The 66,923-nt window shown below is 39.3% G+C and overlaps 2 protein-coding genes and 1 long non-coding RNA gene across 4 annotated transcripts; 2 read left to right on the top strand and 1 right to left on the bottom strand.

The window, feature by feature from the left end:
* Window positions 1-9,295: 9,295 nt before the first annotated feature.
* On the top strand, window positions 9,296-25,469 carry si:ch211-213d14.1 (uncharacterized protein C11orf53 homolog). The gene is made up of 5 exons (XM_048265680.1): window positions 9,296-9,413; window positions 16,022-16,122; window positions 21,734-21,770; window positions 22,748-23,046; window positions 23,732-25,469. Exons 1-5 carry the CDS (start codon window positions 9,404-9,406, stop codon window positions 24,134-24,136), a joined length of 852 nt encoding a protein of 283 aa, XP_048121637.1. The 5' UTR covers window positions 9,296-9,403; the 3' UTR covers window positions 24,137-25,469.
* Window positions 25,470-25,559: 90 nt separating this feature from the next.
* LOC125309031 lies at window positions 25,560-29,350 on the bottom strand. 2 transcript variants are annotated; one of them, XR_007196046.1, is made up of 3 exons: window positions 29,122-29,350; window positions 27,867-27,992; window positions 25,560-26,492 (listed from the first exon to the last, which is right to left on the bottom strand). It is a non-coding gene; the product is annotated as an uncharacterized LOC125309031 (long non-coding RNA). The 2 variants fall into 2 exon arrangements; XR_007196047.1 differs by having other exon boundaries at window positions 27,932-27,992.
* Window positions 26,358-30,264, top strand: linc.pou2af1 (lnc RNA pou2af1). The gene is made up of 5 exons (XM_048265681.1): window positions 26,358-26,441; window positions 28,403-28,500; window positions 28,697-28,751; window positions 29,389-29,585; window positions 29,731-30,264. Exons 1-5 carry the CDS (start codon window positions 26,435-26,437, stop codon window positions 30,046-30,048), a joined length of 675 nt encoding a protein of 224 aa, XP_048121638.1. The 5' UTR covers window positions 26,358-26,434; the 3' UTR covers window positions 30,049-30,264.
* The last annotated feature ends 36,659 nt before the right edge of the window (window positions 30,265-66,923 follow it).

Below are 66,923 nucleotides of genomic sequence, written 5' to 3'. Positions count from 1 at the left end.
AAAGGTCCAAGCAATCAAAGACTGCCCCCCTACCGCAGACCCGAAAACAGCTCAGGTCATTTCTTGGTATGGCTGGGTTCTATAACCGCTTTATCCCAAACTTCTCTTCTAGAGCTGCTCTGCTGACTGACATGGTGGGTTCCAGGTCCCCCAACCAGGTGCTGTGGACGGAGGAAGCAGAGGCTGCGTTTCAGGACATCAAAGAAGCTCTAAGCACAGATTCTGTCCTGTATGGGCCAGACTTTGATCAAGTCTTCGTGTTGCAGACGGATGCCTCAGACCGGGGAGTTGGTGCTGTCCTGCTGCAGGGTCCGCCAGAGGATCGCCGTCCAGTCGCCTTCATAAGTCGTAAGCTCTTCCCAAGGGAGTCTCGTTATTCCACCATAGAGAAAGAATGTCTTGCTGTTAAATGGGCACTTGATTCTCTGAGATACTACCTGCTAGGAAGAGAGTTCATCCTGGAAGCAGACCACAAGGCTCTTGAATGGATGGGACGCATGAAGGACACAAACTAGTGTTAATTTTGTCAGACGAGACTAGAGAAAAAATGTTCGTCAACAACCTTTTTTTCCATGACTAAGACGAGACGATGACAAGACTGCACTAATGTCCTGAAACACTGACTAAGACTATCTTAAGATGCATTATTGTTGACGAAAAAAGACGAGACTAAAATGTTTTGCATGAAATAAAAACTAAGATAAAATCTCTCTTCATTTTCGTCTAAAAAATGAGAAGCCAGAATAGCTGTTACGCTTTCAAAATATTCGAATGAGTTCATGGTTCATGCGCAGCAGCTTTCCTGTAGGCTAGTTCACGTGCTGTTGCTGCAACTAGACATTCTCTGCTGCAACCCTGTAATAAACTACATGGAACAAGAACACCGAGATTTCTGCCAGAGTTAGCAAGCTAACTACCTAGGCATTAGGCCACAATGCTACATACCCAGAAGTTGAAGCTTATCTCATACATATACAGATTAACATCCCCAGAATGTCCATAATAAAAAATTTTCAGCAAGTAATGTCAACTATTTTAACTAGTTACACTGATGATGCAAAGTTTGCTAGAAAGTAAGCTAATATGTAAAGTTCGCTAGCAAGTTAGCTAAGATAGAGAGTTTGTGTTTGTTTAAGGCATATTGCCATCTAGCGTGGCGGAGTAAACATTCATACTTGAGTCTAAAACAGTGTTTCTCAAACTTTTTCAGATGAAGGACCACTTAACTAATCAATAAAAAGAAACGCACGGACTACCTAGCTAAAAACAATTAAAAATAGACCTAGCAGTATATTAGCCTACACAATACTCACTGAACCACCTTGCTTATTGTCTTTGCACTTTGCTTAATTGTGTCAGAGGATTCATATGATTTAAACTGGCATATCTGACATAGACAGTGTTGTAGAACTGTTTGAATTTACATACAAGTTGGTTCAATATTGCAAACAACTCATCTATATTATATTTTACCAGGTCTGCTCGCGGGACCACTTGGGATAGCTTTATGGACCACCAGTGGCCCCCCGGACCACACTTTGTGAAACACTGGTCTACGAAGATCATGACAGTGGTCCAGTCAAATCTTTTACTGTCTATGGTCAATCCCAGCCGAGCTATAACTGTAGCTCGACTTACCTGTGCATGTAAACATACTGACTGACTGAAATAATTTGTTATAAAAAAAGACTGAAATGTTTTGACTAAAACTGACTAAGATAGCTTTAGTTTTCTTTTGACTAAAACTAGACTAAAATTACGTAGACTTTTAGTTGACTAAAAACTTGACTAACAAAAATGATATTTGAATGACTAAATATGACAAAGACTAAAAAAGGACATTTTGTCACAAGACTAAGACTAAGACTAAATTAAAAATAGGTGACAAAATTAACACTAACACAAACAGCAGAGTGACACGCTGGTACCTGGCGATGCAGCCTTTCCGGTTCTCCATCAATCATGTCCCGGGACGGGCCAATGTGACGGCAGACTACCTCTCACGCTGTCCCAGCCCGAGCTTAGAAGGGGGGGAGGATGTGACGGGTCAGCCCTGGCGCCACATTACGAGAATCCACGATAGCCTCGTGGCAGCGCCGCTTAACACGCTCTCAACTGGCAAGTGCCCACACACATTTAAACTGAAACCACATAAGCACATTTTAACCCGCTTACTTTGATTTCATTACTTTCTTTTAGTGCACCTTTCTTTTAGTAGTTTAATTTACGCATCTTACCGCTTTATTTAACTTCATACATATGAGTTTACATACACGTTAGTTTGCAATACCTATAGTATCTTTGAGTTTCTTTAAGTTCCGCTGGTTGATCTGTGGAGTCGGCGAGCTCTTCCACCCAGCATCCAGACGCCCAGACATAAAGATGTTCTCATGGCGAAGCCGCCAGATTAAAAGTCCTTGGGACACCTCCACCTGGGATGAAACGTCATGGGGGGAAGAGGAACTTATGTTTAGTTTAACAATTAAGTTCTTTTTCTGTTGAATATTATTTTTGATTATTTTGAGAGAAATATTGTTTACTTACTTAGTATTTATGTTGAACTGATCTTTGTCTTCGTCTGTGTGTCTTCAATGTGAATATTATGTATTGTCTGGATCCCTCTTGTGTTGGTTGGTCTGATCAGCCAGCTTTAAATGTTCCCCATGTCTCAGTATGGGAGGTCAGTTCTTTGTGTTCAGTTATGCTTATGTTGCTCTTTATTTTGATTTTGAGTTCTGTTTAGTTGATCTCATTTTGGCCAAGAACTCTTTAGTTAACTTATTTTTGTGTTGAGCATTTTTCTATGATTTTGAAATGCTGCTCAATATTTTTGTAGAAATAAATATTATTTGAAACTTTATTTCTGCGCCCTTGCCTAACTGCCTTGGTCCCCCTTACAATTATGATGACTTATTAATTGCGATAATGTAATGATATGGTAGCCTAATGATAACATGGCCGTGATTATAATAACAAATAGCGCAACTTAAATTTTCTAAATGAATGATTTGCAAACCCGGACAGCAAAATAGTGTCAAATCGACGTTAATTGTTGGTCAGATTGATCAGTTTCCGTCAGACGCCCAAAATTCAACATCGATGGCATGAGTGGTGGTTCAGTTGGTCTCTCAAAGTAGAGAAGGGTTCTATCTTGGAAGGGTTATCATGGTAAAGAAGAGCTAAAAGACTGTAGACTGACGGAAATGTAGGTTACAAAACGTCACGTCATGCACAAGCCAACTAAGCTACAGTATATATAACCTATACGATAGGCTACTGGAAGACACTACAGATAGTTAATGTAGCTGTAGGCCTACTGTTCCAAAATGTACCAGCAATGTAGGTAGGTAGTATAGTACAGCGGGTAACCATGAAAGTTGTGCACTTTTTGAAAGAAACATGAAACTTCTACCATAGTTAGGTTATACCATGAGGTTTATTTTCAGATTGGGAGGGAAGTCAAATTTGACCTCTGAGGCCCAGGAGAGGTCAAATCCAAGATGGTCGCCAATAATATTCAAAAGTGCCTCACGTTGGAACCAAACACAGTAGAAAAACACTTAAGGTGTCATTTCCCACTAACTTTTGGATGCCCATTCTGTATCTGATAACTTTGAAACCACCAGAGTTCAAGAAAATGCATTTATGTAAAGGTCAAGGTAAACAAAACATCAAAATATTCATTTTTTTATGTATCCCAATTAATTTCTTTGTTGTCCCTGTATTATTCAGTTATTAGTTGTTATTTCATGGGATGTGTGGCTAATTTCATTTCTTCACAGCACAGAATTATCCACAGGTGACCCCCCTAGACCATTTTCACAGACCTACACCTACAGTAAGACCAAGTTGTTCCAGGCTGGTCTTGTACAACTGAGCGATGTCTGTCAATTTGAAGAAAGGGGCACTGTTCTCATCACTCTTCATGTCTTCCAGATATGCCACTAACTGTGCAAAGGCTATGCTATGTAGACAATAATCTCTTCATATCAATCATCTCCATAATTTCGTTTAGATGCAGCCTGCCTGGCTCTGTTGTACAATGAAGACAGACAGTGGTGATGGTATTTGGCCTCAATGGAAAGGCACACTTCCTCACTGTCAATGTTGTAGCTTGATGCATTATGGAAACCTGAAGAACCTGCAGCAGGCTCATTGCAAAGGAAGCAAGTAGGTTCTGTGGACGGTGAATGGCTGGGGGCAGATCTTGTGTGTACAGTCGAGGCATTTTGTTGTTGTGCTGTAGTTACTTTCCCCCGACTTAGCTCATCAAATGCTTTTTTGTTGAGTTTTAGCTGACATCTCTTGTGCCAATTAGCCTTGTGTCTCTTTGTGTCTATACACACGCGATCTGCCCACAGCCATTCACTGTCCACAGAACCTACTTCCTCCTTTTGCAATGAGCCTGCTGCAGGTTATTCAGGTTTCCATAATTCCACAACTTGGTCTTACTGTAGGTGAACGGATTCACGCCACTAGACTGAAAGAACGACTGCTTTCTGAGCTTCCACATCTGAGGGCACATTCACGCGGAAGAGACACACTCCTGAGTTTTGAGAAGGACATTGGACCAGCTCTGATGATAGCCTGTCAAACTGACAGTGATGCCATGCACTTAATGCGAGCAGCACAAGTAGTGCGCAAAGAGATCCTTAATTCATCTTTCTTAATGAATTAAGGATCCTCCTTGTATGAGTGCCAGATTTAATAAGCTTTATACAAATAAAGCTTATTATTTCTCTTTTGACTGGTCATTCAAAGAAAACTGCCAGCAGAGGGCTGTGCCACCATCTCTCTTGGCCTTCATCAACATGGTACTTGATGGTACAAACATTGAGCATCAGTCCACCACAAAACCTGCCCTTACAATCTCCCAATTGATAGTCTTTAACAGTAAGAAGTAATTAATTAGTAGTAATTAAAGACAGCCTTATATTAACATGCTAGCTACAAATGTGTTCAAGCCCGGTTGACCGGCTTTTTAACTAGGCTACTCTGTTAACATTACCTATTTCAGATATGCCAGCTGACATATCTACAATATACTCTGTTCAATCATTAAACTAGCTTCAGCTCACATAAATGTTCCAGACTGTCTTCTAGTTTAGCTAGGATAATTATTTTGATGAATGTCCATGATGTTTACCTCAAAAGCTAACTACCAAGGACAACTTCTTGGCTATGGTTAAATTAATTTGCAACATGAATAATATTATGTAATTATGTAATAATATTGTTTGTTCATAGTCAATATGTTTACCTGTTAGAATATGTCGATTGAAGTGCTCTCTACATTGTGCGTACTGTGGCCTGTAGCAATCAATTCTCTAAAGCAGGGTTTTTTTAACCAGCGGTGGTATGGCAGGTGGTCTGTGAAAATGGTCTAGGGGGGTCACCTGTGGATAATTCTGTGCTGTGAAGAAATGAAATTAGCCACACATCTCATGAAATAACAACTAATAACTGAATAATACAGGGACAACAAAGAAATGAATTGGGGTACATAGGGTTAGGGATCGACCTATATGTTTTTTTCAGGGCCGATACCGATATCAATTATTACCAAAACAGGAGGCCGATAACCGATATGTAAAACCGATATTTCAGTTGTCAAAAAGGGGGGTAGATAGTAGCCTAGGCTATGGCGATATGCTGAAAATTTTCATTCAAAAGCATTTAATTATGCTAACTTTTCTTTCTTCTTTTGATACACAATTGTCTATCAACTTGCATCTCAAGTGTAAATCCTGTGTATCATGTTAATCCAAGAGCTGACTGATAGCAATTATTTCCATAGGCATACACAATGGGCTATGTGCTTGTAAGAGACCTGTCACAAAGAGGATGCTTTGCCATCGTGTGTGTGAGTGCACGAGAGAGGGATAGGGAGAGGAAGAGGTCCATGCGTGATGGCAAGTGTTATGGTTTAATAGTTTAACAAAACAGTTTTAAAATAGTTCTTAGGCTATTTAAGCATGCAATTTGTGTCCATATGTAGGCTATAAGCTACACTTCTGTGAGCCTAAAAGGCATCGCTCAGGGCGCGATTTAGTTCAGGTCTGATTAAATTACGGCTGACCCTGGGTGCCTGTAGTCTGTTCTGACAGTCCGTCAAAAAGCAGCAACTAGACTTTTTGACGTTCGCTATAGCATAATTTAGGACTACTATGTAGGCCTAAGGGATAACGTCCGCCGAGATGTCCCGTTATTCACAATTAATGGACGAGGCGGATGCAAAGAACTCCCGACGCGCAGCACACGAGTTTGTAGGCTAACTAGTAAACGGTAGGCTATGACTAACGTGCATCAATCGGGAATTCGCTAAATGAAGGAGGTGGGTGCTTTAGGCTACTTATTGATCCGGATCAAAGAGACAATTGCTTACAAAGTGGTGTTTTTGTAACTTCAGTGTAGTAGATGATTGTGATTCATTGCAACTTCAGCAATGTAAGGTAGGCCTACCTTCCTTACCTTCGAAAAATAGCTAAAGCCCAGTCTACAGTAAGCCTCAGCGAAAATTCTAAACTTTCTCCGTGTTCAGTCTTCGATCCTGATTGGCTGCAATCGTGCTAACTAACCAATCAGACGGTGTAGTGGGCGGGACAGTCCTCTCCACCACAGAGTAGCAAATGCAGGGAGTGAGAGACGCTTTACAGACAAAGTAGCGCGTTTCATTCTTTATCCATTTCAGTATCGGCTTATCGGTGGAAAAAATGACCGATACCAATTATTATAAAAATGCTAAATATCGGCCCGGCCGATCCCTACATAGGGTACATAAAAAATGAATATTTTGATGTTTTGTTTACCTTGACCTTTACATAAATGCATTTTCTTGAACTCTGGTGGTTTCAAAGTTATCAGATACAGAATGGGCACCCAAAGGTTAGTGGGGAATGACACCTTAAAGGAACCATATGTAAGATTGTGGCCAAAACTGATACTGCAATCACTTTCAAATTACTGTAGAGCGCTACTGTAGACCCCTGTCTCGAGGTTGCCAACCCGGAATGCTGAAACACTACTGACTTCGTGATTAGTAGATAGGTGGAGGGTGGCGCATCAGGCCAAAACACAACATGACATGACAAAACACAACATCAACATCAGTTGAGGGCTGCAACTTCACTTTTTAAATGATAATATCCTGGCAGGACTACTGCTATCAGTGATATACATATTTGAAATGAACATGATTTCTTAATGTCTAGTGACATATCAGGGCCATTTTATGATTAATTTAAATACATTTCTTACATACGGTTCCTTTAAGTGTTTTCTACTGTGTTTGGTTCCAACGTGAGGCACTTTTGAATATTGTTGGTGGCCATCTTGGATTTGACCTCTCCCGGGCCTCAGAGGTCAAATTTGACTTCCCTCCCAATCTAAAAATAAACCTTATGGTATAACCTAACTATGGTAGAAGTTTCATGTTTCTTTCAAAAAGTGCACAATTCCCCTTGATTTGAGGGCTTAACCACTGTACTAGTAGTATACAGGAATAAAATATTTCCAGCAACAGCCCTGTTTATTTTGTGTTGTTTCAGTTGTCCTACAGTGATAACTGGTATAAATTACATTAATGTCTAAGACAATCTGGGTAATTTAACTCTTTACACATAGGCTTCAGTAATTTTTGGTGCTGCTGTAGCCCATTGAATAATTTGAAATGACACTTTGAATTCAAGCAGAAACTCTTCTTTAATAATTGCTTGTTAGCCTACTTGAATATGGAGATCATATGCTCCATGCCTACCTCTAATCAGTCAGAGAGATAACCAATGAGGCCTACATCACTTTCAGTGCTCCATGACAGTTGAAAATATATGCATATTTAAAGGTAATGCAAAGATTTTGTATTTAATTAGGTGTGCCCGACCGATTTGAGGGCCGCTTGGGCCAAATATGCCAGGGCCGATTTTTGGTCCCAGTCCGCCCCTGTTTGCTACTAATACATTTCCATCCCTTTCTTCTTATTGTTAATAATAATAAACATAATTGAATATATGCCATCATTTTTCAGCTTATCAGTTTGTGAATTGGCTTTACTCTCCTTTCTGTTCATCAATTTTGTATTCTAAAGGTCATACCTTTGCTGGTAATACCTTTTCATAGCTTTCATACGTTTTCTTTCCTTGTTTCCAGGAAGTGTCAATCCCCTATGTGTCATTGTTGCTAATGCACAAAGACATAGTAACCTGCTCAATGTTATTGTTTATTCTGGAGCAGCAATGCCTGACAGTAAATGCTTTACATGCCTCATGAGTCATGTTAAAGACTTTGTAGTTGCAAGTTTGAGGCACAGAGACATACAGTATAGGCAACATTTAGTTGTGGCTGATTGCCATTCATACAAGTTAAGGCTATACATTTTTGAATAGTTTCTAAGCCTGTGTTTAAATACCTGAGATCGTTTTGATACTGTCACATCTAAGCTAATATTGACCTGGAAATAGCTTAGATGGACTAAATAAACAGATTACAGCACTGAGTTGCCTGTCAAGGCTGTATTTGTTTGTTCACCAGTGACTAAACTAAAATGACAGTCTCTAGTACACTATTGCCCGTCTAAGCAGCCTGTTCCCTCAACACACACACACACACACACACACACACAGAGAATACAAATAAAGCACAAACAATTTGAATTGTGCTGTGCAACTAGGACACCTACTCCTTCTTTGGACCACATGTGCAGTAGCACACAAATGCAGCATCAAAATGTGTTTGTATTTATTTAACCCTTAAAGGAGTACCGTCACACTGGTGTGACGGGAATGTTGATAAATGAACGTTCAAAAGAATATCTGGGTTCATTGAATTCAACATAGAATTTTAGAACCTTCAATTGTTGCGGAACTTAGAACGTTCAAAAACCTACACCTTTAAGGATTAAAAACATCTGTCTTTTTCTACTAGTTCCAGTTTTATTCAGTTTGACTTATAGTTTTACATTTTCCCTTGTGCTGTGTGTTCCACCTATTCAAATTCCTAGACTGTATTGCGGTAAATAAAATGATTTACATTCTGTATGAAGTAAATTATAGTGACCTGAGTGACGATTATTACTTCACTATCACATAATTCCTGCTAAAGTATCTGTCTCTGTTTTACCCATGGTGCCTTGCCCTCCCGTATCCACTGGTGATGTTGGGCACCCGGCTCTCCTTCCACTTATCTAGAACTTTGATGCAAATATTTCAGAAACGTCTTGCCATTCATTTGCATGTAACCAAATGATAAAGTTCACTTCAAAAACTGCTGTGCCTGTCCACAGGTGTAAAAGTACTGTGCAGAGGATTGCTTCCTGACAATGGTATGATGTACATTCCCCATATTGCTCATCCATACTTACGGTCAAAGGAAGCGTTTTTCCACAAGGCATCCTGAAACTGTTGGCACCATGGAAACTGGTAAGGAATAAAAGGCTATTCTGGTTCAAATGGCTCAGTGACATTATATAGTATGTCTTAATATGTGTGTGGTGATATAGTTTATGCTATTGTCATTATTACATTGCAACTTCTATGTGTGTATCTTGATTGTCTTTGGGCTTTGGGACTGACTGCACTGATAGTGGAGTACTGTTGGCAGTTGTGTGGAAGGAAACTGGTCATGACCAGTATACAGCACCAATGTGTAAACTTTGTGTAAACTTCTTAAAATATGTTTGTCGGTCACAGAGTGTTGTCTTAAGTGTGTTTTCTTGAAAACCCTTTTTTAAATTGATGGTCCTCTGTTTTGTGAAAGTCCAGCAGCTTTGAATGGAACAAATTGTCACATTAGAGTTTTGAGAACTGTAAAGGTTTTCCTTTATGAATCTAATACCATACATACTATTGCCAAAGGCTCTTTAAATATGGAATGTTTCCACCATCAATGAACATCTAGGATAAACATATTGCATCATCCACCATTAGGACTTGGATAATAGACTAAGTACTATAGAAAAACACTATGGACATTATCATGGTTGATTACCCTACTCTGTAGAGAAAATAAGACAAAACTCTACATTTACAACTGTTTTCATTTATATTTACATTTATGATGTCCGCCGCAAAAAGACCGCATCCCACAAGGATGACACAGAACTATTGTTTTTTGTTTTGATCTGTGAATATCTCGAAAACCGTAGGCCACACACACACACACACACACACACACACCATTACCCCCACACACACACTCACAAGCGAAAACTTGTGTGTGAGGGTCTGTGCTTGTGTGTGTGTGTGTGTGTGTGTGTCTTTGCTTGTACTAGCCTAGATGTACCGCAAATCGGTATAAAATATGACCGCCGCTCAGTCCTGCACATTCTCTCCGCAAAAATAAATCAATTTGTTTCCATCTCCTTCTCCATCCCCTACTCTTGCAACTTTTGTGTATGTAAATAAGTGTGCATGTGTGCGTTTGCTTTTGTGTATTTGTGTGCTATTCTGTGTGTGTTTTCGCTTGTGAGTGTGTGTGTGGGGGTAATGGTGTGTGTGTATGTGTGTGTGTGTGTCTGCCTCAGGGCTGCCAACTTTTCAAAAAACCTTGGAGTGAGATTTGGTGGGGCCAACCAAAATTTTGCTGCGGAAATTTTTGTTTGGCTCGTTCAGCATTATACCGTACAGTAAAAAAAAAGTACATTGGTTCTCAGGTGTAGGGACCAGGGTCCCAGAGTTAAATTAACATTGGTATCAAAGGGATCTAGCCTAATGCTAGGACCATGGGCGATGGAGGCATTCTGAAAGTGGGTGGGACATTTCAGTGGGGGGTATGGGGGTCCTCCCCCAGAATTTTTTTTTTGGACTAGATGCAATTTCCTGAATTCTGGTACATTTTACCAGGTTATTTAGATACTTCTATATAACAAAATAAAGCTAGCCTACGAAATTAATAAAAAGTAAATCATGCATAATAGGCTACTTGACTCACATAATAAGGTTTCCATTACAGCACTTCTTGGACGTTCAATGAACGCATGAAAGCGGATAAAGTAAATTAAATATCAAACTAAAGCGAAAATGTCATGCTTTTGAAGGCCTACCATTGTGCAGTCTAGCTGTGGTTAGTGACGTGATGCTGTTAATGGGGAGTTTTACATAAACCTATAGGTTATTATTTATTTGCATACAAACAGCACTGGTATTTAAATGACGGCAATAGTGGGGGGTCCAAACTAACAATTTTAAAAGTGGGTGGGTGTTTTGTAAGAATTTAAGAAATGTTTGTATATTTTAACTTTTAAATGCATCAATCTGGTGCACTTTTAAAAATAAATTCAGAGGTCAGACTTGCTTATTTTTATGGAAATATTTGTGCTGTAGCCTAAGCTATTTTGCACTTCAGAATTATACGTAACCATACACAGGTGGAATAGTTATGGTGATATTGCAATAAGTTCACAACCACAAAAACATATGGTCCATTTCACAGTTCAGAAATGTTCAGCAGTCCATGAAATTATGCAGAAGTGGTCACCTGTGTTTTTCAGCTAGTTCATTTCAGATAATATATTGGTCACTGTAATGGCCATAGCCTACAGGCTATTCCTTTTTCAGGATGTACCCATATCTGCATGATGTGAATGTTTGCATATGGCTTATGTCAGGCTTTATATCAATATTTGTGTCTCCTTATTTGATTTTCTTTATATTTTTGCATTAATGTCACTAGAAAGCATGGCAATATAAATATATTCATTTATCTGTGTAAGTGGGATTGGCTGGAACCTGACAATATAAGAACCATGATAGTGGGATAATCTACTGAGCAATTTACAAAAATGTATGTAGGCCTACTGACAAATAGTTTACATTAGAATACATTATAATTTCGCCCCAATGAGGCTATGTAGAAATGTGTTGCAATTTCAAAAACAGAGGCATGCTTTATATCCTCGTATTCGGTACAGTTTGCTGTTTATTGTGATATTAGGTTTGCCACATGTTGTGTGAAGGGTTAGTGAGATATTACAACCGAGAGTAATGGGTGTGCACTGTGTGCAAAATGCAAATATGATTAGCCTAAATTGCAGGTCGGTTCAATGATAATCTTCTCGCGAACCATTTATCACAGCAACTTGGCGCTAATATCATTGGAAAGCTTAGATTCCGCTCGTTCACATGATGTGTGATATCATGTATAGGTTTAGTTTAGTTGAACCTCATCTGCCAGGTATTTGACCTACCACGTTGACACTTCAGCGTGAAAAATACTCAAAGCATAGGCCTACCTGAAGCCGGGGGAATGCGCCTGGGATGGCTTTTGAAGTAGCATCGCAAATGAGAGAAAATTTAGAAAATTTCACAGACAGGGGGTGCTCTTGAACCCTCTCACCGTCTCTGAAAGCATAACCGTGGCTCAACAGGTAGATCTATAGGCTAAACTCATTTTTCAGGCATCTGACCGACCGGGTTGACACTTCAGTGTGAGAAATCGTGGGTGTGGCGTGTGAGTGTGTGAAACTAATCAAATGCGTGTGTCTCACGGCCAATGCGTGAGAGCCTGCTTGCCTGCATTTGTGTGTGTTTCTTGAATTTCCCCTTGAGGATCAATAAAGTATCTATCTATCTATCTATCTATCTATCTATCTGTTTCTTATGTGTCTGTGCATGTGTGTGTATGTATGTGTGTGTGTGTGTGTGTTCGCTTGTGAGTGGGTGTATGGGGGTTCTGGTGTGTGTGTGTGTGTGTGTGTGTGTGTGTGTTTGTGTGTGTGTGGGTTTGTGTGTGTTTGTGTTTGTGTCAGTGGTGCTTGCTGCTCTTTGGAATAGGGAAGTTTTGATAAAATGGTAAAATATTAAATTAATATTATTAAGATGCTATATTGTTCTTTGAGGGCAAAAAATGATCCCAAAACCCAGAATAGACCAAAGAGTATAGAGTATAGAGACAAGGAGCTGGGCTAGATGCAACATTTTATCAGTTCACTTTGGGGGGAGTTTAAATAGGCTATTTGGTAGCCTTCTGTGACTGTTCTGTACGTTCACCTGCCTTGCTGTTTTATTTTTAATCTCCCCTGGTGGGGAAGACGATCAAATGGCTTAGCATTAGCATAATGTAGCCAGACTAGTTATAGAGCGAGCTGTCAGGCTACAGCCTAAATACACAACTGAAACAAAAGCAAGTCACAAACTCTGTAACTCCACAATACAGTTTTATTTACCGTAGGATATGTACAAAGACATATAGAAACTGACTGTATCCTCACAAATATATGAGAATTTGAGCTTTGCATTGAGTGCTTGTGTGTGTACACTCTAAACCCAGATTTAGTTGTAATAAATATGTTAGGGGGTCACTACTAATGTTTGTGTGTTTTGTGAAAACTATGTCATAACTAAAAGAAATGAGTTGATTGTACTATTTAAGTGAAATATACAGTGCACTGATCATGTTAAGCAGAGACAACGATAAATGTTATGTTTTTGCAAGGCAGAGGAGGGGTCTAAAAAAATTCTGCCCATCAACCGTTCCTCCTGCTTCTCAGTCCAGATGAATGACTCCATTCCTCGTGCTGCTGTGACAAATAGGCTACTACATCAAATGGTGGGTGAACTTTCTGATGAACTTGTTGAAAAATTCAAATTCTGATGAAATAACCGAAAATTATGTTCAGTTTGACCAATAGTTAGCTAAATGTTTGTTTACGTGATTAACTTACATTAACCTGAGAAAAGTAAGGTAACATTAGCTCCGTTGTTAGCATGCTAGTAGTCTTTCGGACAGTTAGCTCATGGTAGCTACATCAAAGATTGTTAAGGCGGAGCAAGATATTTCATCAGGAGCCACTTCCGGGAACCCGGATCGCACGGGGGGGGGGGTCAAAATCCCCCTTTATGCAGAGCAGAGGCAGCGACTGCTCCATTGAAGTCTATGGGCATAGCTCAGAATTTCACCACATATGCTAAAGTCTTGGTTCTATAGAGTTAGGAATGTGAATTTCGGGCACATTTTCATGATCCTCAAACCCTTCTGAACATTTCAGGTACATTTTTAGCATTTTTGAGCAATCCAGTCTGGAGAAAATCAACCTTATATCAGGTGTGTGCCGGTTATTTCTGCCGCTGCTGTTGGCCGGTTGCAACTTACGCTCGTCAATACGTCATCGACACGCCTATTTATGCAGACAAGATTCGATCCCCATTTTGCGCCCATAGACATGAACTACGACGAAGTATCTTGCTCCGCCATAACAATCTTTGGCTACATTCCAATGGGTGTGTATGCCAGATTATAACAATATCACATATGTTTCAGACTTTATCATTGAAATAGGTGTTTCTGTCTGTAGACAGTTTTAGCTAACCATAGCAGCACATGTTGGTTAGCTTTTGGCTAATGTTAGCCGATGTCCATTCACTTATTTGTTGCATTCATAGGTGATATAAAACTTTTATTTCAACTGTGTAAATGAACATGGACTAAAAAATTGTTTTCTTATGTTCTTTTTTATAGGTTCTTCATCTTTTTTTTATAGGCTCTTCATCTACAGTGGATGTGGAATATTTATAAGTTTAAATGTTGTTTGTTCATGTTTTATCAATAATAAAAGGCATTCCTATACATTGTGACAAATTTCTTTTCAATTTTTAATAAAACAATTAAATTAATACAGTACCCTAATCTTAAAATAAAAAAACAATAGGACTATCTACAGAACTTAGTTCATATTTTAATGAATTTGTTAACATGCATTTTAACCTAGTTATTTTATACAACTGCAACTTCTGAAACAATAAGTTAAGTGAACTAAAGATTTTTAGTAAAGACTACTAATGTAAGCTTAATTTGTCTACAGCATCAACATAAGGTTGTTAGTTGACACAACTAAACATGTTTAGTTTTATGTTTTGTCAAAACTAGAATGGTTTAAGGCAATCGGTTTCCACACAATTTTCTAGTAATGACAACTAGTTCGGGTTTATGTACGTATGCGTGTGAAAAAAAAAACTCTGGCTAAACCTATATGACCGCCGCTTCGCTGCAAGGCTGTCATAATAATATAGACATATTCAGTATGAACCGTATAGACAAATATGTACAGTATGTACAGCTATGTGCAGTGTGGTCACAGTGTTGTAGTGCAGAAACAGTAACATTATAAGAGTAGTAAGAATAAGTGTATGTGCAGGGTGAATAGTATGAAGAGCAGTAATTCCTTAGCTGTCTTTAGCATTTCAGACATCTGTCGATACAATGTTGTGTATTCACAGCTTTACTCTGTATAACCTTAGCAATGGATAAATCCTTACTGATGAACCATTGAAGACAGCAAAACAGTCGATGAAGTAATTTGTTGCAATGGCCCTGCTTGGACATGACACTTTTTGAAGGAGAAACTAAATCCTACTAAGAGGACTCCTATGAGTGTCCATTCTAGTGATAGTCAATAGGCCAGTGTCGCTGCGGCACTTTGCCAGCTCCCTTGGGAATTAGGCAGTCTTTGAATTGTACAGATGTTTGGAAATAGACAAAATAGTTTACTGTTCAGCTCAGGCGTTTGAAGTTTGTGCTGGACACTGCACAGGCCACTCTTGTTGTTGGATTGATTGGTTGATTAATTGAGGAACCCTTTGAGAAATACATCAAGCATTCCTCTGTGTGAGTTGCAGGGAGAATCGCTGGACCAGATCAGTAAATGTACCTCAAAGATGAGCTGCTGCTGCTGGGTCAAGCTTAAGCCCTGTAAGCCTATTCACAGAGGTGGAGATCCGTAGATCGGCCCGTGTGGATATGGTCCTCGATTCTTTATGAGTGTTTCACAGAGTGGCACACGTTACTATGTCATTTACATACAAGATGATTCTCTGAAGGACAGTGTTATTACAGTACACTGGCCTTGTTATGCTGACGCCAAATGACGCATAACTGTCATTTGTGTATCATATCCACTGGTTCCATTCATAACTGACTCATAACTCATTTGTGTATCATATCCACCTTGGTTCCTTTCCTTCCTGGATTTGCTGTGTCGTATTGGTTTTCCTCAAACATTTCCAAACATGATTTGTCTTTTTAACTTTCCCAGAGTACTCCAGGCGAGTCTACCAGGGAGTAAGGGTGAAGCACACAGTCAAAGACCTGTTGGCTGAAAAACGTTCACGACAGACGACTGGACCACGCTACAATGTAAGCTTTCATTTACCCTTTTGTTCGCTCTCGTTTTCTCTTTGTCTTTCCTCCTCTTTCTGTGTTTTTCTCTTCTATAACCCCAGACTAACTGTTTGTTTGTCCATTATATCATGATTCCCTCTTTATTTACACGAGGGTTGATCTTTTTAATACAACAACAAAACAAACCATGGGCCAAAAACCGAATCACAAGCCGATGCTCTCTCTTCTTTAAACAATCCCCGCGGGTCCTTTTCTCTGGTCCAAACTATGAGTTGGTCTAAATCCCATCTGTAAATACTGACACATTCACAGATAGTGAGGGTGAAAGAGACCCATCAGTCTCCCTAACGTTCACAATGCAGCTGGCAACAATGGCCGCCATGGCTAGTGGTCATGAACTCTGCCGAGCTCGCCCAGGTAAACCAACCTTTTCTCGTCTGGCTGCGTGGCTATGCAAAGTTAGTGTCTCTCACACACCTGTGTCGCCGCCTTGTGCATGCGGCCCCAGAGACCACGAATCTGTTTATTGTTCAACCCTGGGCACGCCAAACTCACAGACATCTGCCTGTACAAAAGGCCAGAGGCTTTGCGTAGCCATGGACCAGACAATGCCCCTCTCAAGCCATGCATTCAGAGCTAGCCAGGGGCTTAAGAGGATGGTCACATACTACCCCAAGTAATGACTTAATAATGCCTGCACCCTACCCCATAGTAATTGCCACCATTTAAAAGTTTAGAGGCCATTGTTGGACTATTGTTGAAATGTCACATCTACAGGTGAACGTTTGCCAGTTAAAATAACTTGCGTGAGAGACACTAATGCAGTAAATTGTTTTAAATGTACTTTGAATTCTATTAGAAATTTACCCAAAATTGAGATTCTCAAGAAAATTCATGCAGTTCAGTTTTGCCTCAAACTTCTTCCAGCGACTGGATGAGCCACAGAGAGCTGAAGGAATGGAAGGACATAAATCACGCAGATACACATTGCCAGGGAACGCTGTTTGTAGAAACTTTTATTTGAGGAGCATTTGTGAGCTATGTTACATAAGCCATTGTGTTTATGATAAAAGGGACAAAAAGATACATTTTATGTGCAGTTGTCAGTCTGTGCAAACAGATGGTTTGTATAGGGTTGGTAATAGATGTGTACACATTACAACAAAAACTGTGTGTGTGTGTGTGTGTGTGTGTGTGTGTGTGTGTGTGTGTGTGTGTTTGGGGGGAAGGGATGCTATTGAGAAGATACAGGTTGAGAACAGAGCATACAAAGCTCGAGCCTTTTCACCTCACTCCCGTGGGGGGTTGCTACCTGTTCTTAAGGAAGGGCCAGCCATCTGCAGAGGCACACACACACACATTGGCCCCATTAACTCGGGTCAAGTCCAAACAAGGGCAGAATGGCACAGCCAGTGGCTTTTCATTATTGAAATTGTCTTTATTGGGCTTTTGCAAATTAATAAATCACTGTATTATTGTTAATAACAGTAATAATAATTCAATAAAGTAAGGGAAAGAGGAGAGCAGGACAATAATGTAAAATTGAACATGCCCTTTGGAGAAAATAATCAAGAAGTTCTAGTTTATCTTGAATCTAATCTTTAATACACAGAGATAACTGAGCATTATTATGCTATGGTATGGTATTGTTGGCTGATATAGTATATTTATATTATAAAACCAGATGCTAATATTTTAAAGTTTACAGTCTTGGCCAAAGGTTTTGGTAGTGAAACAAATTTTGTTTCACAAATTTTGCTGCTTCAGTTTGAGTTGTGTCGTCTCACATTGTTTCTAGATTAGTGTGCAGAGTGATCAGGTGCATATTATCAGTAATTAATTGCAAATAGCTTCATTAGCACACAGAAAAGTTAACTTTATCACACACAAAAAAAACAATTTTCACTGTATTTCAGCCCTGGCACAAATGACCAGCCAACAACATTTCCGTATAATTACAGTCATCAGTACAGGGGAAAGTGTGAATGAGGACTGAGGACTGTGAATGAGTGAAGAGCAGACTGAAGTGGTCATGCAAAATCATTGTTCTTCAGTATACATGTGAAACGAGAAAAAAAATAATAATCCGAAAATACTGAAGCGGCAAAGTTTGTGAAACACAAAACTTGCAAAACCTTTGACCACTACTGTACAACATGCAGTTATTACATGCCCACATTAGTATCCAAAATGTGAAATTAGGTTCTTTACCAAAATGAATGATGTGCCACACATACCACAGACAATGATATATGGCTCCAACTTGACGCGTTGCTTTTGTGGGATTCCCTTAATTAGAATTATCTGTGTGTGATGGCCTGTCTACCACAAACCACTGCACCACTGTTTAGAGGTCATCATAGCATGCAAATTGGCTGTGTAATGTAAATGTAGGAAATAAATAGGAATATTAAACACCTGCCTTTGAGATTCCTGTCATAGAAAAAGATAAAAACATTGCATGATTATGTTTACAGATGTGCATTCATCGCTTTGCCAATGGTTCTGAAGAACGTTATTAAAGATACTGTAGGACTTATGAATGGAAATACTAATTTTCTTCAATTTTCAGCTGCATGAACAACTCAATCTTTATATATATCGTTGACTTCTACTTAAGCCTTTAGATTGAACTATGTGTTGTTATAGCACCAGCAGGGCTGTTGGAGGCTAAACACAAATAAACACAGTTTATCCACCTCTCAAAAAGTTTCTTCACCAATTGCAACTTTTACCATTCAAATATCACACTGTATTATCCACATTCACAATATGTACACTCATCAACACTCAAGCATTTAATTTAATACCAGTTGCATTGTTTTCTAAACACATGCACAATTGCAAAATTTTCTAAATTTAATATGTATTACAAATAATGGAATAAAGAAATACATATGTGCCTCCACAATGTATATTTTAGGAGAATTGCAGACTTGAAATGGTTAGTCTTTTGTAAATCACTCTGTTTCAATAGTTGCAAATCCATCATTCAACATTTGTTGTCGGCCTGTTTGTTAATTGAGTTCTTTAAATAATGCTGTTTGAAAGATGATCCGTCAAAACACATGCATTAATTATTTATTTTATTTTCTACCATCATGTGTTTTTATCTGCCATTGTAGTTGCTTTCTTTCCTTTTGGATTTTTTTAAATCATAAATTACATGGCAAAACTATAACTGAACATTTCAGAAGCTACATACTGTTGTAGACTACTGTAGATGTTGTAGACTACTGTCTCTGTTTACAAGATAGGGTATAAGCACAGCATGTTATAGGCCATTTCAGACTGTTCCTGGGGGGTTTCTGGGTGAAAGCAAATACTGTGAAATGAAAATTAATCCGACTTTAGAGCAATGTTCAACAAAATGTCGCTCTTTTTTGTCTAGTCATCATTAGCTCAATGTTGTTTTCTGTGCCACCAGGAATAACTTAGAAGTACACCTGTTTGTTTATGCAGTTGAAACGGTCTATACAGGGGAAGTAAACAGTGTTGGGGAAGTTACTTTTAAAAAGTAGTGTTTGCTCGTTACTCGTTACTTCTCAAAAAAGTAACCCGTTACTTTACTTAGTGACCCTCTATGGAAAGTAACTTATTACGTTACTCTTTACTTTTACGTTACTTTTGTTGCTCGACTTTGGGCAGAACCCAATATCTGTTCCTAAATGTGTAGGCCTACATATGGTTCTACTATGGAGGACATAACAGGTATTTATTTTGTGTTCTTTATTATAAAAAATGCCACAAACAGAGCACTTGACAAGAAAACATTGGGCTTATACTGTAGGCTTCAAAACCACCACTAAAACCCTATGAAACAATATCAAATAACATAGCCTCGCTACATCTTGGGCATGTAGGCGAACACAAAATATATGAGGGCTTTTTTTATAGCTTTATACTCTTTCATTAAACAGGCGCTCCTCCTAAATTTGGTGAAAAGCTTGTGCTCGTATCAATAGGCTGGCAGTTGAGTTAACGGCAGTAGACAAAATCAGGGGACAGTGTAGGCTAGGCTTAGCCTGACGAGCCAGACCCATATTTGCTGCCGCTAGGGTGCGTCTAGATTTCTAGGCTAGGCTAGGCTACAACTAACACTCACATTCCTTCCCTTAGTTTCAATGAGTTCGAAGTACTAGGCTACCTCCATCCCTCAGAAGTTAGCGTTGGCTGCGTCTCGCTTGCTATGATTGCTCTTCATTGCCACCAGCCTCTGTCACGTACTGTGTGGAGCTATAATTGCACTTCATGCTACCAGCCTCTGTCACGTAGGCTGCTGTGTGGAGCTTGTGCCTATTGCGCAAGCGCGCAACTGAGAAAGCAGCGTCGCTGTCAAATCTGTCCCTGGGAAAAGTAACGTTGCGCCGATATGAAAAAGGAACTACGTTACGTTACCAAATTTTCAGTAGTAACGCGTTACAGTACTTTTTACTCAAAAAAGTAGTTACGTTACTGTAACTTGTTACTTTGTAACTCGTTACACACAACACTGGAAGTAAACCTATGTGCATATGACAGCCATCCTGTTGACAATCTGTAGCCCACGTCTAACTCAACCCAATGATCCCAGACAACAAGCCTCTCATGGAAAGTTAGCATGTGCCGTCATCCCATCCCCATGCCACCCCATGGCATGTCGTGCCGCAACACCCCCATCCCCCCACTCCCGAAGACGATGAGGTTGTGTGTTCTGAGCGTCTGAGCTCATTGGCCCTACTGAGCTGATTTCCCTACGCAGCCTTCAGAGGAGCACTGAGGCATGGTCAGGCTGGGCACACACACACACACACACACACACGCACACACGGGGAAGTTCTGCACTGCCCAAATGACATTCAAATCCCAGCCTCAGGATTTGCGTGCCTGCGAGCCACTCCAGTCCGCCTATCAGCTCTTTTATGTTTGGAATATGCAAACAGTGGTAGGCTTGTTGTCCTTCAGGACGTGCCCTGTCACCGTGCGTTGTCCCTCAGCTCCCTCTGCCCGGCCATATAATCATCTTTTTATGTACACATGCGAGAGGGACCGGTGTGTCCATCTACCATCGCAACGTTCCTATGAACCCCAAGCGATAATTGAATGTTTGACTTCTTATTACGCTCGCTCCAAACAAAGAGCTTCAGTCGACTCTCTCAGCTGTACTGGTGACACCACAACTGCCATTTCTGACTGAATCAGCTTGTTGCTCTGCAGTCTCCCAGTCTCAAAACACCTTCCATGATGTTTGGTGATCTCAGTATAAAGTTATGAAAATCGAGCTTTGTGCAACTTTGTTGCTTCTGTGCTTTTAATGTTGTGATTGCATTTGGTTGCCACTCATTTGAGTACTTTATGTGAGCATGTACTACTTTTCTCTATTAAGTCTGATTCTCTCAGTTTGCTGTAGGGGTTGGAGGTTTGTTTATACATTTTTAAACTACATATTATTATACTACATATGTGTCTGTCTGTCTGCTTGCTCCTTAACTGACTTGTCTGAGATATTCCTCCTCACTGAGCTCAACACTTTTTTAGTTAATTTGTAGATGGTAATAATTTCTTTGCGAAGAGATACACACTGGAATCCACACTTCAAGTCATGTCACTTCCTTATTGCTAATCTGTCCACTATACTGTGTTGTAGGGAGTGGCCTCTCAACAGACATTTGTTCCAATGCAAGGTAAATAACTTTCTTTTTATATCTGAATTTCATGACACATGACAAATCAAAGCATGCAATGTTTAACTAAATCTCATAAATCTGGATGAGAATTCAGAGGGTTAAACAAACCAAACTCATGCTTAAAGAATTTAATTTTTTATGACCAAATTTGCATGCTTCAATTTGGATATACTAATTTTCATAAAGCTATGGACTAAAGTACAACATTCTAGGAATTCCACAAAGCAGGAACTCTTGTGTCAAATAAAACATGCAAACCGACCAATTCTGGCACACGGATAAAGGTCAAAGTGCAATTTCTCATTGTAGTCTTAGAGTCTTAGAGTTCCAGAATCTGGACCAGTAATCCTGCTTTGTGGATTATATGTGCATCTATAATTGTTGTGGTAGTTACACAAATGTTGTGTTTCACAAACTTTACTGCTTCCGTTTGTGTGATGGTTCACATTGTTTCTAGATTATTGTGCAGAGTGATCAGGTGCACATTACCAGGAATTCATTGGAACTAGCTTCATTAGCACAAAAACCTGATTTTCACTGTATTTTGGCCTTGTACAAATAACTAACTTACTAACTAACTAACTAACTAGAATAATTTCAGCATAATATCATCATCAGTGCAGGGGAAAGTGTGAACATTCTGACTAAATTATAAGAGCAGACTAATTGCTATAAATGGAGGAGAGAAGTGCTTAAAATCATGTGTTTCCTTGTGCTAGCAATGGTTACCCAGAAAGACACATGTGCAGCTGAAATGCTTATAATTATTCTTCAATATACCTTCTCATTCAATATACCTTCAATAAACATTCTCAAAAAATACTGAATCGGCAAAGTTTGTGAAACATAAAATATGTGTCATTGCCAAAACATTTGCCCACGTACAGAGTTACCTAAACTTGGCAATGAAAAGCATTCTGCATAGAGCTATAGGCAGAGTGTAAGAAATAACAAATCACCCTTTTTGCTCCCAGGCCCCCATATGCTTCCTAGTTACTACAGCATGCGGAGATCTTTCATCTCGGACACCGAGTTCTGCCCGTCGGGCAAACAGTTCTCCACAGACATCTACTCCTCGTCGCTAGGGGGCAAACCTCTCTCCTGTGATGCCACACCTATGTCTGGCTACCCCTTCATTGACGGGTACTACCCGGAGTCATTTGGAGACTATCGCAATACTGCCCTGAACACTGGGGGGAGCTCTGTGTTCACCCAATCTGCACTGTCCTCACTGCTGCCCCCCTTTGGTACAGAACCCTCACAACTACTGATGGTGAGCCTCCCTTCTTTTTGATTATTCTTATGTTTATAATAATAATAATAATAATTTATATTTGCTGTGGAATTTTAAATTTGACCAGCATTGACATGTGCATCCATCATAATTGGTAGATGACACGATGGCCATAGCATCAATTTCTTAAGGTCAAATTCAATCCAGGGCTTACAAGGTTAATGCAAGTGGAGGCATACCAATATACACTTTGAGTTGAGTTTGTTGGATTACTTAAAACACTACTGAATTATTCAAATGAGCAAAAACAGGAATACATGACTACACTCCTCTAAACTGGACTCCTGTAAACTGCAATCTTTTCTTTAAAATACTTTCTTTATAATAATGTTCTAATCCAACTATGACATATTAAGACAGCTATGATGGCAAGTTGTGGTCTAATTACAGCATTTTTCCATAAAATATATTCTTCCTTCTAAAGTTGCCATCTTCATTTCCACTTGTTCTCTCTACTCATGGAAAGACTTATTAAGCTACTAGTCCAAAAGTTATAAATCCCTTTTTATGGGTCTTTACTGCCTTTAGAATGCAAAAACGTTTGAATACTCAAACGGGTATTAATTATTTGTTTGCATACCATCTCTGTCTATGGGCCACTGGATTTATTTGCATTGTGTTACTGCCAGAGCGGTGAAACATTACCCTCTATCATTTCCACCAGAGGGACTCCTGGGAGCAGGCCGGGCCTGAGGCTGTGACACAGGTGGACGGTTTGTCCGGTGAGGGTTTGCCACCAGAGACCATTCCCAGCTCATTAACCAGCACCGAGTCCGGGAGCTCCTCGCAGTGTCCATCTCCACCGCACGGCGCCAGCATGCCACCCCCCCAGCCGTACCCGCTGTACCCACCTCTGGACGAGGCCCACTACCCAGGCCTTTACCAGCCGTCGCCCACCTTCCCCTGTGCACCCTACATGACTGCATCCAGTGACCTTGGCACCAAAATGCCCTCCCTGCCAACGGAGGAGTCTGAGAATGCGCCAGCGGCACTCAGCGACAGCTCCCCGTGGGTGAAGAGTGATGTAAATAGCTCCTGGTCCCCGTATGAGCTCCGCAGGACCTTCTGAGGGACATGGAGGCTACCTGGACAAGCAAGACTACCAACCATCTGGCAGCAGTTGATCACATTTTTTTAATGCATCAGTCATAACAGGACATTACATGGCATCACATTTCATATATTATTGGATCATTTCTATTGTAAGTGGAGAGGTACTTTTCAAATTACCTTTACCTAGTCTTCACTAGTTACAAAATGAATAGGATATTTTTTTTTTTTTTAAATGAGCTGTATATAACATAGAATGAACAACTGATTCATTTCAGCACAATGTAAATGCTTGCTCTGCCTAGGACATTCACTGACTATCTTTAAAATAAGAGACATTTTTTTCTGGCAAGTCCAGCTTGATAATCAGTGATTGATAATAATAATAGTTATAGTAATAATAATAATAATAATAATAATAATAATAATAATAATAATAATGTGGTGATGACGATGATGATGACATATGGTACTTTTTTATAATCTATTTTTTATGGTATTTAACTGTGTGATGTCTAATTTGTTTGCACTAACTAACAGCATTTAATAAACATTTCAAGTGAAGTATCTTTTGGCAGATGCGCTTGTTGTTGAATCAGATTATGTGTAGGTTTATGAATAGACACTAGGTGACGCTGTTGTATCACACCTCTGTTGGTAATCGATTTATTCTGTTTTAAATCCTGCTGTCCCTTTAGCCGTACAGCCCTAGAATATTGTACTAATAGGCTATTGTCACTTTTATATGACATTAAGACCCATCACATTTTCACAAGGCATAGTTTAATAAATTCCTGCTGTCCCTCTGGGTAATTGTTGCGTGTCATCTGTGCGCTGCCTGGACGACGTTGGGGGCTTAAAACACCAAACGCATCTGTACCGCACCCTTGCTATTCTGTTTACAGCCCATCTTCCGAGGTATGCTGGCACGCGCCTACTGTACGAGTGTGATTTTTAATCCCTAGCACATCTGTTTCTGTTTAATCTGTATGTGTTTACTCTATCTGCGTGACCATGAAGGCTTCAGTGACCCCTCACATGGTCTACTCAGATTGAGGACTACGACGTTCAATAAAAAGAAAAATAGCCTAATTCTATTAGGCTATTTCTATTCTATTAAATTGCAATAGACTATAAGTTTGCAGATTGCAGACCACAGAAAATGTCATAGCCTCCTGTCATACCTTCCTGTCGATGTTGAAAAATCTAAATGTTTGTTTTGTTTGCAGGTAACAATGTTTCAATTGTTTCCAGCCTAGGTCGGAGTCATATCAATAAAGTTGTCTAAACGTATCCAGTTTATGCCTTATTTCGAAATTCCAGGCGAAAGGGAACATGTGAATTATTGACACACAATCGTAGGCCTATTGTATTACATGTTCTAAAAATACAGAGGTCCATTGCCTATATTGCAGATATTGTAATGTATTACAGGACAGGACTTCTCATTAAAGATTTGGCTTTTATTAATTACTTCACAGATAGTGTAGAGGGCAGTTCCGGGGCCTGGGGAAGTTGTGTTTGTGGTTGGTATGACGGTTTACCACGTCCTTCTGGAATATGAAAAAGGCTGGAAAAATATGTGCAAACGGTTATGGATATGATAAATGGGTATAATGGCATGGTGCAGGGAGATGCAGAGTAAGGCACAAAGTGCTAGAGAAGCTGAGATGAGAAACATGGCTGCTGCCTTATGCCACGCCCACAAGCCCCATTATTTTATCAAATTGTCCTTAAAATTGCATTATAAATGCAAGTTATATCCCTAATGTATGTCGTTTCCAACAGGTAAAGATGTTAGCAGCGCTATATAAATGATTGATAGATGTTTCGTGGAAGCATATTCATGAAATAATGAAATATAGCCCAACTAGGGGAGTTACACTACCTTAATCAAAAGGAGGATAAAAAGATTAAAATTGGTTTGTTATTTTGAGTCAAGAATCGAATAAACATATTATTCTATTGCAGAAAGTGTTGTTTTATGCATTTGTGGTGCAAATATATTGAAAATATGAGTTTTTAAGCGAAGCCTTTGAATATTCAAATTGAAAGTATCGCGCAATCAAATCATTGTCAAATCATGGAGTTCTAGGGGTTTTAAATAGTAGGCATGGGGCGAGAAAAACTCAAACTAATATATCCCCAGGTATATTACTATATTGTTGTATGGTCTAAGAGGACTTGTAGTTGTCTCTTAAGATATTTTCTAAGACTTTTATGGATAATTCGTTCTTGGCCATACAAGTCTGCCAGGAACAATACGTGGAGGATTCCCAGAGCAGCTTCATCAAGTTTTTAACATCTGTTAACCATCATGTCTGGTGAGTTGGACATAATTTTGATGTCTTTATATTTTTCTTCACTCGAACAACCTGTGGACAAAGAGAAAGAACAGAAATCAAACATTAATGAGAGTTTAATTAAAGAAGGATGATCAAAATTACATGGATGGTACAAATCTTACTTGACATAAACGACCATGTTGCTACAAGTTTCATGCCCAGTTGCCTCATGTAAAAGTATGTTTCTACACGTTTAAGCAGGCTATTGTCCAAATATTTATTAACCTATGAAGATAGGCAACTGAGAATAGACCGTGTTAAATTCTAATGCTATAGACTTTATTTTCAAGAGATTATCAAAGTTATTCATTATATATTCCTCGAAATCCTGTATTTGTTTAAACAAGATAAATGGACTGATGCAGAACCTTTTCATTTAAGATAATGGACTATGTTTAGCTATATTTTATTATGTGCAATCTGCGCTAAAGGCGAGGATTAGATACATGGACGATTTTGGCTACATGTTTGTGCATTAATTCTACAATGAAGACTCTTGGTGATCCGAGATCTTAATAGCCTACATGAATATTTATCAGAATGGGTCTAACAGCCTTCCGAGCCCAATTGCCTTCTCCCAAGGCACCTTGTGCGAATCGCATCACATCTACACCGGCGTCAGTTTGCCACCCCCGAAATGATTTCCGATTGCCTTCACATCCTTAACCATTGCGTGGCGTTGTTTCGAGTCCTCAACTTACTTGGAATAAAACGGCGGCCACTGTAATGTCTAAATAAACTACATAATTGCAATTACTTTTACTCACTAAATTAAATTAGTAAAACAGTTAAAGTCGGCGTCGATCTACATTGGTCAACATTTTACGCAATTCACTACTATCCAATTATTTTGAATATGATACGTCTACCGGTTAACAAGAATGCAGTTCAAATATTGATACAAAACAACCAATACTGTGAACCATGACACTCTATTCAGATTGAAAAATTGCGATTGGACAAGAATAGGCTAGATTCCTTAGATTGGGATCCGCGATATAGTAGCCTATACACAACATGCCTTTGCCCCATTTTCACGCAATCGTAGCTATAACGTCTCACAGTAGTGCAAATGTTCAAGTTTATTGGGGGCATGCGGAAAACAACATGACAGTGGAATAAAATACTCACTTCAAAGACTAAACGTCTAGAATGCAATTAAACCTTGCGATCAAAGTGGCAAAGATCCATTTTTATCCCGTCCGATTTCCAACCCGCTTGGAATAATACCAGGAAGTAAGTGCGACTACACTCGCGGGTTTATGCATTCATTCGAGAAAGAACATTATTGCTCTTTTCGTAACTTTATGCCTTAATCGTATCTATCATATGCTCCATATCGACTGACCCAATTTACATTTCTGCCCCACAAGACTAGTGCCCTACAATATATCAAAGTTTTACCTTGCTTTGTAGATATTCTTTCTTTTAAAATCGCGTCGTCTACTAATCTCCCGTAGTCTACTAACCTGCTCGTTGCCAAGTGGTGTTGGAGTAGCCTCTATAGCCGACACCCAGTCTTCATCCAAACTAATACATGTGAATAAATTAATTTTAATTTTAAATTACATTGGGTTCAGATTTTTGACAAAGTAGCCTGGTAGTCTACCCAAGAACATTAACCCAGGTTCTAGGTTTTCCACAAACCGATTTTTTTGTCAGAATGTAGGCTAAGGAATAATTAGTAATGAAGTTTAACATGTTGTTAAGGGGAGCTTGCATCGGATACAATGTTTTGGGGAATACCTTTATGTGTTTGTAACATTTTAAGTCTATTTGTATGTTTTGCATAAAATGCCCTGTTACATGGATAAATGTAAATGTAAATGTTTGGATATATGGCCTAATGTACAATCGATCACATCCGAACTGTTTGTAAGTTGTTAACATGCACAATATGCATGATATGGTGTGAATAACCTGTTGGCTTGTACATCCAGGTAAAGAGAAGGTCTATCAAGGGGTGAGAGTTAAGATCACCGTCAAGGAGCTGCTACAAAAGCAGAGAGCTCGCCAAGAAGCGATTAAAACAGTTGCGGTAAGAGATTAATCAATTCCGTGTTTATCTCTACTTTACATGTATGAGATGTATGCAACACCACTTCTTTGCATGAAGTATGAACATGTAGGTTATTTAAAGCCTCTCCATTCATTTCCTTTAAAATATTGTTAGTGTGTAGCCTAAGCACGTCCACTTTAATTGAATGTAAGTCTCTCTCTCTCTCTCTCTCCAGAAATCCCAAGTCAACCTGTCAAGTCATGAATTCTCTTCAGTTACATACATGCCTGGTGAGTATGCGCGGCTTGACAGAGGTGCTCGATGGTTCCCAAGGTCCACATCATATGCATACATGTAGGATATCAGTTTTGTATGGTTATTAAAGAATAAATTCTAGTTTAATAATAAGAATAAAGTTACAACAGCCTATAGCCTAATCTAGTGAAATGTCACCGAGTAGTTTACATTTGCTGTAGAAAGTACTAATAAAACAGTATGGAAGTAATTTGTTTGGACACTAACAGCCTACTAATTAATTATGTTAGCATGGGATTTGCACTGTTAAATGTGTCATCATCTCTCACACAAACATCTCGTTTAAAATTGCCCTCCCTCTCTCATTCTATCTCAATAAACTCATTGATTTCATACGAAACTTACATGCGAAGTCAGCATCCTTCTCGCACACAAGACTTATTGCAAGCGAGAGAAAAAACGGGGGGAAATGCTAATTGCTCAACCAACAACGATTTCAGATCCCCTAATGTGTAATTACAGTGGTTCAGCTCCCTCTTATAAACTTGCATTTAAATGTGATTTGGCTGTTGGCTGATGGACCCGTGACATCACATCTGGAGTATCTGCTAATTTAAATGTCTCCTTGGTCTTATCCATGCCTATATTTCTCTCTTACATTCTCTTTCATAGACTATTCTCCTGGAGCATCACTTCCAGAATGCAACCTCTCATCGGGATCTATCACAGATAGCATGTACAACATGCCCCTGGAGAATGGATATGATAGTCATCAAACGATAAACATAATGGCAGCCGATCAGCTTTTTTTCCCTCAGAGCTGGCCTCAAGGATATCCCTCTTCAAACATGGACTACAGCAACTGCATGGTATTGAAACGTTCTATTTACAGCTGGACTAGCCTACTATTGTCCACGCGGCGTGCGTTTGCCTCCCTGTTTACGTCGGCCTCATTTTGGATATCTGGCATGTGTAACTGACACTTTTTGTCCATGTGCTTTCTGTGTCTCTCAGGTTCCAGACTCTCCATCAGAATCCTTTAGTCTGCACAGTCCGGCCGAATACAATAGTTATTCATCGCCCCTCTCCTACTCATCCTCTTCCTCATGTTACAACTCTCCATCCCGGATGGAGCTGGGCTGCGGTCTCATGCCTGAGAACCACCACCCATACTGTTCACTCCAACACTGTTATTGTGGATCTCCCTCAGGACTCCAGGATGTCACGTCGCAGTTACAATACAGCTCGTATGGCAATACAGATTGCTGGTACACGTCGGCGCTAGATGACTGCTACTTCAAGAGGGATTCTATAGACGCTTGTTACCGGTAGTCTTCAAAAACAATTGCAGAACAATATCTAAAATGTACCCATCTGAAATTGACGTTGAATCTAATGGCTTAATGAAAATGTCCACGGTTAGGGAAGTGAATGACTGATTGACGAGTGAGTGACTGCTTTTGTATGAACATTTACGCGATGCAAGTTTCTTTACAGATAGTAGGCCTAGGCTTGTGTGTGTTTTTAAAATAAAATTATTTTTCTAAAGTTGTGTTGACTTGTGCGGTTCCTTTTGCTGATCCTTTATTTTCATGTTACCAAATGAAAAGGGGAAGTGGTTTCACAAAATAGAGTGACTTATCACTGGAAACACTGGCCTTCTTTACTCAATTACTAATAGTATAATAATTATAATAATAATTAGGTTAGAGCTAATTCTATTGTATGGCTCGGTTGGTGGACACTAGGCTACTAATAGGAACACCCCAATGGAGCACCAAACCTACCCTAACTTTTCCCCTGATAAACCTGAAACAAGCAATCTTGGGTCACCCCATATGCGTGTCCCTCAAATGCATGCAAGTAATAACAGTTTTGCTAAAATGGTGATCTAATTAGGCCTAACTTTAGCAAATATGTATGAAGCCACAACAAAACAGATTTGTTTTTGTTTCTCTCCATTCAAAGAGGTAGCTCTAGACAAACGCTTGGACAAACGTTGGCCAAGCCTTTTTGCAAGTCCATGCTGTTGAGACTTATGTATTTGTAGCAAAGTCATACTTTTTAAATGTCCATGTTGTTGAGGCATATAGTTGTAGCAAAGTCATACTTTTAAATGTCCATGCTGTTGAAACGTATGTAGTTGTAACAAAGTAAAATCTGTCAATTTATTGCCTTTTACTTTGTTTGGTGACACCTGGACTTTCTCAGGAAATCTGGATAGGGGCTGTCAGAAGTGTTTCGCCTGCCTGTGTGTGTTGACAACCCTGTCATTTCACATTTATCTGTCTTCAGTGAATATGCTGGCAGATCAACCCTACTCTCCTCCTCTGCCTCCTCTGTGTCATTTGCTATACAAAGACTGTTTATTGTGCATTAGTGGCTATAGTCATTTACATATAGCAGGTGTTTCAAATGTTTTGGTGGAGAGAGAAAATATGTGTGTAATAGTCCCAATAGTCCCTATTACACCCCCTAATCATATGTATTTTTAAATGATATACTTCATAATTTAAAGCAAAGTATTTTGCGGACCCCTTGGCTATGGGTTGTGAACCTCCAGACCCCACTTTGGGAACTACTGACTAGTGTTAATTTCGTCAGACGAGACGAGAGGAAATATGTTCGTCAACAACCTTTTTTTTCATGACTAAGACGAGACGATGACGAGACGGCAGTATTGTCCTGAAACACTGACTAAGACTATCTTAAGATGCATTATTGTTGTAAAAAAAGACAAGACTAAAATGTTTTGCATGAAATAAAACTAAGATAAAATCTCTCTTCATTTTCGTCTACAAAATGAGAAGACAGAACATCTAGCTGTTATGTTTTCAAAATATTCCGAATGAGTTCATACGCAACAGCTTTCCTGTAGGCTAGTCTACGTGCTGTTGCTGCAACCCTGTGGCTGCAACACGAAACTACATGGAACAAGAACACTGGAGATTTCTGCAAGAGTTAGCAAGCTAACTATAAGCTTTATGCCACAATGCTACATACCCAGAAGTTGAAGGTTCTCTCATACAAATTAACATCCCCCAGAATGTCCATACGAAAATGTTTATCATGTAATGTCAATTATTTAACTAGTTAGACTGATGATGCAAAGTTTGCTAGCAAGTAAGCTAATATAGAAAGTTCGCTAGCAGGTTAGCTATGGCTAAGATGGAGAGTCTGATTGGGGAATGTGATGTGTTTGAAGCATATCGCCATCTAGCAAGGCGGAGTAAAACATTAATACTTTGGCCTACAGTGTTTCTCAAACTTTTTCAGTTTCAGGACCACTAAACTAACCCTAGCTAAAAAAAAAAAAGATTAGACCTACTTCAACAGTAGCCTATAATTAGTCTACACAATAGGCCTACTCACTGAACCACTTTGCTTATTGTGTGGATTCATACTGTATGATTTAAACTGGCATATCTTACATAGACAGTGTTGCAGAACTGTTTTTACATACAAGTTGGTTCAATATTGCAAACAACTCATCTATATTATATTTTACCCGCCTGCTCGCAGACTACTTGGGATAGCTTTATGGACCACCAGTGATCCACGGACAACACTTTGAGAAACACTGGTCTACGAATATGACAGTGGTCCAGTCAAATCTTTTACTGTCTATGGTCAAATCCCAGCCGAGCTATAACTGTATGAATCAGAATGAGTAATTATAACAGACGAGTAGCCCTGTGGACACACAATATTGTTGGAAAATTGAGATGTGTGAAACACTATTTGACTCAAATGGTAATCAGAAATAATTAGTTATAAAAAAAAGACTAAAATGTGTTGACTAAAACTGACTAAGACTAAGATACCTTTAGTTTTCTTTTGACTAAAACTAGCCTAAAATGACGAGACTTTTAGTCGACTAAAACTTGACTAACAAAAATGATATTTGAATGACTAAATATGACAAAGACTAAAAAGGACATTTCGTCACAAGACTAAGACTAAGACTAAATTAAAAATAGGTGACAAAATTAACACTACTACTGACATATAGCAAAGATGTTGCACTACAATGTATTTCAGTAACAACATACTTGAAACTGTCAGTACATCCTGTTTCCAAATCAGCACTAAAGTGAGCTTGATAAATATACCTCACAGATTGTTTGGCTTTCAGAGCCTGAACAACTGTCCAAGCAAAGGGACATTTTTATCTGCCACTTTTATACCTGATCCCTGATAACTTCATTAACTATGGACACATCTGGATTTTATAGAGAACTGTAACAAAGGATTACAGTACACTCACACACCCTGGTCAAGGAATTGTGTACAAATTAACTTCGCCCAAAGAACAGCAAGAAGTCAGAGAAATGGGTATGCATTTGTGCAATGTGCCTGTGAGCTACATGCCAAGTATTGTGGAAATCCCCCTGAAATAAAACGGGGGAAATCCAGATCAGACACCCCGGAAGCTCCTTATCAGCTGAAAGGCAACTCCCAGCAGGATATGGATTGATTATATCTTAACATCTCACCAACAGCAGCAGAGGGTTTTTCAGCGTGACATTTGTAAATATGTAACATGAAGTTCCAAGGAAAGGAGAGGGAGGGAAGTGTGTGTGTGTGTGTGTGTGTGTGTGTGTGTGTGTGTGTGTGTGTGACACAGATGAAGGGAGGGAGAGATATAGAGATAGAACTAGAGAAAGAGAGAGTGTGTGTGTGTTTGTGTGTGTATGTGTGTGTGTGTATGCGTGTGTGTGTGTGACACAGATGAAGGGAGATATAGAGATAGAACGAGAGAGAGTGTTTGTGTGTGTGTGTGTGTGACACAGATGAAGGGAGGGAGAGATAGAGAGAGATAGAACGAGAGTGTGTGTGTGTGTGTGTGTGTGTGTGTGTGTGTGTGTGTGTGTGTGTGTGTGTGTGTGTGCGCATGTGTGTGTGTGTGTGTGTGTGTGTGTGTGTGTGTGTGTGTGTGCATGTGTGTGTGTGTGTGTGTGTGTGTGTGTGTGTGTGTGCATGTGTGTGTGTGTGTGTGTGTGTGTGTGTGTGTAGGTGGAGGTGAAGTCATGTGGTGCAGATGTGAAGTACACGTTACCCATTGGGACTATTACACACAATATCTGGGCTGTTTCTGAGTTTTGCCCCCAAGCTGTTGATGTTTGCCTGCACAAGTTTCTTCCCTTAGTAACAGCAGTGGAGACATTTAACTGTAACAAAAATCTTAAAGAACAGCGTCAGTATAATATTGTGGCAAATAATTTGATAAGACAAATGGCATGTCCTTACCCAATGTCTAAAGTTTACATAATTATTTAATAAACGTGAGTTAATATAATTGTATTAAAAGTTAATTATGATTTTGTCACAATGAATGACATTGGGTTGGGAGATAGAGATATCCTAAATCAGTTTCAGTTTGCACCTGTACCAAAGATTACACACAGGAGTCACACATCCCCTAACCACCGTCATAACACCAAATTCACTCTTTCACAGAAGTCTCACATCCCCTAACCAACCTCATAACACCAAATTCACTCTTTCACAGAAGTCTCACATCCCCTAACCACCGTCATAATGCCAAATTCACTCTTTCACAGAAGTCACACACCCCCTAACCTTCATCCATATGCTTCAAATACAAAACAGAAATTGGTACTCTGTCTCATTGTCTTTTCATAATGCCATAAGCTGTAAAGATCTTATATCTTATCAGACATGGAGGAGATACTATGTTTGAAAGTGGAGATGTTCTTCTCGTTCTAAGCTTTCCCAGCCAGATCAGCAATATTACTCTTACTATAGGAACTTGTACTGTATTCTTACTTATGCAAGGAAGAACCTTTTACAGCTGTGGATTGTGGAAAAGAACCAACTGTTACACTAAAAGCTGGCATAGAGTGTTGTTTATATTTCTAGAGTACCTTACATGCACATTGCATTCGATGTCAGGCCAAGAGTATGTGTGTGTGTGAGTGTGTGTGTGTGTGTGTGTTGTGTTTTCGGTTTGTTTGTATGAAATGTGTTTGCTTGTTCCTTTGTTTTCTTAGAATCTAGAATAATCTCAGGATATATACCGGTACATCTTTTACTACATATAGGCTAATAAAACCATTAATTATGAGAAAATAAGTAGAGTAGAGCCAAGCCTTTATCCCTGTGTATTCACTGTACCAATTGATGTGTGTGCCAAATTTCATGAGTTTTCGCCCATGGGAAGCACCTCTTTTGGCATCACAATTCATCATATGTTAGTGCACACAAAATCCCAAATACCTGTTAGGCGTGGCTAATGCATTGTACATACAAATGTTGTTCATCTTGGGGAGATACAGCTGAAAGTATATGCCAACCACGGGATCAGTCACCCATAGGGGGTGCTATGGAGTCTGTGGGCCAGACCTGGGGTTCTGTAAAGCTTCTGTAACTGAGTAGCGGGCGCTACGACTGATGTGTGTACCTTCATGCACTTTCGACTATGGGAAACACCTCAAAAAAGGAAAAGCCATGTCAAGTCAAGTGAAGAAGAAGAAGAAGAAGAAGAAGAAGAAGAAGAAGAATCCTTACAAAAGCAATAGGGCTTCGCACCTCGGTGTTCGGGCCCTAATAAAACAACTCATTCATTCATTCATAACACAGTTGAGCCTTTTTAACCTACACTATTCTCTTCAATGGGAAAGAGAAGGAAACATTCATCTCCTGCCAAAGTCCATAGTCCACCCATGAGATGTAGTGGGATGTTGATTCAAGGTGAGAGGGTGGAGGGGGTGGAGAGAGATGTTGAAATTGCGATATGTGGTGGGGATGGTGTAAATGCTCCTGGCATGCTGTGCACTGCCCAACCAGGAATGTGGCAGACAGACAATGTGCAGAGACAGACAGAGTTTTAGGCAAGCACATTGTTTTGTAAAGTATTTTTTTCTCACACTGTTGTTGTCTCTAGCAACACCAGTCACCCTTGTGTTGAAAGGGTAATCAGATCAGGCAGGTCACGACAGTGAATGTTCTCACAGTCAGCACTCTGTGATCCCGGGACGAGAATCTTTCAGTTCAGTTTTGCCCCAAGGATATCATCAGGAGCAGCTGCCATTGTTTGATTGTCCAGGCCCCTTAGGCTCACAATTACAAAGACTTTTACGAGTTTTACCTCAAAACGTAATGTTTCTGAAATTGAAATCATATGTGGTCTTAAACAGAGCAGAACATTTACAGTTTCAGACATTTACTGAGGTCAAAAAAAGCTGTACATCACATTGTTATTGGCCTGCCAGCTGTGCATAATACATTGTTTTTGGCCAGTTTCAAACTTGGAACATGGAGATTATTTCTCTCCCTGAAACCTTCTCAATTGTAGTTGAGAGTGGGTCTAGAAAAGGTTCACTGAATTACGACTTCCAGCAGAGGCTTAAATAACAGTGATATTAAACTTAAATTGTTGCATTAAACCCTTACCAAATTGTTTCAAGAAATACATGTCCAAGCTGGATTAGAGACATTGGAAATGGGCTTCAATGGCCTCTTGGCCAGACGGACCTGCAGAGCAAATCCCAAATTTGCCAAAGGTTCCTATAGGTGCTCCCAGGCTATATGAGTGATGCACTGAGGGCAAGCCCAGCAGCAGCTTTGTCTTTGGTGAGGAGATGCGTGTGTGTGATTTTGGACGTTGTTTGATCTCTTTGCTTTTACAAATAGACTACAAGAAGCCACAATGAGATTTCCATAGGGGCCTTGGAGCTGACATCATTTCTCTGTCCCATGCTAAAGCTGCCTATTCAAATATCACGTGGGTGGATGTGATTTATGCAAAGAATGCAAACATGAGGTGTGATATTGTGCAAATAGAAAACCTCTATCCATCAATACATTAAGGACAAACACACATTCATTGCCGCATTTTCAGATTGATCACAGGTGGGAGAGTTTTAACTTAGCTATTCATTTAGCAATCACAAAGGCATTCAACAGGTTCGGTATGCACGCACAGTATGTAAGGTCTCCATAGTGAGATAGTGCAGGTGGTACTCTCTGCAGTCATATATGTATAACACCAGTGTCTACAGAACACTGAGTATGGATGTAAAGATCATAGTTGCCTTAAGTGTGCTGCTCGATAAACCAGCAGTAATCACATGCCGTCAGTTGATTTGTCGAATCATTCAAGACCCATTTGAAGCTCCATCTTAGGAACATCCTATTGGGGCAAGTCAAAGCAACTCCTGAAATAATTGAGAGCAATCATTTCAGGACCACATGTCTATTAAGTTGACACTTTCCCCCTACAATTACTCAATTTTATTGGCGAGGGAGGCTGTTGTGAATCTATGGCATGCTGGTATGGTGCCAAGCTTCAGGTGTGTTGCCTAGGTGCATGCGTTCAGGTGTGCTGTCTTTGGGGGAGGGGTTAGCACTCACATGCAGAAGCCTGTTCTTCAGAGAGGGTTTTCTTTTAAACCATGTACACGTTCGCTGAAAAGCTGTGACTTCCTCTAAAGTACATGAAATTATCATATTTTGATAAGACCGCTTATGATACAGCATGGGCAGAACACCTCACCTGGAAGTTTAGTCAATAATTTTTATTGTCACTGTATAAACCAATGAAACAGCCCTGCAATTCTAAAAATGTGAGATTAAGTGGTAATAAACGTAACAGTAATGAATAAATACATATGGCTATATTTCTAATCAGATCATAAATAGACACACAGCGATGGACCAAAGAATTTGTTGTAGAGAACCCATCATGAGTGTGGAGGGGGTTGGGTCTGGGATGCTGGACACTACTGTTGACCTTTCTGGAAGTGTTGTGGGCCTAATTTAAAGACACACAGATGAGGAAAGGTGCCTGCTTGCTAAAACCAGTGAAATGGTCACAAAGGCTGCTCTGTTGCTGATGCCGTTTTCAAAGCGTAAAGGTTGCTTTGTTGGTCATTTTGTTTTTGTTGCTTCGGTTCTTTGGTTTAGCATTCAGACTACTAGCTGTGGATGTGGTAACGTAAAGAGGGCGTTAGAGATTGTGGGTACAACATGAGACATGTACGCGACTGCCACCAGCCAAGTGGGCATTGTCGCTGTATCCCATGTCATGTTGTGTAATGTTAAATAGGCTTGGCTGTTAATTGACCACTGTAGGAAATTCCCCAACACCTCTCCTGTGTATATCTGAAACATCAGGAACAAATGAATATGGAAAAATACAGCACACATTTACACACACAGTTATGGGTTCCAATGCACCAATGGTGCAGTTGAAATGGTGCATTCATTGTAATGCAAACACGGTCCAGAGTTCATGTGCATAGCAAAAATCACAACTTGGGCTTGCTGTGCAAGCAAGATATTTAAGGTGTCTCAACTGTACACATGTCTCAACTGTACTCAGTCTACCCCTACCTATATGAAAGTGAAATACAAGACCCCTGCACAGTATGATCCAATGAAAAAAATGATTGATTCAATGTTCATATCTGACTACCCAAAATGTGCAATTGACAGTGCACTTTTATTCAGGCTGTCTCTGTATATGCCTTGCCTTGCCTTGCCGTGTGACCACCGAATACACTACTCTGCAGGAAATTCTAGTCACATCATCATGTGGTAACAAATCCTAGGTTTATATCCCGTGAGTCACCTTGATATCCTCCCTCTTATTACAGATTAAAGAGGGTTAACCAGTGACTAAGACTAACTGTAGTTTCTGTAGTGTATAACCACAGAACTGTGAGTTTTGCCAATTGTGAACTGCATTGTGTGCTTGAAATACCTGAAATAGCTTCAGCGCTTCCATGGAACTCTGCACCCAACAATAATTCATTGGTATTTGGCAGTTGGAGTAACTTTTTTATTCCGCTTTCAAAGTAATTTAAATTTGTTTGCTTTGAGGTCAATTCAGAAGGAACGTTTTACAAGGTATAATGTTGCATGGAAGCATGCAAGCTCCTCTCTATTATTCAGTCTCTCTCCATTCTCCTCTCTCTCTCTCTCTCTCCCCTCTCTCTCTCTCCCTCTCTCTCTCTCTCCCTCTCTCACTCTCTGACAGTAAAGCAATTAAAAAGGAATTTAATTTAGTCTAATCCTTTCACCCTCATTCTTGTCATCACAGAGAGGCAATTGCCAAATTTATGGAGCTCCAGGTGTTGTCTTAGAGATGCTCCCTGGCATAAACTCAGCGATTGACGACGGCATGCAACCTCCAGCTCCTTGTAGCTGCTCAGACTTGCACTTTCATTCCACTGCCCACACACACACACACACACACACACACACACACACATCCTCGTTCTTCACCGAGATGCGAGAGCTTCACCTGGATCTACAGAGAAGTAGAGGAGCTCCCAGCACAAGTGAGTCCGTCTCCAACTATTGGAGTGCCCCCAAAGCCACAACACTGCCAGGCCAATGTCTGCAGACAAATCTAAACACTGCTTGAGTGACAGCAGTGATGTGGACCATTTACATTTCAATTCAAGGCCTTTGTCTTGGGAACACAGATTACATGATAACTGATTGACTGGGGTGAGGTTGAGATGGAGATGGCAGTGAGTTATCCTCATAAGGTAATTCTGAAGGTATGTCTAAATTAGACATAAGTGTGCTCAATATATCAACTCATATTTTTATTATATCTTTTATTTTACATTCGTTATTTTCATTAGGCTCTTGATTGCATTGACATTATTGGTTATTATTGCTATTCTCCTTAATGTAGTCTTACCAACTTTTTAAAACTGTTCACTGTTTTAGCTATTGCATTGTTTTACTTGTAAGTCCCTTTGGACAAAAGCATCTGCCAAATCCCATAACCATAACCATAACCATATTTCTTCATCTGAACTCCTTGTTTTGCAGACATTTATTCATTTAGTTGACGCTTTTATCCAAAGCAACTTGCAAGCGAGGTCTATCATTCAAGCTATAGTGCAAAGGAGACTTTAGTAGAACCACACTCTTAAAACAAATGTGTTGTCCCTATCTGGACACAAAGATATGTTAGAAAACAACGCAAGTTGTGCTGTTTTCCAGGAGACTTTAGTAGAACTAGTTTGTATTACTCATTCTCTGTCATTACTCATTATCATCCGTTCTTTTTGTGACTCGTGAAGGCAGCGCTAAAAGCCTCAGAGTGAATTAACATTGTGACGCTTCAGCACTTTCAACCCTGTTGCGGTTTACTTCTGTCAACCAGGTCTGATAATTACTGCTTTTGGAAAATTCAGTACACAACAGTAGTTCTAAAGAGCTTCAAACACTCGCAGACAAACCAAACACAAACCAAACCAACCCGAAGAAGCAACAAAGAGGTACCTCAACTGTCACAGCTGACAGCTCCTGATTAATCACTTGATGGGACTAGGGGTTAAAAGAGACAGTAAAGTATTGTAGAATAATGAATTTGTACGAGTTGCTTGTTCTGCTTTAGCATAGATTTATGATGTGCTGATGATTAATTAATTATGAGGTAACCAAAGTGGTTCCTGACAAATATTTGTTTTGTCATGTGTCACCTCAGACGTAATAAAGATAGCACAAATGGCATGGCTGACTTTTGCTAGTGTTAAGCTTAACACTGGGTCTTACTGCTCAAAAAAGGGAACACTTCAATCACACATTGGATAAGTACTCTCCCTGCTGAAAAAAACAACCTGACCAGCTTAAGGTGGTTGACCATCTTGTTAACCAGCTTGTTTGACCACCCTATGATGGTTGACCTACTAGACCAAAAAAACTCTAGCGAAAACATACTTTCAGCTGGTTTACCCAGCTTACGATGGTAATTCAGCTGGTTTTGCTTGTCATACCACCTAAAGCTGGTCATTTTAGCTGGTGTTGCTGGTCTACACTGCTGGTTTAACTGGCCAATTAACATTTGGGGTTGATCACAGTATACCCACTACAGCTAACTACTACATCACAGTATATCCACTAACAGCTAACCAGACTACACCACTGGTTCAACACAAACTGCAGAGGGGGAAAGATATGTTCTGTTGGTCAGCCACCCTCAAAGGCCTGCTCCTTAAGGCTTAGCTTGACGCAGGCCATTTGAAGTGCTCTTCAGCTCAAGCATGCTGGTCATTATTCCCCTCTTTATTCTGTCGACAAACTGTCAGTCTACACGCCAGCTTGCCCAATCACAACAGGCTGTCTTTCTTGGGGCACCAGTCAATCATGACAAAACCCTCCTTTTTGCACTCCCTGTTGGGTAGGAACCTTTGTACAGTATGTAACCCGTGTAAGCAGGGAGGGGAAGTTCAATAAAGGTACACAGTAGGCTACTGAGTTGTTATTATACTGCAAGGCCGACTGAACAGTGATGTTCAGTAATTGTTCAACAACTACTATACATGCAGAATTTGGATATCAGCACATGATCTACATTGTCTCTGTAGGTGGTGTAGGCCTGAACAACAAAGCAAAAGATGGCAAATGGTAACAGAAAGTTATCTGCAGAAATGGAGTCAGAGAATCAAGGTGAACAGGTAACACTTTACCACCTACAGTGACGATGTAGATCATGTGCTGACATCCAAATTCTGCATGTAGAGTAGTGAATTTTTGGTAACACTTTACTTGACGGGTGAGTTCATAACACATTCATAGCAGCTGTCATAAACTGCACATAAAGCATTCATGACTGTTTCATGAGACATGACTGAACATTCATACCAAACCTTTCATGAATGTGGAAGACAGAACAACGAGAGCTTGTCAAAATAAAAGTCCAAAGACACAAATACGGGTCAGCTGAATGTAGGCTAGTTTACCTCCCAGTGTTAAACTTGTATAGTAAAGTGACATTCGATGTAGCCTAGACTGTAGATGTAGAAGATATTCATGAAATATTTACAAAGGCTGGAGAGATTAAATTAATGGTATCCAGGTTACACAAATACAATGTTGGACTTTTATTTTGACAAGTTGTCATCGTTCTGTCTTCCACATTCATGAAAGGTTTGGTATGAATGTTGAGTCATGTCTCATGAAACAGTCATGAATGCTTTATGTGCAGTTTATGACAGCTGCTATGAATGTGTTATGAACTCACCCATCAAGTAAAGTGTTACCGAATTTTTTTTAACGTACACCTATACATTTTAGTTAACAGACAGTGTTAGGTGATAATCTGTATGGCAAGCCATTTTAACATTTACCCGCTAGACTGGATATGTATTGCAGATATCTGTAATTCATTTTTGCCTAGTCAAAACTAAATTACAGATATCTCTATCTGACGTTTCGACTAGTCACAATTATGTTACAGATATCTTGAATGACAATTCCAACTATCCAAAATGTAATTGTGACTAGTCAGAAAGACGTTGTTGATATCTACAATGTTAATTTCGGATAGTCAAACTTAGCGGGTACATGTTAAAATGGCTTGCCATATAATCTGAGCATCTGTGGATAGCCTAAAGACCAAGGAGAGTGTGACCGGTTAACATAAAGAAAACAGTAGTCTCGTCACTGTCAGAAATGCCAGTCAATTCACAATTTATTCACACAACCAGCAAAATGTACAGATACAACTCTCCAGTGCCCCATGTGGACCCCTGCTGGTCCAAGCCCTCATCCCAGGTCATTGTGAGGAGAGACTGCAGAGAAGAAGGACTGAAAATAAAAAGAAATACCCCTTCCCACCCCTTGACTATTGTTGCATGTTTAAATTCAGCACGCTTGTATGTCAGCATTAAGGTCTCAAATAACGACTCAACATTGTTATTCAAGTGTTGTTTTTATAGAATTGTGCATTGCTTTGAATTGTATCTGTAGAACTAAAGTGATCGAAGAGAAACAGATGTTGCTGACCACATAGCTGGCTATGATCTACTAAACAAATTCAAATTATACTATTCAAATCGGAATGTATCAGGAGGTTATAAAAGTCCAGGCTTTTCTCAAAAGGTTCCGTTTTTACCTCCTACAGATTCATCTGGGATATTGTGGGGTGATTTGCTCTTCAAAGATTGGGCATAGAGACTGCTTATTACAACACAAACAAAAAGTGTTTCTTGTAAGCAGCCACAGGTGCCTTTTTATGGAGGTTATATAATGCAGTACTTGCAAAACCCACCCCCAGACAACTCTAGCTATGTCCCAGTTGGGATATCAATGAATAGGAAATTTATCAAACATTGTAATCTGATCACAGTAAAGCATACCAGATGTTGCTTGTTGTTGACAAAGGGAAAAGTAGTTATTAATGTATTTTACAGCATTCAAGTGGCAGAAACTAAACACACACAGATTCCACCTATACACTCTTCTCACTCAATACCTCTTTAAAAAATGTTCTCATGGTCTGCATCTCGTTTGCTCTGCCTGACCCAGAGACCTTTATTGCACTTCATCCAAAAAGAAGAAGTTCTAAGGCACTCTCAGTTTCAAATACAACCCCAAATCAGAAAAAAGTTGGGACATTGTGTAAAATGCATACAAAAACAGAATGTGATAATATACAAGTTTCGTAAAACCCATAATTAGCAGCAAAAAGGACATAGACAACAAAAATGTGGACTATTTCATGGAAAAATATTATGTTAATTTTGAATTTGATGCCAGCAACATGTTTCAAAAAAGGGAATGTTTACCACTGTGCTGCTTCACCTCTTTATTTAACAAAATTCTGTAAATGTTTAGGAACTGAGGAGAGCAGCTGCTAGAGTTTTGAAAAATAATTGTTGTCTCATTACTGCCCGATATAGGATTTCAGTTGCTCAATAGCATGCGGTATTCTTAGTCATGTTTTTCATTCCATGATGCACCTCTTCCTCTATAGAGAAATGCTGATTAAATAAGTGCAGAATTAAATTTGGCATTGTTTTCCTGAAATATTCAAGGTCTTCCATGAAAAAGACATTGCCTGGATGGCAGTACAGTATATGTTGCTCAAAACCTGTATACATCATTCAGAATTGATTGTGCCTTGCCAAATGTGCAAGATACCCACGCTGTAGACACTAATGCACCTCCACACCATCATAGATGTTGGGTTTCGAACTGAGCACTAAAACAAGTTGGATAGGCTGGATACTTGGATAGGCCCTCTCCTCTTTAGCCCAGATGAGTCCATGATTTTCAAAAAGAATGGCACATTTTGATTGGTCCAACCACAGGACCTTTTCCATATTACCTTAGTCCATTTTAAACAAGCTCAGGCCCCATTTAAGACAGATATTTTCTGTATCATGTCTCAATACAACTTTGGCTGTTGCATGGTTTAAACAGAGATGGTTGATAAAGCTAGGATCTTTGGTTTACCGTTTTGGTAACACTTTATATTAAGACACACATATTCACCATTAATTAGCTGTTTACTAACATGTATATTAGTAGCAATAACTATTTATTACCCCTTATAAATCACTAATTAATACTTTATTCTGCAAGACTTATTCTACCCATAATAGACCGTTAACTAAGAATTTCCCTTATATAAGCTCCTAATTACCCCTTATTAATAGCTATTAAGTAAGTTGTTGCATATGAATTATGATCTAAATACGCATGGGTGAGTATGGGGCTTGTAAGGGGGTAGTAACACAAGAGCAGTTATTCACCCCTAATAATACTGGCCTACTCATATGGAATTAGATACTGTAGCATCCCCACCGAATTATAGTCAGAAGTCTTGAACTGATGGTCTTTGTCTTTATTGAAGTCTCTAAACTCATCCACAACAAACCAACCACCGTAAGAACTTATTCCTCATCGGAGGGTGCTAATTGCCTGTGTAGTTCACTTATACAGTATGGTTTTTCTCTAGTTTACCTCATGGTAGAAAACTTACTAGTGTCGTTCATTCAAAATAAAAGTCCCTCAAGACGACAATGAAAACAGGGCAGCATATGCAACATAAAATGCAATAATAATAATAGTAATGACATTACAAAGTGCATTAAGGTTTTTCCTTTTAAAATTAAACTTAAATTGGGGATGTTACACTCCCACCAAATTATGAATGTTTCATTAAACAACATGAACAATGAATAATTTCACAGAAGGAATGACAGTATTACACTAAACTCAAGGGCTTAAGAAGCCTCTAACAACAAAACTAACTTCTGCACTGGACGCTCCAGTATGGAAAGTTTGTAGGTGCGCTCACCCTTTTTGTTCAGTCTCTTTTCTCCTACTGAGATTTTTGCTCTTCTTATAAGTCCATCCTTACCCTTGACAGTCTCTATGACTCTTGCAAGTCTCCACTCACATCTAGGTGACATTTCATCAATGTCCATAACAACATCACCCACTTGTAGATTTCTCCTTGGCGAGTGCCATTTCTGTCTTGCCATTATGCTGTGTAGATACTCTCTTTTCCAGCGGCACCAAAACTGCTCCGCGAGATATTGCACCCGTCGCCATCTCTTTGCTCCGTACAGGTCTTCTCTGGGGAACATACCAGGCGGAGGCAGGGCTGGGCTGGACTTCATTTGGATGAGATGATTGGGGGTGAGGGGTTCCAGGCTGTCGGGACTAAGTAAATTATCCACAGTGAGGGGTCTACTGTTAACTATGGCCATGGCTTCATACAGTAGAGTTCTTAGTGAAGAGTCATTGAGTCTGTTGTGAGAAAGTGACAGTGTGGAGTTCAGGACGCTCCTGACCTATCGTTTATGCCGTTTCCTTCCCTCTGTAGTGATGAAGGGACCAAAGCAGTCCATACCACAATAAGTGAATGGAGGGGAGGGCTCTATGCGTTCTGTAGGTAAGTCACTCATCCTTTGGCCCTCTGGAGGTCTCCTGAGTTTGCGACAGATTACACACTGGCGAATGAATGAAGAAACTGCTCGGCTCATACCGGGGATCCAATATCCATTGGATCTGATTTCATTTGCAGTAAAGCCTTTGCCCTGGTGCTTGGTCTTTTCATGGTTGTGTGCTATGATCAACTTGGTCACATGATGCTCTTTGGGAATGACAATGGGGTGCTTAAGTGAGTCTGTAAGGGATGAATGGTGTAGTCTTCCTCCCACCTTCAGGATGTTGTCCGTGTCTATAAACATGTCAAGATGGTACAGTTTGTTGTTTTTTGTTAATTGATTTCCTGTCTTTAACTGTTTGATCTCCTTTTCATATGCTTGATTTTGCACATCTCTGATTATGACACATTCAGCACTTTTCTGCTCACTCACGGTGGAGGGAGCATTTGACTTGATTTTCCTAGCCCGTCGCACAAGGCGGGCCACAGCTTTGACGGCTCGGGACCATTCTGAGAACTTATATTGACGGTCTGCAATGCTGATTGGTTCTGATGTCTGTAGTGCATCGCCTGCAGTGCTTGAGCTTTTCTGATCTCTGGATCTCCTACAGCTAGGTCGGGTACTTCATCTTCTGATGTGGATATTTCACTTTCCCAGAGGAACATGGGACCAGTGAACCAGTTGGATCTGAGTAGCTCATTTACTGTTCTTCCCCGGGATGCACCATCTGCTGGATTTTTATCCGTTGGTACATAATGCCATTGCTGAGGGGTTGTGCTGTTACGGATCTTCTGGACCCTGTTAGCAACAAAGGTATGAAAGCGTCTTGAGTCATTATTTATGTAGCTCAACACTACCTTGGAGTCTGTCCAGAAGTGTTCTTTCACATCAGTGTAACTTAGCTCCTCTCTGAGCATGTTGCTGACCGTAACTGAAACTACAGCTGCTGTTAATTCCAGTCGTGGTATTGTCGTTAACTTTGTGGGAGAAACACGGGCTTTTCCTATCACTAGAGAGCATTGAATTTCTCCTCTCAGGTTCTTGACTCTCAGATAAGAGCACTGCCCATATCCACTGGTGCTGGCATCCGAAAAGTGGTGTAATTCTGTTTCCATAACTTCTCCAAAATTGACAGGTAAGTAACATCGATCTATCTCTATTTTTTCTAGGTTGGCAAAATCATGTCGCCAGCTCTCCCACCGTGGCTTCAGCAGTTCTGGCAGGGGGTCATCCCAGCCGACACCTTGACGACACATTTCTTGCAAGATCTTCTTCCCCATCAGGACATATGGCGCAAGGAAGCCAAGAGGGTCGAATATGGAGGCAACAGTAGCTAATATACCTCTGCGTGTTCCTGGTTGCTTTGCCAAAGTGTTGTTGAATCTGAAGCGGTCCTTTTCTATGCTCCAATGTATGCCTAGAGCTCGCTCCAGTGGTGTGTCAGAGAATGTCAGATCCTTTGTCTTGGCGTCTGTTGCCTGCTCTGATGCTGGTATACTCTGTAGGACTGCGTGGTTGTTTGAGACGAATTTGTGGAGACGGAGACCTCCTTTGGCGCATATTTCCCTTGCCTCTTGTGCCAACTGAATGGCCTTTTCCACTGTGTCTGTGCTTGTGACTCCGTCGTCCACATAGAAGTCTCTTGCTACAAATTGCGATCCTATTGGATGTGAGACTCTGTTTTCATTTGCAAGATACTTCAGTCCATAATTCGCGCAGCCAGGTGATGACACTGCACCGAAAAGATGGACCTTCATCCTGTAATCCTGTGGTTGTTTACTTGTGTCTCCATCTCTCCACCACAGGAAGCGTAAGTAATTGCGATCTTGCTCTGGCACGTGAAACTGATGAAACATTTTCTCTATATCACACATGAGAGCTATAGGATGCCGTCTGAACCGCAGGAGGACACCGGTAAGGTTGTTTATCATGTCCGGCCCTGGGAGAAGATGTTCATTAAGGCTAGTGCCGCCACTCTTTGCAGAACAGTCGAATACAACACGCAGTTTGTCTGGCTTTTTAGGGTGGTATATGCCATGATGAGGAATGTACCATCGCTCACCTGGTATTCCATCTTCTCGCACCTCTTCCACATCACTTCTCTCGATGATTTCCTTCATATATGTTGTGTAGTCCTTCTTATATTTCTCATCTCTGTGAAACTTACGTTGTAAATGGCTGAGTCTGATTTCTGCAAGTTTTTTGTTATCAGGTAAGTGTGGCCGTTGCTTAAAAGGTAAAGGCATCTCATAATGTCCCTGATCCTTTTGCCTTATGCCTTCCTTTAGTTTGCTCAGGAAAATAAGATCTTCTTCTTGAGACTGTTTTGTCCACTCCTTTGATGTCCTTAAAGTCTGACTCCAGAACACTGATCACATCCATTGGTGTTACTGGAGGGAGTTCTTTCACAGAGACTTTGTGACACAGACTGGTGGCTGTTCCATCTAAGCTCGGTGTTGTGCAGCCTACCACACTCCATCCTAAATCTGTCAGGATGGCGTAGGGCTCATTGTCTTTACCTGCTAATACCTGTCTGGGTGTTAATGCTCTAGGACAGTTGTACCCAATTAAGAGCCCAACATCACAGGTAAGGAGGTGTGGCACCTTATCGGCAATTGATGTTAAGTGAGGCCATCCCTTTGTGGTTTCATGAGTGGGTATATGCTCACGATTTCCAGGAATACCGTCCTTTGTATATGCAGGAGGAAGGTTGATGTGGATGCATGAATTGTAGCCTCTCACTTTCGAGTCCAGATATCCTTTCACATTTCATGATCATGTTCTCTCCAAGCATAGTGGTAAGCTTCAGCTTCACAGGTTGGGTATTTGCTTGTAATTCCTTGCTCACGTCCTTATCAATGAATGTGCTATCACTTTGAGTGTCTAATAATGCATAAACAAGTTGCTCTTTTGATGGATCTGTGGCCAATGACACCCACACAGGAACGATCATGGTTGAGCTGCATGACTGACCACCTCTGGTGACGTTGAGTGCCGTGGCTGTCTTGGTTTTATCAGGAGTGCTAGAAGCGATGTTCACAAAGGATGCTGGACCTACTCTACCTTCACGCCCTCTGTAATTTTCATCATGGAGACAGGTTGGGTGCCTTGCCTTGCATACATCACAGGTGTGTCGGTGACAACATTCTTTGGCGTTGTGACCCGGTTTCAGACACCCATAGCATAGCTTGTTTTCTCTTACATATTTCCGTCGATCATTTAGGGGCTTTACCATGAACTCTGGGCACTTGGGTAGTTGATGCTTGTCGTTGTTGCACCACGTGCATGGGGGTCTCGATTTTTCATTTCTTGATAGTAAGTTATCATTGTGTATGCCAGTGTGGATGCTGAACACATCGGCTTTGTTTCCCTTTGATTCCTTTGTACTTCTTTTATCATAAGATGATTTGGATGAGTGAAGAGCATGTAAGGAAGTGACTGGATTGCATGCTATCTCTGCTTCTAGAGACACAAAGTCAGTAAAATCCTTGAAAGTGGGAAACTCGTATCCGTGCATGAGGGCTATAGTGACCTGACGATTCCAACGGGATGCCAACCAATCTGGGACTTTATGAATCAGCTTTTGGTTTTCGTCACAGTCATTTAATATTTCTAGGCCTCTCACATGGGGCATGGCTTGTAAACAGGCATTCAAGAAATCAGAGAATGTTCTTAATCCTTCTGTATCTTTAGGCTGTATTTTCGGCCAATTAGACAGCTTGTCTCGGAAAGCTCGTTGGATGACAAATGGCTGCCCGTAGCGTTGGTTGAGCCTATTCCATGCATCTCTATATGCCTCATCATCGCTTCTGTAAAACGTGCCTTCAAGGCATTTATGAGCAGGGCCACTGACATATTTCTTTAAGTAATAAAGTTTATCGGCAGCAGAGATACTCTTTTGGTCAATAAGAGACTTGAATGAGGCTCTCCATTCAATGTAGTGGATTGGATCACCACTAAACACTGTTGGCATTGGAATTGGGAGTCTATTTGTGGCTATGCTCTCTTGGATTGCTTGAGCTAGATAGGAAACATCAGTAGGGGGCAGTGACATATTAATGCGAGAATTTTGGTGATCTGCAGGTGCATTGAAAATTAACTGTCTGTTGTGCTGTTGTATGGGCTGACTAACATTTTCTTGTTTGATTTCTCTGTCATAGGTCTCCAGTCTAGCACGAACAGCCTTCATGTCCTTTTCTGCTTGTAAACGTTCTAATTCAGACTGCTGTATGTCTAGCTCCTTTCTATGTTGTTCCTCCATCATTCTTATTCTTTCCTTTAGCTTTCTTTCTTCTTGCATTGCTTTGTATTCAGCTTCCTTTGCAGCGAGCTCTGCAGCTGCTTCAGCTCTTTTAGCAGCTATGCTCATGGCCTGAGAGTGCTGACTAGCTCCTGACACAGAGTTAGTACCATATATGGAGTGAGCGTTGTCATGCTCTAGTAGCTGACGAAGACGGCACCTTTCATTCTCTTCATGGAATTCACCATTTACCTCTGATATGCGTTCCAAGATTATTTTCACAATGTCTTTAGTTACAGCCTCACATGCATCAATTTTGCGTCGAAGTTCAGTAGAAGGAATACCCCGCTCTCTTATTTCTTCATAAAGTTTCATGATTTCACTCATTTCTTTTTCAATGGTGTCTGCCATAGTAGCCAATTCTGTTTCTGTTTTGACTTTCTTTAAATTTTCTTTCGATGCTCTGATTTGAATTTTCCATTGTTCATACAGGCTAATCAGTCGTTTTTCTTTTTTACTTAACTCTTCCTTTTGATATTCAATCATTTTCTCTGTAGGCACGGAAGTGCGTTCTGAACGACGTGGTAATGTTAGCCCCTTAGCATCATCATCCTCTTCCAATTCATGTTGAAGGTCAGCTAATTGACTTTCCTTACTTTCAATCTGTTCTTTTAATTCCTGCCTTGACATGCTTTCACAATCCCCTTGGTTTAGTAGACTTCTACTTTCTTGTATTTCCGTGTAAAGCTTATTTATCTGTTCCTTAATTTCTTCCATTTTGCTTGTAGTAAATCCTTACCGTCTCCGTTGACAATCACACAACGTGCTGCAACTCACTGTCCTTGAGGCTACCGTGCCGTCCGTAGATTAGCCTTTTCAGCCAGCGTAATGTAGCGGGTGTAGGTTAAGTTCTTACTGTAGCATCCCCACCGAATTATAGTCAGAAGTCTTGAACTGATGGTCTTTGTCTTTATTGAAGTCTCTAAACTCATCCACAACAAACCAACTACCGTAAGAACTTATTCCTCATCGGAGGGTGCTAATTGCCTGTGTAGTTCACTTATACAGTATGGTTTTTCTCTAGTTTACCTCGCGGTAGAAACTTACTAGTGTCGTTCATTCAAAATAAAAGTCCCTCAAGACGACAATGAAAACAGGGCAGCATATGCAACATAAAATGCAATAATAATAATAGTAATGACATTACAAAGTGCATTAAGGTTTTTCCTTTTAAAATTAAACTTAAATTGGGGATGTTACAGATACAAAACCACAAGGGATAATAGTGTAGAAATTATTCATAATTAAGTCTTTGTAATGCAAATTATGTTACCTATTCTAAAGTTGTGTCTGTTCACATTTAATTCACAACTAATTTGGCACTTAATAAGCCTCATGTGTTCCCTAATCTAAAGTTACCTCCTATTCACACTTAATAAGTGCATTACAGCACACAGTACACAGCAAACACACAGCCAATTTAGCACAAATAGGCTACAAATATCACTTTTATTGATGAATATGACATAGCAAATCTTTCTTGGCTCCTAGAAAAATAAAATATCAAACTACAGTATCAGACCAGTTGTAGTTTGCAACAGAATAAAGATAAAAGTGAACATGACATACCGTATTCAAAGTATTCAAATATGAAAGCAAAACAAGTCACCTTTATAAACAACAGAACTGGCTACACCAGACATGGCAGAGCAACAAACATTAAAATATATATATATATATATGTATATATATCCCATTCATTTCAGTGTAATTGTTGATGGAACTTGACTTAACGCAACCAGTGTAGCCCCAGAGTTACCATTACTTTAGTACTTCATTAGCAAAGGCAGCAGTTTACCTCTGCTTTTCATATCCTCTATAATGATGCACTTTTTTGGTATAATGTGAGAAGCACATTTTTTGGCAAATGACAGCAGGGTGTCAGAAACAGGGTTGAACTTCAAGTTGTTGAATGTGTCGGGATCAGCGATTTTTAGCTCAGCAATGGGTGCGGTCATTTTAATTGTGCCCCTGTCCACGCCGTTGATTCGAAAGTTGCAATCATGAGGGGTCCTTGAAAAAAATTATGCTCCTTGAGGGTGAGATTAACCTCTTCATGACCCCTAGCAGTTGGGTTAGCCGTGAGCCGTGGGTCTGCCCAAGGTTTCTTCCTTAGGTGAGGGCGTTTTTCCTTGAGCCTGTTGCTCTTGGGTGCTCCTTGTTGGTGACCACCCCCGCCAACCCTCTTATACAGCCCCTTCCCTACTGCATTTCTGTACTTTGCACATATAGGCTGACACCAAACAAAATTTCACTGCATTTTTTTTACACCAGTAATCCTATGCATGTGACAGATAAAATTCCTTGATTCTTTGATTCATGGCATTAGGCTAATCATTTACTGAGCGAGGGTTCAAGTAAAGCCATTATTACCTCTTATATGAGTTTTCCCAGTTGCCCCTGGAGATGACCGAGGCAGATGAGGCTTAGGTCTTGGAGTATCACTGTCTGAAGTGTCGCTTATATTTGGAGAGGATGGGGGAAGGTCATCTCCATCTTCCATGCCGGCATCATCATCCTCATCATCAACTGTCACCATCGACTTTGTCGCTTTGGGATGGTCTTTAAAGTAGATACAGATGAGACAACAATAATTTTAGCAGGGACACAGTTTTATTCAATTTGGTGATTGATTACTATTTCTAACATGAGGCAGGGGTGGCATAGAGTTTAAGGAATCTGGCTAGCATGCTAGTAGCCTGGATTGGTTCAAATCCCAGGTTCAACTGTTGTGCCCTTGAGCAAGGCACTTAACCCTAAGGGCTGGAATTTACTTGCTGTTAGACTAAGCGTACTGTAAGTGTGCGAGCCACAGTGTTCTGTGTTTAGACTTGTTCCAGCATTACGCAGTCAAAACGCATGATCAGGGAAGTCTCCACTTGGGGCAAACCACAGTAATACCCATGTGGTCTATAAAGAGAGAGCCTCGGAGCACGGGGATATGGGTTGGATATTTAAGATTGATTTCTTGATTACTTATCTTGTGTCTAAATGTGATTATTTCTGTATTTCTGTTTCTCCTTTATTTAGGCTACCACTGCACTGTCCATAAAATGCTTATTTTTTAACAATAACGTAATTCCTAATTGTGTGATTCCTAAATAAGTTATTAAGTTAGTTATTAAGTTAGTCTTGACTACGTTTTTGCTCTCATTCAATCTATTGTGAAAACAAGTATTTCAAGTTCATCTAAGCTGCCATCATGCGTTTAGAAGAGTTGGAAAAGTCTCCTAGTCTCACTGTGTCTCTCTAGCCCCAGGTTAATGCGTAGAGCCTATCACGATTCAAGTTTTGAAACAGAGTGCGTAGAGCCTATCACGATTCAAGTTTTGAAACAGAGTGCCGTCCCCGAAAAGTGAGCTGTTTCCATCCCTAAATACCACATCCCAAATCTCAACATTGCTGTTACTGTTTTTTCGCGCAATCGCCCCTCACTTTTTTGTCAGTATTGTATCTTGCGGACGCCTTGACCGACGCATGAAACAAACGCAAAATACGCTTGCCAGCCATGATGCGTGCATTTATGCGTTGTCTGCAACAAGTAAATCCCAGCCCTAAAATGCTCTAGGGGAAACTGGCCCTGATGTAATTGAAAATTGGCAAATGTGTGTTGCTTTGGATAAAAATGTCTGCTAATGCATAAATTAACTCACTCAATGTCTTCTTTCCCCCCCCCCTGGACTTGAGCACGGAGAAAATCACGCTCTTGTTCTGAATCCTTGATCAATTTGTCTTGCCACTGGATCTTGGCCTCTAAAAACTCCACCATGGAGACTGATCCTTGATAGAATGATAAAAGTCCAAGTCATGATCATGATGATTTATAATATATATTGATTCATAGGATAGATGAGAGAACAAGATATAGGCCTAGTTAAAGTTATACAATAAAGAATTTTATTCAGTTGGTATCACAAACAGGGGCATGGTTGAGACTCACATTGTTACACTATCAAAAATTGTTACAGTGAAAATGAGAATCAGTTAAGCAAAAGACTTTAAATGTTGGACAGAACGCAAAAGTCTTGCCTATTGTCTTACAATACTCATTATTAAACTATGCACATACTAGACCTATGTTACATGTTTTAGTATTAGTGAGAATGACCTTAGTAATTTCCCCACTGCTTGTTGGCATAGAGTGGTGATTGTTGGTCTGTTTTACATTGTCTGTTATGTCATGGCCTTGATTTTTTGAGTGTTCTGTGTTGGGTGTTACAGTCATGTGGTCTGTTTTTGAATTGTATATTTAAATACAATAATATGTAACATTGTAAAGAGTGAAAAACCATTACCTAAGCCAAGACTGCTGATGCTGCTGCTGCAACTGAGTGCTGAGCCTCCATTGTCTATAGGATAGCCTATACATAAACACAATATAGTCACATTCATTTCTCTACATTAAATTGCACAAACAAATTAAATTTGGTAAATTTGGTTTTACTCCTTTTGAGTAGGCCTAAACTGTTCGCCAAAGGCCATTATCACTGGGCCCAGCTTGATAAAAACAAAAATAAGCTCTGATTCTGACGTTCTGGTGACCTTATTGACGTCCGGAGCAAGTTATAGATAGATAGATAGATAGATAGATAGGCCTAGATACTTTATTGATCCCCAGGGGAAATTCAAGTTATCGTTTGGTTGCGTGACGTCCGGTGCAGGACTTTCTGGGGACGTCACCGTCAGGTCCCTCGGATGACATTTGCATTTGGTCATTTCAAATACCTCCTAAGGACCCGACAATAACGTTATACCGGGGACATGGGGGGGACGTTTGTTTATTCACACATGGCAGCAGAGTTGAGAGCGCTCTACCGCCTGCAGGACGGAGACATCACATCCATGCACGACTTCACGTTACACGTCTGGGGATGACTAAAGTATCTAGGCTATCTATCTAGTCTCTAGCAGTAGCTGCATTAGCCTACCGTAGTCTAAGGCAACATATCATACAGTTTATGAAGTTGTGCGTCTACTTTGCTCATGGACGCACAACTTCATAAACTGGGAAAAGGGTTGTTAACATTTAACTCAAAATGTAGCCTATGTGCTACATAATTCAGCATGTCTGCAGAATTATGTAGCACATACATTTTGAGTTTAACGTTAATGCATAACGTTACAAACTAGGGAAGGGATTTTATCAAATTCATGTTAGCTGATGTGATGCTTGGTGTAACGTTAGCAAAGTCGCTGTTCTTAGCTTCTAGCTTAGCCTACAATGCGCATTTCTTCAGATAACTGTCATTACGTGATGCATGTAACATGCTCTAAATAGGCAGTGGTTTATTTAACGTAGTCCCGTACTTATTATCTGTTTTATTTTCAGAAACACACACACGGCCGAATTGGGACTGAACCGACTTTTGGAGCTGAATACGATGCAATAAAACTAGAGAAATGTTAAAAACAGACCACTTAGCATTTGTTTAGGGTTGTCTAGCAACAGAAGTGAAGTGACTACTTAATTTGTAAAGCAAAACGATCTAGCTCTACATTGCAGAAGAATTAAGGATACTGCTTCTTCATGACTTGTTTAAATGTCATTGTAATTTATTTGACGCATGCTCGCGTTTAAAAGTGTCATGCATAGCTGTCCCCGATGTTACAACAGCTTCTTGTGGAAACAGCAAAGAGTGCACATATCCGATGAGATTTCTGACGAGGAGCAAGCTCTCTGCCTCACCAGAGCCTTCCTGTTTATTAATAAAACAATGATATAGAATAGAACCATCTGGAATCTATTTATTTCATCTTAAAGTTGGCTACAAAGAGCATTCATAGCCTAGAGAAAACGATACATTTTTCTTTATCTGCAATGTTCCAGGAAAATAGGCTTACATTTATAGGCTGTCAATGTTTGATGACAGGTCCAAGAAAACGAGTGGATATAACGTCAATGCATTCTAGTTATGTTTCATGTAGGCTACTTTATTTCATGTTGAGTTTTGCTTCCCAGCATGCATTGCGATTCATTTAGTATTTTTGGCTATTATTAGTTTTTAATATTTTGAAACAATATGGTTTGAACAATATGCTACGGGATATGCCCATTAAAACGTCGTATTACTTTATTAAGAAAGTTTATTAAGATGACACCGTAGATGTGAAAGCAGCACATCCTAGCCCGGTATAAATGTCCATGTCTACTCATTATTAATGTGATGCATTCGGAGGACGTGATTTCATACATGCGTGAAAAAATGAGGTGAGTGATGTTTATTGTGTAGTTGTAAAACAAGTCATTAATGCATGTTCTTGTTCCGTTTACCTCTCCTAGCAACGCCGACTTACAGGATGTAATAGCCTACCATACTAAATCACGCTTCATGTTTTTTTTTTTTACCATGCGCGGAAATATAAACGTCGCGCATGGTAAAAAAAACCATTACAGGACGTCCTCTCAAAGTCTCCTGGACGTCTTTTAGACCTCCCGAACAGAGGTCCGCGGGACGTAAAGGGAACCCTACACTATGTCGAGGAGGTGACGTTCGCCAGGGGACCTTTAGGGGACGTCGCCAGGACTTTATTTTGGTTACTGGGCAGGTATGAAACACTTGAAACCTAATTATTAAATACACACAGCATGACTACTGCATTATCACTCTATTGTGTTTGATACTTGTGCCAAAATGCACGGAAACGTTGACACTTCATTACTCAGATTACTTGCTCACACTAGCTATCACGACAGTTAAAATAATCTGGTCCTAGGCTACATCTGTCGCTGTTTTGACAGGACCAGAGACTTATATGGTAGAACAGATCTTTCTGTAGGCCTATACGGAAATTTGTAATGTATGTAATTTATGAAAAACATAACATTTCCTGCAAATTCGTTCAATTTAGATTAGCTAAGAAATGCTTTCACCTTGGTTTGCTAGCAATATACAGTGAGTATATCTACACCTCTAGGTAGTGGGTTGTCAATTACCAACACTATGTAATACGATGAAATCATTAATATATTATTTCCACGAGTTAGAATTACTGGATAAATTCTCTTACCATTTTATTTAGTTTTCTGGCACGAAGTATCCAACTGCTCAGTCTTCTTCAAGCGAACGAAGCTGGAAAATCGAACGTAGCTGGATGCTTGCTTGCTCTCCTCCATAGAAATAAACATTATTTCATTATTATTTCATTATTTCTATGGCTCTCCTCTTGGTGATTGGATTGAACCGGCAAGCACTAGAAGGAAGTACTGTAGGCGGCTGCTAAATCCTGATTGGTGTACAAGCATTTCAATCATTATTCTGCAAGAACTCATTGGCTGTCCGCGTTTTTTTTTTTCATAAAACGAGGGAACTTCGAGTTCAGATCGCGAGTTGCTTTTTCTCTATTGCTCCAAGACTTTTGAAAATGGTGTCGCGCTATGGGCTTTTAAGTAGAATACATTTTAGACAATCTCCTTAAGAAAAACATAGGTTTTGCAAGTGGTTAATGAAACAAGTTCTACTACGTAAATCAATGAGTTGTCCCTCTTGCTGTCATGTCATGAAGTTGAGAAAGCCATATGGCACAAAGGAGTCAGCATGGTGAGTAGCCTGTACTTTTTGTTAATCTATGGGGGGGAACTGTTATCATTTATTTTTATGTATTATATCTCAGGGTAGTGTGCCTAAACCTAGACCAAGTGATGTAGGCTACTGGTGGATTTGATATATCAATAGATAATTACAGTGCATGAAAATGCACTGTTCTGTTATACGAAGTCTTCTTCTTCTTCTTCTTCTTCTTCTTCTTCTTCCCACCAAATTTCTGCGTCTAATTCAGCTTCAACCGTTAAACGTAGAAACTTCGTTCAAACTTTGTAACATAGGTCTTGAAAAGGAGACTTGAGGAATGTATTTTTCACTTTAACTTTATACTTTTTGAGATATTAACTAGAAAATGTAATTCCAGGGAATTACGAGTGCATGAAAATGAAGCTAGGACAGACATAGCATAGCTTAATAAAAAGTTGATAGTTTAGACGTAGACAGTTTAAAAGTTGAATGTAGATAGTTTAACAGTTGTTAGTAGACAGATAGTTTAATAGACAGATAGTTTAATGAATGTTGAAAGTTTAAAAGTTATATGTAGATAGTTTAAAGGTTGTTGACATACTGATAGTTTAATGCGTGTTGGTAGACAAATAGTTTAAAGGCTCTATATAGGTAGATAGTTGACGATAACTGACAGTTGGAATGGCTCTAATGTTTGCTAGCAGTTATGCTAACAAAGCTAATTATTTTGACCAAGTTACTTAGTTAACTTAGCTCATGTTTTCTAGTAGTTTTGGAAATAATGCTAACAATGCTAACATGCTAACTACATTAACCATGTGACTTAGCTAACTTAGCTAATCATTTGAGCAGTTATGCTAAAATGCTAACTATTTTAACAATGCTAACATGTGAACTATGATAATCACGTTACTTAGCTAATCATTTGTAGCAGTTTTACTAAAAATGCTAACATGCTAACTATATTAACATGCTAACTATGCTAACCATGTGACTCAGCTAACTTAGCTAATCATTTTTAGCAGTTTTGCTAAAATGCTAACTATGTTAACAATGCTAATGATGCTAACTAGCTAGTGAGAACTTTTATTTTGAAACAGTTGAAGGCAGAGGATACAGTTGATGGGAGTCATAGTTGACAAACAGTTACAGTAACAGTTGAACAGTTGAAAACAGTTGAATAGTTAACAAGTTGGATAGTTTAAAGGGACTTTTATTTTGAAACAGTTGTGGGCACAGGAATAAGTTGAACAGGATCTGCAGTCTTAATACAGCCATATTGTATGCTTAAAGCCTGAGACAGTGGCTCCAGGTGGCCTGAACACCTGGCATAGGATTCTAATTGCTCTATTGTGATGTCATAATCTAATGTTAAGTCAATGGGGAAATTTTAGTAGTTTTTAATTAATAGTTTAAAAAGTATAAAAGTTACAAAGTTGAAAAATACATAGCTGAAGTCACATAAGTAAGACCTACGCAACACAGTTTGAATGAAGTTTCTAAGTTAAACGGTTGAAGCTATATTAAACGCACAAAAAGCGTGAGAAGAATAACTAGAAAATGTAATTCCAGGGAATTACGAGTGCATGAAAATGAAGCTAGGACAGACATAGCATAGCTTAACTAGAAAACGCAATTCCAGGGAATTCCATGAAAATGCAAAACACATGGTGTGAAATATGTTGTTAAAACAGATGATGTGCTAATTGGTAACCAACATGATGAGGTTTAATATAGTTGGAATTACTGAACTAGGTAGATGAGGTTTAATGTAGTTGGAATGACTGAACTAGGTAGATGAGGTTTAATATAGTTGGAATGACTGAACAGTTAAATAAGTGGATGGTTTAAAAGGTTAAATTATTTGCTAGATAGATGTGGTTTAATGTAGTTGGAATGACTGAACTAGGTAGATGAGGTTTAATATAGTTGGAATGACTGAACAGTTAAATAGGTGGATAGTTTAAAAGGTTAAATTATTTGCTAGGCAGATGAGGTTTAATATAGTTGGATTGACTGAACTAGGTAGCCTAGATGAGGTTTAATATAGTTGGAATGACTGAAAAGTTAAATAGGTGGATAGTTTAAAAGTTTAAGTTATTTTCTAGGTAGATGAGGTTTAATATAGTTGGAATGACTGGGCAGTTAAATAGGTGGATAGTTTAAATGGTTAAATTATTTGCTAGGTAGATGAGGTTTAATATAGTTGGAATGACTGAACAGTTTAATAGGTGGATAGTTTAAGTGTTTAAATTATTTAATAGGGAATTATTGTAGCGAGGACTTTTATTTTGAAACAGCTGTGGAGAGAGGAAACAGTTGAACAGAATGTGTAGTCTTAATAGAATGATTATGAAACAGTTGAAGGCAGAGGATACAGTTGATGGGAGTCATAGTTGACTGACAGTTACAACAGTTGAACAGTTGATAACAGTTTAAAAGTTGGATGGTTTAAAGGGACTTTTAATTTGAAACAGTTGTGGCACAGGAAGCAGTTGAACAGGATCTGCAGTCTTAATACAGCCATATTGTATGCTTAAAGCCTGAGACAGTGGCTCCAGGTGGCCTGAACACCTGGCATAGGATTCTAATTACAGTGCATGAAAATGCACTGTACTGTTATTCCAAGGCTTTTTACAGTGCATGAAAATGCACTGTACTGTTATTCCAAGGCTTTTTCTTCTTCTTCTTCTTCTTCTTCTTCTTCTTCTTCTTCTTCTTCTAACGCAGTTAATGCAGCTTAAACCGTGTAAGCATTAGAAACTTCATTCAAACTATGTTACGTAGGTCTTACTTAGGACATGTGGGCTTTGTATTTTTCAACTTTGTAACTTTTATACTTTTTTAAACTATTAATTAAAAAAACTAGTCAAAATTTCCCCATAGACTTAACATGGGCTGATGACATCACAATAGAGCCGTTAAGCAATTAGAATCCTATGGCAGGTGTTCGGGCCACCTGGACCAACTGCCAGTCTCAGGCTTTAAGCATACAAACTGGCCCTATTAAGCCTACACATCCTGTTCAACTGCTTCCTCTGCCAAAAACTGTTTCAAAATAAAAGTCCTCACTACAATATTTCACTGTTAAACAATTTTTTTAAACTACTGAACTTTTTAACTGTTCAGCCATTGTAACTGTTACTTGTCATCAACTATGACTCCTACCCACTGTAGCTAGTTAGCTAAGTTAGCTAAGTCACATGGTTAGCATAGTTAGCATGCTAGCATGTTAGCATGTTAGTTAGCATTTTTAAAGAAAACTGCTAAAAAATGATTAGCTAAGTTAGCTAAGTCATATGGTTAGCATAGTTAGCATGTTAAGATCTTGGTTAGCATTTTAGCAAAACTACTTATAATGATTAGCTAAGTTAGCTAAGTCACATGGTTAGCAAAGTTAGCATGCTAGCATGTTAAGATACTAGTTAGCATTTTTAGCAAAACTGCTAAAAAATGATTAGCTAAATTAGCTAAGTCACATGGTTAAGATAGTTAGCATGCTAGCATGCTAGTTAGCATTTTAGAAAAACTGCTTAAAATGATTAGCTAAGTCACATGGTTAGCATAGTTAGCATGCTAACATGTTAGCATCTTTAGTTAGCATTTTAGCAAAACTGCTTAAAATGATTAGCTAAAGTCAGCTAAGTAACATGGTTAAAGATAGTTAAGATAATTAGCATGTTAACATGTTAGTTAGCATAACTGCTAAAAATAGTTAGCTAAGTCACATGGTTAGCATACTTAGCATTTTAACATTGTTAGCATCTTAGTTAGCATAGTAACTTGGTTAACATTATTATCTTTGTTAATATAGTTAGCATAACTGCTAGCAAACATTAGAGCCATTCCAAGTGTCAGTTATCGTCAACTATCTACCTAAATAATTTAACCATTTAAACTATCTACTTATTTAACCGTTCAATCATTCCAACTATATTAAACCTTATCTACCAAGTAAATTATTTACCTATATAAACTATCCACCTATTTAACTGTTGAGTCATTCCAACTATATTAAACCTCATCTACCTAGCAACCAATATAGTTTGTTTTTACTCTGTATGATATTTGACATCATATTTTTGGCATTTTCATGCACTGTATTTCCTTCAGGAAATGCTTTTCTAGTTGCTATTGTGATGTCATAATCTAATGTTAAGTCAATGGGGAAATTTTAGTAGTTTTTAATTAATAGTTTAAAAAGTATAAAAGTTACAAAGTTGAAAAATACATAGCTGAAGTCACATAAGTAAGACCTACGCAACGCAGTTTGAATGAAGTTTCTAAGTTAAACGGTTGAAGCTGTATTAAACGCACAAAAAGCGTTAGAAGAAGAATAATATTAATACTAGAAAAGCATTTCCTGAAGGAAATACAGTGCATGAAAATGCAAAAAATATGATGTCAAATATCATACAGAGTAAAAACAAACTATATTGGTTGCTAGGTAGATGAGGTTTAATATAGTTGGAATGACTCAACAGTTAAATAGGTGGATAGTTTATATAGGTAAATAATTTACTTGGTAGATAAGGTTTAATATAGTTGGAATGATTGAACGGTTAAATAAGTGGATAGTTTAAATGGTTAAATTATTTAGGTAGATAGTTGATGATAACTGACACTTGAATGGCTCTAATGTTTGCTAGCAGTTATGCTAACTATATTAACAAAGATAATAATGTTAACCAAGTTACTATGCTAACTAGCATGCTAACAATGTTAAAATGCTAAGTATGCTAACCATGTGACTTAGCTAACTTAGCTAATTATTTTTAGCAGTTATGCTAACCAAAGATGCTAACATGCTAACTATGCTAACCATGTTACTTAGCTGACTTAACTAATCATTTTAAGTAGTTTTGCTAAAAAATGCTAACTAGCATGCTAAACATGTTAGCATGCTAACATCTTAACTATGCTAACCATGTGACTTAGCTAACTTAGCTAATCATTTTAAGCAGTTTCTTAAAAATGGTAACCAAGATGCTAGCATGCTAACTATCTTAACCATGTGACTTAGCTAACTTAGCTAACTAGCTCCAGTGGGTAGGAGTCATAGTTGATGACAAGTAACAGTTACAATGGCTGAACAGTTAAAAGGTTCAGTAGTTTAAAGGGTTAAATTGTTTAACAGTGAAATATTGTAGTGAGGACTTTTATTCTGAAACAGTTTTGGCAGAGGAAGCAGTTGAATAGGGGTGTAGTCTTAATAGGGCCAGTTTGTATGCTTAAAGCCTGAGAATGGCAGTTGGGACAGGTGGCCCTAACACCCGCCATAGGATTCTAATTGCTTTAACGGCTCTATTGTGATGTCATCAGCCCATGTTAAGTCTATGGGGAAATTTTGAACAGTTTTTAATTAATAGTTTAAAAAAGTATAAAAGTTACAAAGCTGAAAAATACATAGCACCCATGTCCTAAGTAAGACCTAATGTAACATAGTTTGAATGAAGTTTCACGTTAAACGGTTGAAGCTGCATTAAACGCCAAGTAGAAGAAGAAGAAGAAGAAGAAGCCTAGGAAGAACAGTACAGTGCATTTTCATGCACTGTAACTAGAAAAGCATTTCCTGAAGGAAATACAGTGCATGAAAATGCAAAAATATGATGTAAAATATCATACAGAGTAAAAACAAACTATATAGGTTGCTAAGTAGATGAGGTTTAATATAGTTGGAATGACTGAACAGTTAAATAGGTGGATAGTTTAAATGGTTAAATTATTTAGGTAGATAGTTGACGATAACTGACAGTTGGAATGGCTCTAATGTTTGCTAGCAGTTATGCTAACTATGTTAACAAAGATAATAATGTTAACCAAGTTACTATGCTAACTAGCATGTTAGCATGCTAACTATGTTAACCACATTACTTAGCTAACTTAGCTAATAATGTTTAGCAGTTTTGTTAAAAATGTTAACTAGCATGCTAGCATGCTAACTATGCTAACCACATTACTTAGCTATTCATTTTTAGCAGTTTTGCTAAAAATGCTAACTAACATGCTAACATATTAGCATGCTAACTATGCTAACCATGTTACTTAGCTAACTTAGCTAATCATTTTTAGCAGTTATGCTAACTATCATGCTAACATGCTAGCATGCTAACTATGCTAACCATGTTACTTAGTTAACTTAGCTAATCATTTTTAGCAGTTTTGCTAAAAATGCTAACTAGCATGCTAACACGCTAGCATGCTAACCATGTTACTTAGCTAACTTAGCTAATAATTTTTAGCAGTTATGTTAACTATGCTAACTAACATGCTAGCATTCTAACTATGCTAACCATGTTACTTAGCTAATCGTTTTTAGCAGTTTTGCTAAAAATGCTAACTAGCATGCTAACATGCTAGCATGCTAACTATGCTAACCATGTTACTTAGCTAACTAGCTACAGTGGGTAGGAGTCATAGTTGATGACAAGTAACAGTTACAATGGCTGAACAGTTAAAAAGTTCAGTAGTTTAAAGGGTTAAATTGTTTAACAGTGAAATATTGTAGTGAGGACTTTTATTTTGAAACAGTTTTTGGCAGAGGAAGCAGTTGAACAGGATGTGTAGTCTTAATAGGGCCAGTTTGTATGCTTAAAGCCTGAGACTGGCAGTTGATCCAGGTGGCCTGAACACCTGCCATAGGATTCTAATTGCTTAACGGCTCTATTGTGATGTCATCAGCCCACGTTAAGTCTATGGGGAAATTTTGATTAGTTTTTAATTAATAGTTTAAAAAGTATAAAAGTTACAAAGATGAAAAATACATAGCACCCATGTCCTAAGTAAGACCTACGTAACATAGTTTGAATGAAGTTTCTATGTTAAACGGTTGAAGCTGCATTAAGTGCGTTAGAAGAACAATAATAATAAAATGCCTTGGAAGAACAGTACAGTGCATTTTCATGCACTGTAATAAGAAGAAGCCTAGGAAGAACAGTACAGTGCATTTTCATGCACTGTAATAAGAAGCATAAGAATAAGAAGCCTAGGAAGAACAGTACAGTGCATTTTCATGCACTGTAATAAGAAGCCTAGGAAGAACAGTACAGTGCATTTTCATGCACTGTAAAAAGCCTTGGAATAACAGTACAGTGCATTTTCATGCACTGTAATAAGAAGAATTTGGATAACAGTAGAGTGCATTTTCATGCACTCTAATAATATTAAGAAAAATTCGGATAACAGTAGAGTACTCTAATAAAAAACAAGCTTATTTTCCCCCATAGATTTGGTATGGGGACTATGACATCATAATGGGGTATTTAACTTGATTTGCACCTGTATCAACTTCCAGCTGCTCAACTAGGTCCCATCAAAAAGCTAGTTAAACTGATTGCACAGTGTATCAACTGCTTTCTGCTCAATTAGGCCAACTCTCTCTGTGTATCTCCATTCTACACATTCCATCCAACTTTCTATCCATTTTCTATTCTCTTCAAACCATTCACTCATCTACCCATTAAACTATCCCATCAACATCCATTAAACAATCTGCCTATCAACATCCATTCAACTTTCTGTCTATCAACATCCATTACACTATCTACATTTAACTTTTAAACTATATACTCTGTCTCAGGCTTTAAACATACAATCTGGCTCTACAGATCCTGTTCAACTATTTCCTCTGCCCACAACTGTTTCAAAATAAAACTCTACTCAACTATTTAACTGTTCAGCCATTTCAACTGTCAGTTGTTATCAACTATGACTTCTGCCAACTGTTATCAAATAAAAGTTTGTTTTGCATTTTATGTTAATATACAGTATGTTTATATTTTCATGCACTGGTAATTTCCTCGAAATTAAATTTTCTAGTTATAGCCTACATTTTCACCATTTGTGTTTGCAAGGCATGTTTGGACCAATGCTGTCTACTCAAAACTAACCTCAACGTTTATTTGGCAGGGTATGCAGAGATTCCTGTCACAAAAGGAAATCAGTCACCAGGTCCATCCGAAATGGTTCTCTGTTTGAAAATTCTCGTGTTGGGCTGCACACATGGATGCATTTCATATACAGGTGAGTGTTTTGATAACCTTCTAAAACTAGTCTGTAGTATTCTCGTGCTGCATTTAGGCTACAACACCTCCTTCTGTTCGCTGATTAGCCAGGATGGGATGCATCATGAGAAATCGAGCTCAATAGCACCAATCCCAGATGGAGCACTGAACTGAAAGGAGATAAAAATTGGAATGGAAGGCAATGGCTAGGCTATGTCTTAAAGGAGAATTCCGGTGTGATATTGACCTAAAGTGTATTGAAACATGATACCGAGTGTGAACGCATGTCTCATAGCCCATCTCGGCTTGTCCCCTGCACTCCAAAATCTGCGCTTAGTTAGCCGATGCTACCAACAGCTTTTTCAATAGTGGTGCTTTCGCATCGGCTAGCCATGCAAATAAATCACTGTTTTACACCCATTTACGAGGCTCAATGTATCTCCACACTTCATTGGTAGACTTCCGGGGGCCCTGACATTTAAAGCGAGACATTGAGAACTTTGAAAAGCACTGGTAGTTTACTTACAAGACGATTTATACAGACAGTATCTTCCGCGAAGTTTAAGCGTTTGCAGCCATCTTGAATTTAGTCCGCGATAAGTCGAGCAACGAGTAAGAATGAACAGGTATGATACAACAATGAACAGCTCTACTTGGATCAGGTTGATGAGGTGGCACAGTGGTGTCAATCTAACAGCTTGACACTGAATATCAATAAAACCAAGGAAATGGTAGTGGATTACAGAAGGCAGCAGCAGAACTACAGTTACACCCCACTAATGATCAGCGGGCAACCTGTAGAGAGAGTCACAAGTTTTAAATACCTTGGTGTCCACATTACTGAAGACCCTAACATGGACTGTTAACACTCAATATGTTCTGAAGAAGTCCAGACAAGCGACTCTACTTCCTTAGGTCAGCTAAGGAAATTCAAAGTTTCTACATCCATCATGAAGGCCTTCTACACTTCAGTGGTTGAGAGTGTTCTAACTGGTAGCATCATCACCTGGTATGGGAACTCCACAGTTAGAGATTGTAGTACTCTGCAGAGAGTAGTGCGCTCAGCTGAACGTACTATAAGAACTCAACTTCCTGCTCTACAAGATATCTATTCCAGAAGAGTACTCCTAAGAGCCCAAAAGATTCTGAAGGACTCTTCTCATTCTAACAATGGATTATTCCTACCGCTGAAATCAAGAAGACGCCTATGTAGTCACAAAGCCAGAACTGAGAGACTCAGGAGAAGTTTTTATCCCCAGGCCATCCGAACTCTGAACTCACACTATACTGACTTTGCACACATTCACTCTTCAGCACTCTCAAACATTTCCCAACTCTGAACTCACACTATACTGACTTTGCACTCATTCACTCCTCAGCACTCATGACCCCCCCCCCCCCCACACACACACACACACACACACACACCTACAAGACTTTTAGCACTTTTACATCCCTCACCCTATGCTATAGACCTTTTATTATTTTCTTAATTAATCACACGTCAAAACACACACACACACTCACACACATATCTGACTTTCTCCAACTTTTGCACATCTCCATAGAACTTTTTAATTATTATTTTTGATTTCTCCTCCATCTACCCATGTCCTTGATTGCCTAGCCTTTCTGCCCCCCCCCCCCCCCACCCCACCACCATCCCCAACACACACAAAAAACACACACATTAACATCATCACTGTCATCACCTCACATACATACAGCA

This window comes from Alosa alosa, chromosome 16 (assembly GCF_017589495.1).
Source record: "Alosa alosa isolate M-15738 ecotype Scorff River chromosome 16, AALO_Geno_1.1, whole genome shotgun sequence".
In the NCBI taxonomy this organism is placed as follows: Eukaryota; Metazoa; Chordata; class Actinopteri; order Clupeiformes; family Clupeidae; genus Alosa; species Alosa alosa.
The sequence above is the reverse complement of the archived record's forward strand: the minus strand, read 5'-3'. Positions and strand labels throughout refer to the sequence as shown.

Bases quoted from the DNA above. Each gene is read 5' to 3' on its own strand.
- si:ch211-213d14.1 (XM_048265680.1), top strand. The intron at 21,771-22,747 runs GTAAATAACTTT...TTTTGCTCCCAG, and splicing joins GACATTTGTTCCAATGCAAG to GCCCCCATATGCTTCCTAGT. The intron at 23,047-23,731 runs GTGAGCCTCCCT...CATTTCCACCAG, and splicing joins AACCCTCACAACTACTGATG to AGGGACTCCTGGGAGCAGGC.
- linc.pou2af1 (XM_048265681.1), top strand. The intron at 28,501-28,696 runs GTAAGAGATTAA...CTCTCTCTCCAG, and splicing joins AAGCGATTAAAACAGTTGCG to AAATCCCAAGTCAACCTGTC. The intron at 29,586-29,730 runs GTATTGAAACGT...TGTGTCTCTCAG, and splicing joins TGGACTACAGCAACTGCATG to GTTCCAGACTCTCCATCAGA.